A 72,089-nucleotide genomic window follows, 5' to 3' on the forward strand; every position below is an offset into this window, starting at 1 on the left:
CTTTAACTCGTCAACTAGCGAGAGTTGCTTTGCTATCAATTCACTAATTGTCACCTTCGTTGATTCCTCTTTGGTCAGATTTATCTCATCTTCCAATCTACCTGGAGAAATGTGCCCAGTAGTATCTGCAATTACTTCCTCTGGATCTGCGCAACCCACACTGCTATCATCTGATCGTATAATGTCAGCTCTAACCTCATACACGCTGTAACCTATGTGATTTTCTACCAATCGTGTACGGCTATCACAAAAATTTTCGTTATCTTTCTCCTCAATACTCTCGCAATGTTTAAACTGGAGGTTTGCGTCGGATGGGTCGGCTACTTCTACCACTACGACTTTCGGTAAGGTCTGCCGGTTAGGGCCAGAACTTTCCGTTACTACTTCAACATCTAACTCCTGCGGGACGAAACACGACGAATCTTGCTCGTGCTCCCCATTAACATTAACTGTTTCCGGTAAAGTCTGCCGGTTAGGGCCAGAAATTTCTATCATTTCACAAACACTATCTTCCTGCGGGACGAGACGCGGAAAATACTGCCCGCGCTCCCCATAAGCACTTCTCCCATACAGGCCCCTATAATCTCTTAGTTCGTCGTATAAGCGACCGAACTGTCTTAACCAGACCTCATCCCTCTCTACATCCCCTCGCTCGATGACGGACGTTTTATCCCACATCTGATTTTCTCTCAACACTTGCGAATCATTCTTAAACTCAATCTCCAGTTCCGCTGTGGCTATTACAGCTGCCACTTTATAATCGATTTCCGGAACACTACTTAAATTGTTCTCACTGACAGTGAATGTACTTCCTACTGCCGTGTATACAGCTGATCTATTACTTGTGGGCGCACTCCTTTCTCCTAACACTGGCACACTCTCCCGCCGTTGATTATTCCATACGGAAATTTCATAACGACGACACCCGGGTTTTCTCTTGTTATTGGGCCGCCAAAATTTCTCCACGCCCGGTCGGCCCCTCACCGGCGTGGCTAATGGTTTCCCTGTCTCGTCCAAGCAGATACGCTCCCCGGATGCTGCTGAGGCGGCTGATCACACCCTCTGGCGTTATTACTATTCTGTGAAGCCCGTATCTCGTTAGTATGATACTGGTTTCCGTCATTCCTGTTATTATTTGCATTGTACCGATTGTTGTTACGGTCCGAACCATTATTGTTATTGCTGCCATGGTTGCGGTATGCATTATTCCCATGGTTATCGTTGTTGTGGTTGCTGTGGTACCCGTTGTTGTTACCTCGGCCTCTACCACTGTCGCGATTATAGCGCCCAATTGTCCTCGTCCTCCACTCTTTCCAGGAAATCATTTATTGTCCTGTAATTGCTTCCTACACAGCGTTTTGTATCATCTGGAAGCTTATTGTAGAGTTCCCAGACTATTTCGGATTCCGTGCGGCGATCACGCAAATATTCCAACTTGCGGATCCAGCCCTCACAAAACTCCTTCATCGAACCGCGCGAATTCGCATCGAGAGGCCTCGATACGACAAATTCGCGCCAGACACTTTGCTGTTTTTGCTCTGACCAGTATTCAGCCAGAAACAAATTTTTAAACTCGTCAAATTTCAGGTTCGTAATGTTGAGGTTTAAGCCCCAACGCTTGGCATCACCAGCCAACACATCAATAATCGCATTAATTTTTCTCTCATTAGTCCATGATCTGGGTAAAACTCTTTCACAATTTTTAATGAAATCCGTCGGGTGTATACCGCCTTTTTTCAAGGGGTCGAACCGCTCCTCTTTCGTCAACAATTCCGAACTATGTGCTCAGATTGGCACATAGCTCTGTTTTTCGTCAAGTTTCTTTTCTAATTCCGACATCTCGTAATTACTTGGCAAGTGGTTGTCGCAAGCGATTCTACTTTCCTTTTTTTTCTTCACAGGTATTAAGCCTGCTTCGTCACTTTGGTATCTACTTCGGATACTAAAGCCTTTAAAGTTTGCACCTTCTTTTGATCCTCTTTTTTCACTAATTGAATTTGTTCCGTCACCTTATTCTCGATGATCGGAGCGACTGCTTCTCCTACACTTTTCTCGATTCTGCTAATTTCGGAATAAAAACGAGTATTTATGCTCGCAATTTCCGCCTGAACGCCTATCATTTCCTGTTTAAGATTACCGATTTCGGTATTAATCACAACAATTACTTCTTTGATTTTATCAACTTTTGTGTTAACAACTCCAACATTGTTGTTAACAACATTAATAGCTTTGTTCTGATTGTCTAGCTTCCGTTCAATTTTTTCAGAGTGAGCTTCCTGCTTGCCAGCCTCAGCTTTAATTTCTGCCGATTGACTCTTGATTTCGTTAGTCAAAACATTCAATAAATCATTTAAATTGCCGTAAACTACCGTTTTTACTCCCGTAGCGGCTTCCTCTTTAATTGTCCCCCCGTATTCGTCATCAAGGGATTCACATTTGATTTTCACTTCCGATTCCGAAACATTTTCTAAAGTTTGGAATTCCATTTCTGCTCTTTGTTCAGTTTCGGCGGTCGCGTCTTTCATGCCAGCCGCCTGCCCCTGAACAATGGGTTCCGCGGTGCGGGTTTTTCACAATTCGACCGATTGTTCCGTATTCAAGTCTACCAAATTTTGGTAATTGTTGCATCCACTCATTTTAATAATTTTCAATATAAATGACAAATCTCGAATCTAATTAGGATTCCACACACTAATATTCTCGCTGACGTATCGACCATTTCGTAACCACTACTTTGTTACGAGATTTGCACAATGAAAAATTCGTGTCCAGAGCAACCTCAAATCCGAAGACTGTCCTGTCACCAGGTCGCCACGTGTAACCTCCCCCTCACTTATCGACCTTAATGACAGTGAAAAATTAAACTGCGTGTACCTAATGGAAATTTGGGAAAAGCAATCGTCACCGAAGTTAATCTGTCGGTAAAGAGGGAGGAAAGGGTTACATCTAAATGAAAGGAAAAATGCTAATGAAACAGATGGAAATTAATTTTGAAAAGGGGTAAAGTTAATAAAGAAAGTAAATGTGCGGCCGTTACGTTAACAATCAATTAGCGGTAATTATATATTTGAGATTTGGGGGAAATCACAGTCGCCAGTCCTAAGGACAATTACTATAGTAACTGAAAAAGAAATTTTATTACACATATAATTAGCACTAGACGTGTGGCAACTGAAGGTTGACACGTGCAGTGTGAAAACTGAAAGTTTGTCATAAGTAATAAATTTCGCTACACTCTGACTTAATTTAGCAAATGAATTAATAAAACAGGAAAATCGAAAGTTAATTTAGTGACTGAAGTTAATAGTGATCTTTCTTTCTGAAGCACATCGAAATTCAGTAAAATACGGTTAGTCTTGGACTATCTCAACAATCATTTCAAAAGCTACTTGAATCTACGCAATTTAGAAATAAGGGATTTAACTTTGAACTTGAATTAAATGATTCGGAACAATTAACAATAGTAAAATTTAGTACGTACCAAGCTGAGCTGCAGTCACAGGTAAGCTAAAATACGGTAACAAAACTCGCACTCTTAATTTGTGCTTGTGTCATCTGAATATTGTAGCCAGCTATGAATACCTTACCTGAACTTTGAAATTAAAGCAGTGAAGTTGAATGATGCTGGCGTTTGAATTTCAACGACACTCGGGTTCATTGCGGAAAAGGAAGGGACCCTGCTTGGTAATGCAAATGGGACAATGAGTAACAAACGTTCATGCTAAATTGCTGTAATTTTGTGATGCAACAATTTTAAAAGTTTGAAAAGCTGAGGTCTGCCATACAGTTCTAAAACTTTACGTGCTTCCAGTCTTCCTTGTTGGCTGATTGAAGGTTTGAAGCCGTCGATCGAGGAGGTGGCGACAGTCACTCATTGTCGACCGTCGCTGTTGCTGAAGCTGGATGTTGGCGAGCCTTCTTCTCGACATGGTCACCAGACAAAACGGGCTCTTGATGTGCGCCAGCTAATGCTTCCCGTCCGCGACACCATGTCAGAAAGTATCATCGCATGTCGAGCGCAATTACATTCTGCCAAACCCCGAAAGCGCGGCAACTCGCGGGAGCTTCACACAACACACCTGCTCCACTGCACCACCCCAGCCAGACTCTCTCTGCTCAGCCCGGCTCCACGTGACAGAGTTAACACTACCAAAGATCCTACACACTTTGATTCTTCACACGACCTATCGATGTAATCGTTCGATAGCAGTTTTCCCTAGGCAAGACAAATAATATTTACGGAACAAACGAATTATACATCGACATAAATGCATAAATATATATATACAAGTAGTAAAACAATTACAATATGTAAAGACACAGAAATGTCATATATTCAGGTAACAAAAATAAGGAAAACAAATTTATAGTACAATAGATGGAAAGAGGAGGATATGCATTTCCTGCGTTGCAGTCTGAATCTTGGTTGTTAATGAACTTGCTAAAAACATTGCTATTTTTGTGATGAGACCTTTTCCCTTTTCGTCTTAGTGAAAACAAGTTACAAATGTCTTTAACGTATCAAAAAATACTTTGAAGTGAAAAATTTACGCACCGTGTCACGTATAAATCATCTAGTCGGTACCCTCCGAAGTTCCACGACACTATTCACCGAGGATGCTGTTGCAACAGGGAAGTTGCAACGCTAGTAATTGCAGCGATAAGGAGAGAATCAACGCCCCGTGTGGCGATTTGCAGTTGACCTTAGCACGAAAATATGTAGCTTACTGTGGAGAAATATGTGTAAAGACCCGCTACATTCATTAAACACCTATAATAATATATAGAAAGTGATTTAGAGTGAATTGCCCATAACATTAAACGGACGAAAGCGGATGTCAAACAGATTCATTCGAACAATTCTCAGGAAGCATAGGTCACCTGCGAAGGAGTAGCTTACAACACCCTCATTCGACCATTACTTAAATTTTGCAGAGTAATGTGGGAGCCGTACCAGATAGGACTGATAGGACAAAACTGAGCGGTATGTTTTGTAACTGGTCTGTTCAGCGAACGCAAAAGCGTTACAGTGGTGTTCGTCAAACTCCAGCGACAGACCCTACAACTTACTATTAAAATTCTGTGACGATACCATCCTAGAAGAGTAAACCAATCCGTTTCTTCCTCCTATAAATATATCGGGAAAAGGGTATGAACATGAAATTAGCGCCGAGCTCCCAAAAATCCGAGACTGGCACTGGAGGAGTGACGTGGCTGTAGTGCTCAAAGTGCACTCCACCACACACAACGAGGTGGCCTGTCGTGTGTAGACGTAGGTGCAGCAGCCACCCTGGACCTGAACATCTGTGATTTAGTACGAATGAATAACACTTGATCGCAAGGTATCCGATCATACTGAAAAGAATAAAAAGAGGATAGAATGTTTACACACTCCTTGTGTCGAACTGCATTGAAAGTATTTTAAAGTTATCTGCCGTTTAATCCGACCTCTCTGATGTGGAATGCAGCCACTGTAAGCCTTGTGCACATATTTGTATTGTGAGCCTGCCGTTCGTCCGCTCAGAGCAGCAGCAGCGGCGGGCACGGGCTGCACGGCGGGCAGCCTAGCGCCCCGGGGCTTCGCTGACGGCGCCAAAGCGCCGAGTTTGCTGAGTGTGCGCCCGATCAGGCGGGTGCGGCGCAGAGCGCGTTAATTCAGCCGCCAGCTACCTGCTGCCCGCCAGCCAGGCTACCTGCCGGCCGCGTTATCTCGCGCCGCCCACCACCTGCGCACGCAGCGAGCCTTCCAAATTTCCGGCCTCGGTTTGCGTTTCGCTAGATTAAACGCACACTGTATCAGAAACAGCAACGTATAACGTGATTTACATACGAACGTACGTGAGGCAGCCTTTTCATAATGCATTAAAATGTGTGCGCAGTTTAAGCTAATAACAGCCACTCTTTTTCGTTCATAGCGTTATTGATACAAATGATGGAGTGCACGACCATAAGAAACTAATTCCATTTTCCAAAATGTGAAACATTTGCGTAAAATACATCTAAAAGAAGTCGATGTTACGCTTTTCTGTTTCCGAAATTGTCGTACAAACCTAATAACAGATATTAAATTTTCAGCGTCACTGAAGTACAGTGCATTCAAATGGTTCAAATGGCTCTAAGCATTATGGGACTTAACATCTGAGGTCTTCAGTCCCCTAGAATTAGAACTACTTCAACCTTACTAACCTCAGGACATCACACACATCCATGCCCGAGGCAGCATTCAAACTTGCGACCGTACCAGCATACAATGCATGCAATGTTTTCAATGAGGACTGGTGCAATCTACCGTTATCATAACAGTATGCATAGGTCAGAAATATAGCAGCCAGTTATTCACTGGTTTTGTACAGGGAGTCCCAACAGGAATGGTCAACATCAGGGATGTGACAGCAACGATCATTTGATGCAAAAATTTCTAGTAAACATGGGCTTCAAAATACATACATGAAGAGTTGTTACCATTTCCTCATCTTCAGTACTGTGAAACAAATCTATTTTACTGCATTCTCTCTGCTTTCCATTCTTTGAAGACCAGAGACATACGAAAATGTCCAGTAAACATGGGATTCAAGGTCCATATTTTAAGAGCTGTGTACACTTGTTCGCCTTCACTAAACTATAGTCCGCCCCCGGTAGCTGAGTGGTCAGCGTGACGGACTGTCAATCCTAAGGGCGCGGGTTGGATTCCCGGATGGGTCTGAGATTTTCTCCGCTCAGGGACTGGGTGTTGTGTTGTCCTAATCATCATCATTTCATCCCCATCGACGCGCAGGTCGCCGATGTGGCGTCAAATCGAAAGACCTGCACCAGACGAACGGTCTACCCGACGGGAGGCCCTAGCCACACGACATTTCATTTCATTTCACTAAGCTATAAATAAAGTTCTTAGGCTATAGAGACCGTCTTTACTAGACGTTTTGTTTCTGTCATATCCATTACAACTGGCACACTCTATCTGCATAATCGCCATTTGTGGGGTACAGACAATCTTCGTGGAATGGTTGAGGCGTCTCACTAGCGTTGGTTCAGCATCAGTGTGTGGACAGGGTTTCATGAAGGCCACAAATTTGGAATGGTTGTTGTTCCACAACCATTCCATCTGGGACACTCTGTATAAAGTCGTGTTAGTATGGACTGAGGTACCATGGTGACAAGGGCACCAATAGGTACCTACTTGCTTTCACTACAGCTCGCAGTTGATGTATACAGGTTGAACGTTAATAAAAGCCGACAAACTCAGGGACGGATATCTGGCTGGAAACGGAGGAAAAGAGATCCTACGAAGGAGTGTCCGAGAGTGGACGGTGTGCGTGCAACGACAACAAATTGTCCCGGAACACAGTACAGAGCTGCATCGCATCCACGCCACAACAGATGCTCAAAGTGGCCTCCAAACGCTTTTCAGATGCCCGAAGAGTTAAAAATCCAAGGGGGGGGGGGGGGGAGCTAGCAGGCCGTCTTACAGGGGCTCCACGTACTGTCCAGCTAGTTTTTGAGGTTGTGAAAATGTTAGAAGTAGTCACAATCAAGCTACAGTAGCCCATTACAAACAGTATTGTAAGGTGCTTCAAATGTTATTAGGAAGGCAAAGAGTATATGGTATGCAAATGGTCAGTTGTGAAAAGTGTCTGGTCAGCAGCACAAGGTCGACGATATAAAGTCAGTTCGCAGTAAAAATATTTCTGTTACTGACAAATCAGATATAAGTGCAGTATTCAGCAACCATTTATTAAGCATTTCTGGTGAGTTTAATAAAAATTTTGTTTCAACAGGAAATCATATATCTTTCTTGGCAAATGACTTTCCGAGATTGAAGTCTGAAATACACCTCTGTGGTACACACAAGAGGGAGACTGAGTCAATAATTAAATCGCTGAAGACTAAGGACTGTCATGGTTATGATGGATTGTCTAGAAGAATATTAAAGTACTTTGCTGAACATGTTAGCCCTGTATTTAGCCATATTTGTTATTTTTCCTTTAGGAATGGTCAGTTTTCTGAGCGATTAAAGTACTCAGTAGTAAAGCCGCTTTATAAAAAGGGAGAAAGGGATAATGTAGACAATTTTAGACCTATTTCTATGCAATCAGTGTTTAGTTAAGTTACTGAAAAGGCTATGTATGTAAGGATAATTCATAATTTTATATCACACGATTTGCTATCAAATGTACAGTTCGGCTTCAGAAGTCGTTTAACAACTGAAAATGCTATATTCTCTTTTCTCTGTGAGGTACTGGATGGGCTAAACAAAAAGTCTTGAATGCTAGGCATACGTTTTGATTTATCTAAGGTGTTTGACTGTGTTGACCACAGAATATTGCTCCAGAAGTTGGACCATTATGGAATACAAGGAGTATCTCACAATTGGCTCACCTCTTACTTTAGCAGCTGACAGCAAATGGCCATTATTCACAGTGTTGAGAATGGCTGTGATGTGAGGTCTGAGTGGGGTACAGTCATGTGGGGGGGTACCCCAGGGATCAGTGTTGGGGCCACTCCTGTTCCTTATTTATATAAATGATATTCCCTATGGTATTACGGGTAACTCTAAAATATTTCTGTTGCTGATGACACTAGCTTGGTAGTAAAGGATGTTGTTTGCAACACTGTCTCGGCTGCAAATAGTGCAGTAGAAAATAAAATAACGCTAAATCACAGTAAGACTCAAAAAAAAAAAATGGCTCTGAGCACTATGGGACTCAACTGCTGTGGTCATAAGTCCCCTAGAACTTAGAACTACTTAAACCTAACTAACCTAAGGACAGCACACAACACCCAGCCATCACGAGGCAGAGAAAATACCTGACCCCGCCGGGAATCGAACCCGGGAACCCGGGCGTGGGAAGCGAGAACGCTACTGCACGACCACGAGATGCGGGCACAGTAAGACTCAGTTTTTACAGTTTCTAACACACAACAATTCAACAAAACCTGGCGTCTTAATTTCACAGGACGGGCATATGATTAGTTAAATTCAACAGTTCAAATTTGTAGGTGTTCAGATAGATAGTAAGCTGTCATGGAAAGCCTACGTTCAGGACCTTGTTCAAAAACTTAATACTGCCATTTTTACTATTCGAATGGTATCAGAAGTACCGACATGAAAATTAGTCTACTTTGCTTATTCTCATTCGCTTACGTCGTATGGTATTATATTTTGGGGTAACTCTTTCCATTCTAGAAGGATATTTTCGGCTCAGAAACGGGCTGTTCAGGCACCAAGTGGTGTAAGTTCACGAACATCTTGTCGACCCCCGTTCACGAGTCTGGGCATTTTTACATTGGCCACTCAATATATACATTCCTTAGTGTCATTTCTTGTTAACAATATTAGCTTATTCCCAAGAATAAGCAGCTTTCACTCGGTTAATACTCGGCAGAAATCAAACCTGCATTTGGATCGGACTTCCTTAACTCTTGTGCAAAAAGGTGTGCAGTATACTGCTGCATCCATTTTCAGCAAGCTTCCACTCGAATTCGAAAAATCTTAGCAGTAACCCACGCGCTTTCAAATCGAAACTGAAGAGTTTCCTCATGGGTCACTCCATCTATTCTGTCAAGGAGTTCCTTGAGAAATTAAGCTGATTCTTATTGTACTGTTGATTGCGTTTATTTAAACTTATGTACTGACTTTTTTCGGGTTCATGAATATTTATTTTTATCTGTTATTATTTTTGTGTTGTAATTTAATGTACTGATACGTTCCATGACCTTGGAGATTTGTTCCTTAATTTAGTCCTACGGAACTTGATGTGTAAATAAAATAAAATAAAGAAACTGTAATGCGGAAATGTGGTGGTGCTACGTTATGCAGAAACCACATAACCCGTCATTTCACCATAGGCACATTCTCAATAAGCTCAGGCAGAGTATTCCGCAGGAAGTCCAGTTAAGTTCCTTTGTTGTGACTTTTCGGAACAATAACCGTTCCAAATTTGTGGGCTCCAGGAATCCCTATCCATACACTGATGCTGAACCGAAGCTAGTGGGACGCCTCAACCATTCCCCGAGGACTGTCTGTAGTCCACAGATGACGACTATGCATATTGAGCGTGCCAGCTGTGATAAAGGTTGGAACGTCGGTAAAGAGGACTGCTGACAGAAATCCCATAATTGTGATTGTCTGGTGCAAAAACCACTGTCAAAATCCTTCCCGTAGAGGTAAATCCGCTGCTGACAGTCACTGAACTCGTTGCAGGTGATGGGGATGATAGCGGTTGTCATCCTTGCTACACATAATCGTACTTTGGCTTACACCATGTTGGGAGCGCCAGTGGCGTTGGATGATGATGATGATGTTTGGTTTGTGGGGCGCTCAACTGCGTGGTTATCAGCACCCGTACAATTACCCAATCTTTGCTCAGTCCAATTTCGCCACATTCCTGGATGATGATGAAATGATGAGGACAACACAAACACCCAGTCATCTCGAGGCAGGTGAAAATCCCTGACCCCGCCGGGAATCGAACCCGGGACCCCGTGCTCGGGAACCGAGAACGCTACCGCGAGACCACGAGCGGCGGACCAGTGGCGTCGGACTGCGCTCACACTAGATCTGAAGGCCCAGTTCTACAGGATATTAAGGCGAACCCTAGTACAAGCTTGAGGCAAGTGTTTACCAATTTGAGACGTAAAATGAGGCGATTGTCTCACGTTAATGCTAGGTAAATGATCTTCCAGCGAAATGACTTTTTTTTGGTACCAAACACATTCAAATTTTTATGAGCGTCTAACGTACAAGAATGACAAAGTGTTCCAGTGCGGCAGCGTGAGATTCCTTGTCGAGTGACTAAACTTCCAGGGAATGAACCGCTAAAGAACCGCAACAACAAGACAACAATTGCTGAGATTTCGCGTATTTTTATTCCACGATTTACTCTTAAACCTAGCATTTACGTGAGACACTCGCATTTTTACGTCTCAAATTGGTGAGCACTTGCCTCGATCTTGTACTAGAGATCGTCTTAATATCCTGAAGAACCGGAGCGTCAGATCTGGTGTACGCAAAGTCCGACGCCTCGCTGTACTTTCCTCTGTCTGGAAAGACCCATGATCACAGAAACGCACAAAAAGGTCTTCAAATGTTGTTTCTTGTGGTTGGCGTGTGTGAGGGTGGTTGGTTTAGTTGAGCCGTGCTGCCTCTCTACCGTTTCCATCTGCTTGGCCGTACACAAACACCATCAAGGCTTGTTCCCGGTATGAATACCGGACCATTCCGTTGCTTACAATACGCGGTATCAATCACACAGCCTGCAACACACAAGGAACGCAGAGCACGTGGTCAAAGAAACTTCCATGGCTCAGCACCATTTACCTTCGCAACGACGCGTTTCCTAACACATTTTCATAGGATCTTTTTTCCTCCATTTCCAGTCACCAATTCGTCCCTAAAATTCGTCAGTTTTACTGATGTTCACGCTGTATAAACCGTTTCATCACTACAAGGCTGCGTACATAAATCATAAATCAGAGCGATTGTATGAACGACAAGTGACAGGGAATGAACAAGTTCCGGCCTTATCCTAGCCGGTAGGAATGGTGTCATAAGAAAGCACCTAACATCGGGCAGAGAAGCTACGAGACGTCGCCTCGTATGAAAGTTAAACTATCTGAACCTTACTGACTTAGGAAAAATTACCGGTTTTAAGACATGTAAAACAATTACGCTGCTGGAAAATAAAAATGCACCACAAGGAAGGACACCAAATATGTTAACAGGTGATTTGATGGAATACAGGGTGCGACATTTAGAACGCAGAGATGAAACTCCCGAAGCCAAGAAGGACTCTAATTCGGCTGGTCACCGAGTAGAGGTGAGCTCGGGTGACAGATGCGGGTGCGTCATTCCATTCTGTGCAAGAGTTCATCAACCGTAATGTCCATTGAGTGGTACCAGTGGTGAGAGTAGTATGTGTCGGGCATCCATGACCACAAACGAGTATTCTCAGTGTGTGAGAGAAGCGAAGAACATGCTGGTCAGGTTACATTCGAACAGCCTCTGTATGGAGGTAGCTCATGTTTCGTGGGCATGCTACACTACTGGCCATTAAAACTGCTACACCAAGACGAAATGCATATAATAAACGGGTATTCATTGAACAAATATATTACACTAGAACTGACATGTGATTACTTATTCACGCAATTTGTGTGCATAGAACCTGAGAAATCAGTACCCAGAACAACCACCTCTGGCCGTAATAACGGCCTTGATACGCCTGGGCATTGAGTCAAACAGAGCTTGGATGACGTGTACAGGTACAGCTGCCCATGCAGCTTCAACACGATACCACAGTTCATCAAGAGTGGTGAGTGGCGTATGTGACGAGCCAGTTGCCCGGCCACCATTGACCAGGCGTTTTCAATTGGTGAGAGAGCTGGAGAATGTGCTGGCCAGGGCAGCAGTCGAACATTTTCTGTATCCAGAAAGGCCCGTACAGGACCTGCTACATGCGGTCGTCCATTATCCTGCTGAAATGTAGGGTTTCGTAGGGATCGAATGAAGGGTAGAGCCACGGGTCGTAACGCATCCGAAGTGTAACGTCCACTGTTCAAAGTGCCGTCAATGCGAACAAGAGGTGACCGAGACGTGTAACCAATGGCACCCCATACCATCACGCTGGGTGATACGCGAGTATGGCGATGACGAATACACGCTTCCAATGTGCGTTCACCACGATGTCGTCATACATGGATGCGACCATCATGAAGCTGTAAACAGATCTGGATTCATCCGAAAAAAAGACGTTTTGCCATTCGCGCACCCAGGTTCGTGGTTGAGTACACCATGGCAGGTGCTCCTGTCTGTGATGCAGCGTCACAGGTAACCGCAGCCATGGTCTCCGAGCTGACAGCCCATGCTGCTGCAAACGTCGTCGAACTGTTCGTGGAGATGGTCGTTGTCTTTCAAACGTCCCCATCTGTTGTTGACTCAGGGATCGAGACGTGGCTGCACGATCCGTTACAGCCATGCGGATAAGATGCCTGTCATCTCGACTGCTAGTGATACGAGGCCGTTGGGATCCAGCACGGCGTCCCGTATTACCCTCCTGAACCCACCGATTCCATATTCTGCTAACAGTCATTGGATCTCGACCAACGCGAGCAGCAATGTCGCGATACGATAAACCGCAATCGCGATAGGCTACAATCCGACCTTTATCAAAGTCGGAAAGGTGATGGTACGCATTTCTCCTCCTTGCACGACGTATCACAACAACGTTTCACCAGGCATCGCCCGTCAACAGCTGTTTGTGTATGAGCAGAAATCTGTTGGAAACTTTCCTCATGTCAGCACGTTGTAGGTGTCGCCACCGGCGCCAACCGTGTGTGAATGGTCTGAAGAGCTAATCATTTGCATATCACAGCATCTTCTTCCTGTCGGTTAAATTTCGCATCTGTAGCACGTCATCTTCGTGGGGTAGCTATTTTAATGGCCAGTAGTGTACTTAGCTGGAACATGAGGTCATGGAGACCACGAAGAACGCGCATATCTTCGGACGTTAACTGTCCCGCTGTTGACGATTCATAAATGTAGCACGTCCTGTCCGAATTACCGGCTGTGGAACAATAGGTGATAATTTTGTATGGCAAATGGAACCTCACACATTCATTCCCCTCAGAGGCTTCATGCCCGGATTTGCAGATGCATGCAGTGTGGTGCTGAATGCGGAAGAGGTACTCCTCCGACAAGACGACGTCCTCCTCTCCATTGTTGATGGACACAGCACGGTCTGTGCGCCTCTCTCTTCTGGCGCTGCGTTGAAGGAAGCTGCGACGAAAGCAACTGCGTTGGCAGTCCGGCGTGCTGCGGGTCTAGCAGCACTGCCCGCGTGGACACTTGTCTCGGTGCACAACAGCTCATAGCCTGATACGAGGTGCGCATTGTGTCTGTAAGATGCTCCACCGTCCATACTTTGTATCTTGCTTAATCTCAAGTCTTGCAACGCTCTGTTAAACTCTGGCTCTGATGCTGGGTCTCCAGCGCTTTCTACATCGTCTTCCTCTCTCCTCCTATCTCATCAGACAGTTCCTTCCCGTCGTAGACTCCTCCAGTTTACCCCTGACACATGTTCTTCCTCGCGTCTGCGTTTAAAAGGCCGAGTTCCTCTTGCATCTCAAATCACGGTGAGATTCTGCAGCACAGGAAACTGCAAAAGAGAGTTATCACTCGTTCGTGAGGCGTCAGATTTTTCACTAAGTTATGTTCCAGGACTCGATACTTCTGATCAGGCAATCAGTAATTTAGACCCCACATTATCCACAAAGATTGGTTGTTTTATTTCCTCTGTCTATTATCACTCGCGATACCATTTTGTCTGCAAATTCGTATTATGTATTCCACACAGTGATTTTGCAATACATTCGAGTTAATTTGGAACGTTATCATGTTTCTGTAGATACGTGAACCCCCTTTATTGAAATAATTAATGCTTTTTTAAAGGACAAACACCCACGACTCATTTGTCACGGCCATCATTTTCAGGTCATTACTCAATCGAGCGACAAGGAAATAGTCCAGTTCGACAAGTCGAAACTCATATCGAAATGTTTTATGCAGGGAGAATATAACGAAAGAAATGAGCTGTCAACGTGTTATATACCAAACTGCGCTGTAAAGGTTTTGTTAATTGTTATAGTTACTCGTCTTTGCCGCACCAAGAACCGCTTACGAGAGCAGTTTGTATAGCCGCCCTTGCTGCCTAGCGCACGATTTGCCATGAAAAGAGAGCATAGTACGACGTAGCGCTAATATTCGGAGTGACACAAGCGAACTTGAAGCACCTAAACCGGATCGTTAATGTTTTGTATAAGAGGCAGTTCGTATCGACAGCTAAATTGTTGCACATGTAGTTTTTACAAAGGCGTCTGCAGAGGAAACTCAATCATAATAGTGTTTGATATTCCATTACAGACGACTTCCATCAATCATGACTTTAACTTCTTGAAATGAAATATTTCTTACACACAAATCACTTTACAACAGTTCGGATTCAAATGGTTCAATTGGCTCTGAGCACTATGGGACTTAACATCTGAGCTCATCAGTCCCCTAGAACTTTCAACTACTTAAACCTAACTAACCTAAGGACATCACACACATCCATGCCCGAGGCAGGATTCGAACCTGCGCCCGTAGCAGCAGCACAGCGCCTGAGGCGCCTAGAACCACTCGGCCACAGCGGCCGGCTTATAACAATTTCTGTAGCACAATTCTTATGATAATTCTTGCATAGCGCACATTTTAGTGACAATGAAACAGTTCCTTGTTTCATTCCTCGTAGTCCTCACAGTACAACGAACTGTCATTTGAATGACGAAGACGAACATTTCCTTGTACTAGACACACCTGAGGAAAGAAACATTAATGCTTTTAGGCACGTCACAATAGTTACCTGTGTTAGTCGGACGGAATTGGGTTGGAGTAAGAAATGGTCCTGACCGTTGCTCTAATTATTGTGCAGCACACTGAGCATACTTTTAGCAATTCGTAAAACTCGACAACGGAATCTGATAACGCACAAATGCGTGAAATTTAAGAATACTGTTCTCCGGCTAAACCTTAAATGACGCAGAGCTAACGGAAATTATACACTCCTGGAAATGGAAAAAAGAACACATTGACACCGGTGTGTCAGACCCACCATACTTGCTCCGGACACTGCGAGAGGGCTGTACAAGCAATGATCACACGCACGGCACAGCGGACACACCAGGAACCGCGGTGTTGGCCGTCGAATGGCGCTAGCTGCGCAGCATTTGTGCACCGCCGCCGTCAGTGTCAGCCAGTTTGCCGTGGCATACGGAGCTCCATCGCAGTCTTTAACACTGGTAGCATGCCGCGACAGCGTGGACGTAAACCGTATGTGCAGTTGACGGACTTTGAGCGAGGGCGTATAGTGGGCATGCGGGAGGCCGGGTGGACGTACCGCCGAATTGATCAACACGTGGGGCGTGAGGTCTCCACAGTACATCGATGTTGTCGCCAGTGGTCGGCGGAAGGTGCACGTGCCCGTCGACCTGGGACCGGACCGCAGCGACGCACGGATGCACGCCGAGACCGTAGGATCCTACGCAGTGCCGCAGGAGACCGCACCGCCACTTCCCAGCAAATTAGGGACACTGTTGCTCCTGGGGTATCGGCGAGGACCATTCGCAACCGTCTCCATGAAGCTGGGCTACGGTCCCGCACACCGTTAGGCCGTCTTCCGCTCACGCCCCAACATCGTGCAGCCCGCCTCCAGTGGTGTCGCGACAGGCGTGAATGGAGGGACGAATGGAGACGTGTCGTCTTCAGCGATGAGAGTCGCTTCTGCCTTGGTGCCAATGATGGTCGTATGCGTGTTTGGCGCCGTGCAGGTGAGCGCCACAATCAGGACTGCATACGACCGAGGCACACAGGGCCAACACCCGGCTTCATGGTGTGGGGAGCGATCTCCTACACTGGCCGTACACCACTGGAGATCGTCGAGGGGACACTGAATAGTGCACGGTACATCCAAACCGTCATCGAACCCATCGTTCTACCATTCCTAGACCGGCAAGGGAACTTGCTGTTCCAACAGGACAATGCACGTCCGCACGTATCCCGTGCCACCCAACGTGCTCTAGAAGGTGTAAGTCAACTACCCTGGCCAGCAAGATCTCCGGATCTGTCCCCCATTGAGCATGTTTGGGACTGGATGAAGCGTCGTCTCACGCGGTCTGCACGTCCAGCACGAAAGCTGGTCCAACTGAAGCGCCAGGTGGAAATGGCATGGCAAGCCGTTCCACAGGACTACATCCAGCATCTCTACGATCGTGTCCATGGGAGAATAGCAGCCTGCATTGCTGCGAAAGGTGGATATACGCTGTACTAGTGCCGACATTGTGCATGCTCTGTTGCCTGTGTCTATGTGCCTGTGGTTCTGTCAGTGTGATCATGTGATGTATCTGACCCCAGGAATGTGTCAATAAAGTTTCCCCTTCCTGGGACAATGAATTCACGGTGTTCTTATTTCAATTTCCAGGAGTGTATTATTCGACACTTCCTTTAAAAAAAAGACTTTCTTCAGTTGATAAAACTCTTTAACGGGAGTCACATTAGTTGTTCTGGGTGGAATCTGAATTACATGAACAGTCTTTCCATCTTACTCATGAAAGACAGAAGTATAGTTACGTCCAGGCCAGAAGCCCAGCAAAAGCAATGAAATAATTTCTGCAATGGTTAGAAACAGTTTCGAATGAAACGTTAAAAATAATTATTTCCTATTCTCCCATATTTTTGTAGGTCGATTTTGAGATTCTTGTCACTAAAGAGTCCTTTTCTCATTTTTGGTCCTAATATTCCTTGAGGTACCTGAAGACAGATATAAAAGTGTAGAAACAGTAATCAACTCAAACTTATCACTGTCATTGTTGTACATGAATGTGTCATAGCTTTCATCGATTGCAAAACAGGTTCTGTCTTTTCGCCTTGAAATGATGCGGTTTTCTCGCAGTTCTTTCACGAAACCTTACTGAGCGGCTTTAGACACAACGGATGAGGGCAGAATAACAAGCTTCCTCTTCACATACGCTATGAATTAATGGCATCTCCTCTACAGTTTTACTTGAAGTAATCTTGGTTGTTTGTCGACTTCCTATACTGTAGCAGGTCCATTCAAGGTCTAAGGTTTCCGAGTTTTTTTCTCCGGACTGGAAAGAGATAGAAACATGCGCATTGTTTTAAAATGAGGCCGCGTTCATTGTCAATACGTCCCAGAGATGGCAGTACCGTACGGCAGATGGAATGTTACCGCCAGCAGCGAGACTGAGAACTGTTTTAAATACTTAAAATGGCGACGTTTTCCATACTTGAACAGCGTGAAATCATTCGTTTTCTGAATTTGCGTGGTGTGAAACCAATTGAAATTCATACACAGTTGAAGGAGACATATGGTGATGGAGTTATGGATGTGTCGAAAGTGCGTTCGTGGGTGCGACAGTTTAATGAAGGCAGAACATCATGTGACAACAAGCCAAAACAACCTCGGGCTCGCACAAGCCGGTCTGACGACATGATCGAGAAAGTGGAGAGAATTGTTTTGGGGGATCGCCGAATGACTGTTGAACAGATCGCCTCCAGAGTTGGCATTTCTGTGGGTTCTGTGCAAACAATCGTGCATGGCGACCTGAAAATGCGAAAAGTATCACCCAGATGGGTGCCACGAATGCTGACGGACGACCACATGGCTGCCCGTGTGGCATGTCGCCAAGCAATGTTGACGCGCAACGACAGCATGAATGGGACTTTCTTCTCGTCGGTTGTGACAATGGATGAGACGAGGATGCCATTTTTCAATCCAGAAACAGAGCGCCAGTCAGCTCAATGGAAGCACACAGATTCACCGCCACGAAAAAAATTTCGGGTAACCGCCAGTGCTGAAAAAATGATGGTTTCCATGTTCTGGGACAGCGAGGGCGTAAACCTTACCTATTGCGTTCCAAAGGGCACTACGGTAACAGGTGCATCCTGCGAAAATGTTTTGAAGAACAAATTCCTTCCTGCACTGCAACAAAAACGTCTGGGAATGGCTGCGCGTGTGCTGTTTCACCAAGACAACGCACTCGCACATCGAGGTAACGTTACGCACAGTTTCTTAGTGATAACAACTTTGAAGTGATTCCTCATGCTCCCTACTCACCTGACCTGGCTCCTAGTGACTTTTGGCTTTTTCCAACAATGAAAGACACTCTTCGTGGCCGCACATTCACCAGCCGTGCTGCTATTGCCTCAGCGATTTTCCAGTGGTCAAAACAGACTCCTAAAGAAGCCTTCGCCGCTGCCATGGAATCATGGCGTCAGCGTTGTGAAAAATGTGTACCTCTGCAGGGCGATTACGTCGAGAAGTATCGCCAGTTTCATCGATTTCGGGTGAGTAGTTAATGAGGAAAAAAAATCGGAGGCCTTAGAACTTGAATGCACCTCGTATTATTTCTTGAATATGCCAAACTAACTCGAAGACGACTTAAAATCAGCAACATTCATCTCAGTTGCGAATCAAAGGGTCCAGTGTCATAGAGCTACATCATGAGCAGCTCGACATGGTCCATACCTCAAGAAAACTTCTCTAAAGCGCTATTTTGTCGAAAGTCGACTTTTCTAAAGAACTGTTGCTCCTGCTGTTTATAAAAGTTTAGGGGTTCATGTTGGTTATGCATGGGGAGTAACGGGACTTTGTGGCCACCCTGTACAGTAAATCTTTCTGGGAGTCTTTCTTTACAGATTTGCAAATTTCATTTTGGAGTATATTTATTACTTCACTTAAGTCTCTCTCACATTTACACTGTTCGTGGTCAGAGAATACGAAGCAAAACCGGCTCTGCACACTGCTTAATGCTAATCTTAAACATAATAAATATTAATTCAGTTTTATCTTCGTTGTTAACACTTGTTCTTCTGCAAAAGTAACTGGTAATGTTTATGCATATTAAGGAAGCTGCAAATTTTAGGAACAGTAACAGTGGACAGTAGTTTCTGCAAAACTATCAGCGAAAACTAAAATCTGCTTTACAAATTTCGGTCGTTTCGAGTCATGTCATCTGTTTACGGACCCGCCGTCAACCAAGGACATTCGCCTACCATGTCCGCTACAGCTCCGGTAGTGGTGTACAACACGCCAACCTCCTGGCGAGCTACGAATTTGTCGATTTTCAACATGTTTTTTTAAATACTTGCAGTGCACCTGTCTTTGACAGGGTCTTTCATTGTGTATATTCTTCCTGTATAAAAAATTTCAGAGCATGTTTCGACACGTAGGACTGGACCATTCCTTTGTCAGTCTATGGGAGGGGCCACATTCTCGGGAGGTCCTTGATCGTGGCTGCCAGAAGATATATTCTGCGCTATTGGTGCCTTTCAAATTGTTCACAGGGATGGGTGTTCCTTTATTAAAATAGTATGGAAGATTATTTTAGATACAATATTGCATCGCTTTTGTGTCACTTGAGGGGAGCAGACGAGTAACTAATTGAGGAAAAGGATTCAGTTTTGGGAAGGTAACTGTAGAGGGTGATTTTATTTCCACCGCGTATAAATTCTAGCGATTGATCGATGAGAGGATAGGGAGCAAAAAACGTCTAATGAACTCAAGTCCGGAAATACATGGTTTCCATGCTAGAGAGCATTTGTTCAATTATTCTTTGTTACAGAGACTGAGGTCTTATACCAGCTGTACCATGCAGCCGCAGTTACAGTACGTGCTGAAAATTGTTTCCATGTGCCGCAACGCATGCGTGTACTCGTCATAAGCGTATTCTGTCTCACACGTTGACATCGTCCAGGCTGCATGAATATGCTGCTCCAGTGTCTCCACATCTGAAACGGGCTCCGCATACACGATAGTTCTGATATGCTCCATAACCAGAAATCGTGCGGGCTGGGATCCAGTGAACGAGCAGGCCATGCAACTGGACCACTTCGACCGAGCCATCCACCAGGGAAGAAGGAGATGCGTCCGGACGTTAAAGGCGAAGTGGGCTGGAACACCATCACGTAGCAGTCACATAACCCTTCGAATCATCAGTGGCACTCCTTCCAGCAGGGGAGGCAAAGTCACCCGCAAGAAATTCTGTGAGTTCTGTTGGTTCCGAAGTCCGCCAGTTGAGTGGTACCATGTGGGCATGTAAGCCCTCACAGTAAGGTAGCACAAGGCCGTCGCATTCAACGGAGATAATCTTGAGAAATATTATTCTGCATCTAAAAGAATGGGGAATAGCATGATGCATTGGAATCTTGAATAATTCGGGCCTGTTAGGCAAAGTGGAAGGAAAATTGGTCCCTTAACATGGTGGCCAATTATCCCGGCAGCACCGATGGTGATGATTCGCTGCCACCATACCATGGGACTCTGCCTACTGCCCCACAGACGCCTGTTATGAAAGTTGAGGAAAGGTGGTTCTCATCTGTGAATAGGATGGATGACGCAGATCTCGGAATCGTGGTTGCCTGGTGAAGAAACCGGTGAAAAAACTGCTCCGGATGTGGAAAGTCTGTCGCTAGTAAGCCCTGCACACGCTGTAAGTGATAAGGGTAGTAATAATTGTCATGGAGAAGGTTCCACACGGTTGTCTGGCTTACCCTGTACTGGCAGACCAACTGCCCGCTACTGACACGGCGGTCGCCTTCCACAGTGTTAATCACATTTTCCTCCACATCTGGTGTCCGAACACTTCGGGCACTTCCTTCACTGTTTCCTGCTTTCTGAAACGACCCTGTCTCGGACAAACGGCGAATCTCTGTTGCAAATATTGAATGCTGTGGGTGTTATCGGCGGGGATAGGTCTCCTGATACAACCTTGCTGCCCGCCGCCTGTTGCCATTTGCCTTTCCGCAAGTAAACACCATGCCGGCGAGCCCCCGATTCAAATACGACACCATCGTGTACAGCGGTGTTTCACATACACTACAAGGTGAGTCAGCGAGAGAAGTGAATAGGACACAACATTACCAATTACTACGGCAGCAGAGAGCGGCAGGGCATCACGTATGAGGGACAACACCACCCTCCAGCGAGGAACAATGCATACTGTAACTATGGCTGCATCGTACAGCGCTTATTAGACCGCAGTCTCTGTAACAAAGTACGAGGTGCATTCAAGTTCTAAGGCCGCCGATTTTTTTTCTCCGGACTGGAAAGAGATAGAAACATGCGCATTGTTTTAAAATGAGGCCGCATTCATAGTCAATACGTCCCAGAGATGGCAGCACCGTACGGCAGATGGAATTTTACCGCCAGTGGCGAGAATGAGAACTGTTTTAAATACTGAAAATGGCGACGGTTTCCTTACTTCAACAACGTGCAATCATTCGTTTTCTGAATTTGCGTGGTGTGAAACCAACAGAAATTCATCAACAGTTGAAGGAGACATGTGGTGATGGAATTATGGATGTGTCGAAAGCGCGTTGGTGGGTGCGACAGTTTAATGAACGCAGAACATCGTGTGACAACAAACCGAAACAACCTCGGGCTCGCACAAGCCCGTCTGACGACATGATCGAGAAAGTGGAGAGAATTGATTTGGGGGATCGCCGAATGACTGTTGAACCGATCGCCTCCAGAGTTGGCATTTCTGTGGGTTCTGTGCACACAATCCTGTATGACGACCTGAAAATGCGAAAAGTGTCATCCAGGTGGGTGCCACGAATGCTGACAGACGACCACATGGCTGCCCGTGTGGCATGTTGCCAAGCAATGTTGACGCGCAACGACAGCATGAATGGGACTTTCTTTTCGTCGGTTGTGACAATGGATGAGACGTGGATGCCATTTTTCAATCCAGAAACAAAGTGCCAGTCAGCTCAATGGAAGCACACGGATTCACCGCCACCAAAAAAAGTTCGGGTAACCGCCAGTGCTGAAAAAATGATGGTGTCCATGTTCTGGGACAGCGAGGATGTAATCCTTACCCATTGCGTTCCAAAGGGCACTACGGTAACAGGTGCATCCTACGAAAATGTTTTGAAGAACAAATTCTTTCCTGCACTGCAACAAAAACGTCCGGGAAGGGCTGCGCGTGTGCTGTTTCACCAAGACAACGCACCCGCACATCGAGCTAACGTTACGCAACAGTTTCTTCGTGATAACAACTTTGAAGTGATTCCTCATGCTCCCTCCTCACCTGACCTGGCTCCTAGTGACTTTTGGCTTTTTCCAACAATGAAAGACACTCTCCGCGGCCGCACATTCACCAGCCGTGCTGCTATTGCCTCAGCGATTTTCCAGTGGTCAAAACAGACTCCTAAAGAAGCCTTCGCCGCTGCCATGGAATCATGGCGTCAGCGTTGTGAAAAATGTGTTCGTCTGCAGGGCGATTACGTCGAGAAGTAACGCCAATTTCATCGATTTCGGGTGAGTAGTTAATTAGAAAAAAAATCGGAGGCCTTAGAACTTGAATGCACCTCGTATAATTGAGTAGATGGTTTCTAGCATAGAAACCATGCATTTCGCGACATAAGTTCATTAGATGTCTTTTGTTCGGCATCCTCAGGTCGATCAATCCCTAGAGTTTGTACACGGTGTGAAAAAATCACCCTGTATATGAAAATTTCACTGGACATTACACCTGCGCTAAGAATAAGTCAGTTGTTGCTAAAGAAAAGACTCATTGCTCATACGCCAGTGTCACTCGTGTCACAAAGTAACATTTTCTTTGTTATTTCTTGCCTAGCGCACTTCTCCACTTACAAGCCAGGAGTACTCTATCTTAAATTAACGGAGGTAACTGTGCTATATCTTTCCTTACTTCTGTCCTAGCATAACATCTGCTCGCACAAACGGGGAGCGTTCAATCGTAGATAGTGTTGTAAGCGGCAGCAGTAATTAATCCGAGTGTCGGCGTGCTCCTAATGGTCGGTGTTCTCGCCTGCCCGCGTCGAGGTATGCGCGGCTTTCTTCTCCTTCTCGGCTGCAACCTACCCCCTCTCCACCCCCCTCCTGGCCCACGACGACTGCGAACCATCGGCGCCAATTTTCTTGCGGAGCCGTTTTCTTAATTAAACGGCGCAGCGGAGCCGCCGCATTGGTCCGAGAGACTCTTTATGGTGGCGAAGCGTGATCCGGCTCACGGGTTGCGCCCATGTAATAACGGTTGATTACCGGGTTAATTGCGGGATTCTTAAGGAAGCCTGCACTCCTGGTTTTGAGGACACTCACCCTCTTCCACGGTCTCTGACAGGCTCCACAATATTAATTTCACTTTCAGTTGCTAGTGTTCATGATGCTTGCAAACAGAAATAACACTTGTAGGAAATGAGATACATAAATAATATTTGCACTACGTCGTGAGCAACTTGTCTGAAAGCTGCCAGAATGGTGTTCTGGGATTGCCATAGCTATTCGGTGTGTTTGTTGACTACAACTTCATACACATGCGAGCTAATTTTCGCATTTTTGCTGCAGAAATAAGTGGGTCAAATGGCTCTGAGCACTATGGGACTTAACTCCTCAGGTCATCAGTCCCCTATAACTTAGAACTATGTAAACGTAACTAACCTAAGGACATCACACACATCCACGCCCGAGGCAGGATTCGAACCTGCGACCGTAGCGGTCACGCGGTTCCAGACTGTAGCGCCTAGAACCGCTCGGCCACCACGGTCGGCCAGAAAGAAGTAATTCCAGTTGCTGTGAGCTGGTGTGTGTGCATCACGCCTCTTGGAGAGAGTCTGCCGTGACTACAGCTTTTCTCGTTGAGATCGTATTACGGGATCCTCAGGCGACGTACATGTGTAGCCCATCTTTCTCGTGGGAGAACATAGCGGCAGACTGCACGAACAAATGGTTGTAGGTCCATGTGCAGCACGTGGGTTCACGAGATGGACTCAAGACAACAGGTTGGCAAGACGAGTGGGAATGGATCCTTCCAGAAAGACTGCAGCACGAGAGTATTGTATAAGGATTTGACTAACAGACAGGTAAAAACAGCAAAAGTTCGGGCAGAGGTCATAGGCACGAAGCCTCAGGAACGTACGAAGGGCTTTCGATAAGTACAGCAACATATTTTTTTCACTACCAGTACCGGTTTTAAAAATGCAGAATTTATTGTGAGACATGATGAGATATTTCCTCTCATAGTTTCATCAAGTTCCGATAAATGGTAGCTCTTGGCGTAGCCTTCAGAATGACATCTGTAACAGAGATGCATTCCAAGCAGAGATTTCTCATTGCGTTTTTATCGCCGGGAAACCAGAGCATCGCAGATATTCATAGGTTGTTCAAATGTGTGTGAAATCTTGTGGGACTCAAATGCTAAGGTATCACTGTTCTAAAAAAAAACCTTTTTTTCTATTTCTGATAAAAAATATTGTGATCCTAGTTGTATTTTGAGCGCTGATTTGAAAACTGTTTTTGGTTTTTTTCTGTCAGGGATAGTTTATGAGTAATCGCAATATTATTTCTCTTTTCAGTTTCTGATACAGTGCAGCAAATGTGAAGTGAAAATCGACAAACTAATGCACATCTTTATGATGTTATAAGTTCATCACATTAATAGAGGGTGGGATCTAACATATAACACAGTAACCTTTGTGTATACACTTTGAAGCATTTATTTGACATGAGAAATTACAGAAAATTGACAAACAATGAGCCACTGTCTTGTAATGCACATCACTTTTTTCTCTTGTATTGTGAATCTTTCTTCTCTCGAATGATATTCCAGCAATAATCTACTAACATAGAACGTACCTATTTCCCTTCATAGCGCCTTTCTATGGTAGAAATCTCTTTATGGAATCTTTCCCCATGTTCATCCGATACATCACTACAGCTCTCTGTGAAGTAGTCCAGATGAGAGTCCATCATATCTACCTTCAAAGACATATTGCACCCCAAATCCTAATATGCTTTGATCATATCCTTCACCATTGCTTTGTAGTTAGTAGCTCTTCTTCTTCCGAGGAAGTTTTCCGACACCATCATGAAACAGTCCAATGCGGTTTTTTCTTTATTAGTTAAGCATGCTTCAAAATTTGCATCTTTCTGCAGCTCCCTGATTTGTAGGCCCAGAAATGCACCTTCCTTTATTTTTGCAGCTGAAAGACGGGGGAATTTGGTAGATAGATATGCAAACCCACAGCCTGTTGGATCCATGGCCTTCACAAATTGTTTCATCAGGCCAAGTTTGATGTGAAGCGGTAGAAGTAGTATATATTCAAGAGCTACCAGACTTTCACGTTGTACATTCTTTTCGACAGCTTTCCATCTTCCCCTAGGCCATTTCTTTTTCACGTAGTGAGAATTTTGGTCTCGACTATCCCACTCGCAAAGAAAACAGGCATACTTTGTGTAGCCTTGTTGCATTCCCAGTACCATAGCAATTACCTTGAAATCTGCACATATTTTCCGTTTGTGTTCATTGTATTTTAATGAATTTAGCATCCTTTGTACGAATTCGTAATTCTCTTTTGACAAACTAGCGTAAGCTGCTGGAACAGAGGGTATTTTATTTTCCGTTATGGAGCAAAACACCCTTCAGACTTGTTTTCGATGCATCTATGAAAAGTCTCCACTCCTGTGAAATATAAGTGAAGTTCAGCACTTCCATCAGGCCAGCAATGTAATTGCAAAATTTCAGTGCTTTGTCAGTTGAAAAATAAGAAATAAAGTCATGTTCTCTGTACCTGAACACAATGATTTTAGTACTTTGGTGCAGTAGATTATACTCTTGTAATCATGAACCAAGCAGCTGCGCCTTTTGTTTACTTAGTCTTAGATCACGTACTAAATCATTTAAATGTGCCTGTGTTAACAAATGTGGCGATGACTCACTTGTGCAGTGATATAAAGAATCATCCTCTGTGATTTCTTCAGTACTACTTATTTTACTGTCACTCGGAATTGGACCTCAAGCTCTTCAAGGTACTGGAAGATTGTCGGAATGCTGCACTGGCATTCTCGCTGAAGGCAGATCTGGGTAAACACTGTGCCTCTTTGACTTTGACTTTTTGTTTGTAAAACCCTGAATTTTTGTTAGACAGAAATAACAATCAGTAACATGGTCCTTAGGCTCCCTCCACACCATGGGAACAGCAAACAACGCCACATTCTCTTTTACCTACCACCACTGAATTAGTTTGCAGTAACATGTACCACAACAGAAATGTGGTGCCCATTCTTTATCTTGGTCTCCTACCTCAACTCCAAAGTAATGTTTGTATGCTTTCTTTATAACTGAAGAAATTTTCTTCCTATTTCTGGCAAAAGTGAACTTCCCACAGATGTAGCAGAAGTTTTCCGGCTTATATCGACATCCACGACGACGTGGCATTTCTGCAAATTTAAAAATACCACTTTGGTAATACATCTGTATTAAATTAATAGTAGGGAACTAGAGGAACGCTAATGTGTAAAAACAAGCAGTCGTTTTACCTTCAGCACCAGGCTCAATCAGTTTACACACAGGAACTAAAAAATTCAACCGTGCTCGGAAATATGACAGACAGTTACTTGTCAGCCAAAACACCCACTCATTAAGGCTGACACAAATTGCGACTAACGCCACTGTTGTAAACTCGATGCACCTACGCCTATACGCCATTCACCGAAACAAGAGACGTACTGTATACACGGCAAGGCGCGTGACCACAGCCCTGCCGTCGAGGGGTGTACAAGGCTGGGGCGTCAGAAATTAAAAAATGAAAGTCGTGTTTTTTATAATTTGGCACCTGAACATGATAAAGTGATCCGAGAACTACCTTCCGACACCTTTATTTACATTACATTAAAATTTATTGTCACTCTAAAAGAGAAATATTTAAGCTTTCAGGAAAAGTTGTTTTTTCGCGTTACTCTATATTTATCACGCCATATCTCCTAAACTGTGTGTCGCACAGCAAAATAATTTTATAATTGCCTTCAGTGCTATATGTTGATGACGTCTGCAAATTTTCTGCCCAATAGAGTCAGTAATAGTGAAGCAATGAATTAAAATCTCACGTCTGATATAGAACTTTTACCAAATCATCATCCGAAATATAGTAAGCGACAAACTTCTTCCCTTTAAATTCTTTTGTGGGGGTGTAAGCAAGAAAAGTTTCAGAAAGGTATGAATTTAATTTTGTAGTTCGTTCGAATGTGATGGGTCCTTTATGAACGATACATTGTGCGGTTCGCAGTCGCGGCGCTCAGTCAGTGTGGTCGTCTCAGTTGCAGGTGTGAGCTCGTTAGTGGGTGTTGTACAGCGGCGATTTCAGGATATCTTAAGTTCATCTGTAAAGACGCTTGAAAGACTAGTTGTTGATTATTAGAGTAAGTACATGTGTTTGTAGTCACGCTGAGCATTCACTGTTTATGTGCGCATCCAATAGCATCACATGGTTTCTTATTTTATATATTCACTTATTTCATTAGCATCACATAAAGGCTGTCCTTATTATGTCATCCACGGATTCAGCGAGCGAGGTCGACGTGTCAGTTTTGAGTCCACCAAAGAAGCGAGCAAAAAAGAAATCATTAAGTTCTGAGAAGCACATGGTGCTTAATGTGTATAAAACGGAACTTTTACATCCAGAGCAGTCGATGAGTGATATTGTTTCGAAAACAGCTGCAGCTACAGGTGTTGGACGTCCTTCAGTGTATCATGTGATAAGTGAGTACAAGGCCACACACTCTTTGAAGTCTACCAAGAAAGGAAAATTACGACAAACTTTCTGAAAATGTTGATGACTTGGATAGAAATGCGATACGAAGGAAAGTACACGAATTTTTTTTTTCGTAACGAATTGCCATCAATTGACAAAGTGGTTACAGTCGTGAACGAAGATGCAGATCTGGCCAATTTTCGGAGAACTACATTTTATAAGTTATTGAGAGAAATGAATATCATATATGTCCGGCGTGCGCGCGATAGCATGCTAATAGACAGGGATGACATCTTCTTATGGAGGCGGCCTTATCTTCGAATCATTAAACGGTTGAGAGATGAAGGCAGACCCATTTACTATTTGGACGAGACGTGGGTGAACGCAGGACATACCCGAAGTTACGTCTGGGTAGATGACACTATAAATTCCTCAAAACGAGCGTTTCTGTCCGGGTTATCCACCGGAAGCAAAGGCCCATCAGGTAAAGGGAAACGTCTGACTATCGCACACATTGGCAGCAAAGCAGGGTTCGTTGAAGGATGTTTGTGGGCTTTAGAATCCAAGAAAAGTGGAGATTATCATGAGGAGATGTGCGCCGAAACCTTCGAGAAGTGGTTTCAAGATGTTCTTCCTCGGCTTCAGGAAAATGCAGTTATTGTTCTTGATAGCGCGCCGTACCATTCTCGGAGAAAAGAAAAAGTTCCCAATGCGAATTCCAATAAGCACGAAATATCAGAGTGGCTAAAATCTAAAAACATCCATTTCGAAGATGGTATGTTGAAGAAAGAACTTTTAGATATAGTTAAAAATCACAGAACAGCGCACAACGAATACGCAATAGATGAAATGGCGAATAATGCAGGGGAAACAGTTCTCATAATTCCTCCGTACCACTGTGAATTATCACCATCGAGTTAGTGTGGGCCAGAATCAAAGGCTATGTTGCAGTGAAAAACAAAACATACAAAATGCCGGAAGTTAAAGTACTGCTAGAAGAAACAGTAATAACAGTGACTGCAGAGGATTGGAACAAGTGCGTCCTCCATATCATAGAAAAAGTGGAAACTCAAATGTGGAAATTAGACTGCATTATAGAGGAGAGAGAGGAGCGGTTTGTTATAATTCTCAATGAAAACAGTTCAAGTTCGACAGAGTGAAACTTGTTTCGTCCTTTCTCATTATTATTACTGGTATTGTTATTAAAATTAGCAATTAATTGTGTTTTAATGGAGCGTTTTGTTAGCAACCTGAATGAAAATTAATCTGCTTCGACAGAATGAACTCAGTTTAACATTGTTTTAACATTATTGTTAAATTTATTTCGTGCATTGTTGCCCGGGTTTCTCACGGTCCGCTGTGACAGCTCGGCAGCCAGCCGAACGCCGCCAGCTGCAAAGCGTGCGCCAAGGATTTTCCACACCCCTACGTATCACGTGAACACCGAATGCTTTCTCTGGAAACGAGCGTAGTCGCTCACGTGACACTGTTTATGTTTCGTTCCAGCTCTCGGTGAATAGACTTTAGGAGGCGTGAAGCTTTACTGCCGAGGCAGTGACCGGCTGTTGCCGTTCCGAGTTCATGAGATGTTTCAGGTGGTCTTAATGACATAGGTGTGGCGGGGGCGGGGGATAACCTAATGATGTCTGATTCTTCCCACCTGCTGTTGCACAAGAAATTATCACGTTCTATTACTACCGGATGCGGCAACATACCCATATTTCTCTATAACGTCTCTGTGTTTGCCATGAATTGTGAATATATATATATATATATATATATATATATATATATATATTACATAAAAAGTATCCCTGGCAACGATATTTTGTTTACATATTTGAATTTCCCACAGTAAAATGGTCTAGAAGCACATACTTTAATATGAGAAATAGAACCCATGTCGAAAAGTCCCTAAGCTTACACACTACTTAACCTAAATTATCCTAAGGACAAACACAGACACCCATGCACGAGGGAGGACTCGAACCTCCGCTGGGATCAGCCGCACAGTCCATGATTACAGCGCCCTAGACCGCTCGGCTAATCCCGCGCGGCTCACATGTTTCAAAATACACTTTTCAGTCATGGAATTTAAAATAACACGCACTGAAACGTTGTAGGGCATTTAAAAACATCGACTTGTTAGTTGGTTAAGACAAATACTACACTGTACTCCACATCTATACTACTTGATGGGAGGGACCTGCATTTAGGTTAAGTAATTGGGAGAGGGAAGGTGGATTGATTCTTTGGCCAAGTTAAAGAGTTTGTGGAGATGCTTGTTGGAGGTCAGATGGGTTTCGGGGACAAGTATAATGTGAGAGGTATACAGATGTCTAGGATGGGAGCCAGACAAATGTCAAGAGAAGGGTAGGACGGGGGAAGGAGGGGAGGCCTGAAAACGAAAGGCGAGAGGGAGGAGAGGGAAATGTGACGGTAGGAGTGGACGTCAGGACAGGTATCACTGTTAGGGGGCGAGACTTTGCTGAAACTGCGCTCGAAGAGGCCATGGACTGTGCGTAAGTGTAGAGTGTGTGGAACATGTTTATCGCTGCCAGGGTTTGTGATTAAGGGGGGAAGTGTTCACTCTGGTCGAGGTAGTTGGTGTAAGACGTAGGTCGCAAAGAATTCGTGTAGGGGAGGATAAGAGGACTCGGAAAGAAAGACGAAGTATGTTGTGTCAATGGTTTGGTGATATCGATAGAATGTGTATGGGACAGACGATCAGACGAGATTTGCGTAGGAGTATATACACTCCTGGAAATGGAAAAAAAGAACACATTGACACCGGTGTGTCAGACCCACCATACTTGCTCCGGACACTGCGAGAGGGCTGTACAAGCAATGATCACACGCACGGCACAGCGGACACACCAGGAACCGCGGTGTTGGCCGTCGAATGGCGCTAGCTGCGCAGCATTTGTGCACCGCCGCCGTCCGTGTCAGCCAGTTTGCCGTGGCATACGGAGCTCCATCGCAGTCTTTAACACTGGTAGCATGCCGCGACAGCGTGGACGTGAACCGTATGTGCAGTTGACGGACTTTGAGCGAGGGCGTATAGTGGGCATGCGGGAGGCCGGGTGGACGTACCGCCGAATTGCTCAACACGTGGGGCGTGAGGTCTCCACAGTACATCGATGTTGTCGCCAGTGGTCGGCGGAAGGTGCACGTGCCCGTCGACCTGGGACCGGACCGCAGCGACGCACGGATGCACGCCAAGACCGTAGGATCCTACGCAGTGCCGTAGGGGACCGCACCGCCACTTCCCAGCAAATTAGGGACACTGTTGCTCCTGGGGTATCGGCGAGGACCATTCGCAACCGTCTCCATGAAGCTGGGCTACGGTCCCGCACACCGTTAGGCCGTCTTCCGCTCACGCCCCAACATCGTGCAGCCCGCCTCCAGTGGTGTCGCGACAGGCGTGAATGGAGGGACGAATGGAGACGTGTCGTCTTCAGCGATGAAAGTCGCTTCTGCCTTGGTGCCAATGATGGTCGTATGCGTGTTTGGCGCCGTGCAGGTGAGCGCCACAATCAGGACTGCATACGACCGAGGCACACAGGGCCAACATCCTACATCATGGTGTGGGGAGCGATCTCCTACACTGGCCGTACACCACTGGTGATCGTCGAGGGGACACTGAATAGTGCACGGTACATCCAAACCGTCATCGAACTCATCGTTCTACCATTCCTAGACCGGGAAGGGAACTTGCTGTTCCAACAGGACAATGCACGTCCGCATGTATCCCGTGCCACCCAACGTGCTCTAGAAGGTGTAAGTCAACTACCCTGGCCAGCAAGATCTCCGGATCTGTCCCCCATTGAGCATGTTTGGGGACTGGATGAAGCGTCGTCTCAAGCGGTCTGTACGTCCAGCACGAACGCTGGTCCAACTGAGGCGCCAGGTGGAAATGGCATGGCAAGCCGTTCCACAGGACTACATCCAGCATCTCTACGATCGTCTCCATGGGAGAATAGCAGCCTGCATTGCTGCGAAAGGTGGATATACACTGTACTAGTGCCGACATTGTGCATGCTCTGTTGCCTGTGTCTATGTGCCTGTGGTTCTGTCAGTGTGATCATGTGATGTATCTGACCCCAGGAATGTGTCAATAAAGTTTCCCCTTCCTGGGACAATGAATTCACGGTGTTCTTATTTCAATTTCCAGGAGTGTAGATTGGATGAAGGCTTTATAAGGTGTGGAGGATGATGGGCACAGGTTGGTAAACTGAGTTGATAAAAGACTTTGCCGAACCGGACCACCTTTTGCCCGGCGTAGTGCAACAACTGAACGTGGCATGAACTCAGCGAGTTTGTCTCAAGTACAGATAGTATTGAGGATCAGTGGACAAAGTTCAGAACCATCGTACCATATGTGCTAGATGAGTATGTGCCAAGCAAGATCGTATAAGATGGAAAAGAGCCACCGTGGTACAACAACCGAGTTAGAAAACTGCTGTGGAAGCAAAGGAAACTTCACAGCAAACATAAACATATCCAAAGCCTTGCAGATAAACAAAAATTACGCAAAGCGAAATGTAGTGTGAGGAGGGCTATGCGAGAGGAGTTCAATGAATTCGAAAGTAACGTTCTATGTACTGACTTGGCAGAAAATCCTAAAAATGTCTTTTTCTAAAGCTGTTTCACACAGGGAGACTGCACTTTAGTTCCTTCTCTAGATTGTCGCACAGATGACAAAATGGTAGATATCGAAATAGACGACAGAGGGATAGAGAAACAATTAAAATCGCTCAAAAGAGGAAAGGCCGCTGGATCTGGTGGGATACCAGTTCGATTTCACACAGAGAGTTCGCGAAGGAGCTTGCCCCCCTTCTTGCAGCGGTGTACCGTAGGTCTCTAGAAGAGCGTAGCGTTCCAAAGGATTGGAAAACGGCACAGGTCATCCCAGTTTTCAAGAAGGGACGTCGAACAGATGTGCAGAACTATAGACCTATATCTCTAACGTCTATCGGTTGTAGAATTTTGGAAGACGTATTATGTTCGAGTATAATGACTTTTCTGGAGACTAGAAATCCACTCTGTAGGAATCAGCATGGGTTTCGAAAAAGACGATCGTGTAAAACCCAGCTGGCCCTATTCGTCCACGACACTCAGAGGGCCATAGACACGGGTTCCCAGGTGCATACCGTGTTTCTTGACTTTCGCAAGGCGTTCGATACAGTTCCCCACAGTCGTTTAATGAACAAAGTAAGAGTATATGGACTATCAGACCAATTCTGTGATTGGATTGAAGAGTTCCTAGATAACAGAACACAGCATGTCATTCTCAATGGAGAGAAGTCTTCCGAAGTAAGAGTGATTTCAGGTGTGCGGCAGGGAAGTGTCGTAGGACCGTTGCTATTCACAATATACATAAATGACCTTGTGGATAACATCGGAAGTTCACTGAGGCTTTTTTGCGGATGATCCTGTGGTGAATCGAGACGTTGTAACAATGGAAAATTGTACTGAAATGCAGTAGGATCTGCAGCGAATTGACGCCTGGTGCAGGGAATGGCAATTGAATCTCAATGTAGACAAGTGTAATGTGCTGCGAATACATAGAAAAAAAGATCCCTTATCATTTAGCTACAGTATAGCAGGTCAGCAACTGGAAGCAGTTAATTCCATAAATTATCTGGGAGTACCCATTAGGAGTGATTTAAAATGGAATTATCATACAAAGTTGATCGTCGGTAAAGCAGATGCCAGACTGAGATCCATTGGAAGAGTCCTAAGGATATGCAATCTGAAAACAAAGGAAGTAGGTTACAGTACGCTTGTTCGCCCACTGCTTGAATACTGCTCAGCAGTGTGGGATCCGTGCCAGATAGGGATGATAGAAGAGATAGAGAAGATCCAACGGAGAGCAGCGCGCTTCGTTACAGGATCATTTAGTAATCGCGAAAGTGTTACGGAGATGATAGATAAACTCCAGTGGAAGACTCTGCAGGAGAGACGCTCAGTAGCTCGGTACGGGCTTTTGTTTAAGTTTCGAGAACATTTCTTCACCGAGGAGTCAAGCCGTATATTGCTCCCTCGTACTTATATCTCGCGAATAGAGCCCACACAGACGCATACCAACAATCCTTTCCACGAATAATACGAGACTGGAACAGAAGGGAGTGAAATTGAAACGATATTGTAAACATGTGTTTGTAAGTTTTTGGCATGCCTAATCGAAAATAGTCAGTACATTTAGAAATTCCCCTGCGAGAGAAAAATCTCCTTGCTTAGAAATTTTATATGCTACTTGGCTGTAGAACAAAATGATACAGATTAAAATGTTGACCCTGAATACTGCAAATCTTTATCTTTTTCCTGGCAAACAATCACTTTACCAGAACCGTTAATTTAATTACACACAAAATGAACATAAAATTTAACGCATTTTACTTTCTCATAAACTGCTTAAGTAATTACAAGGTGTCACTTTTCTGAAATCTTGTAATGATATGATATCTCTGAACAGCCATTTTCACAAATACATTCCGACAGTCACTGTATCTTACACTAGACATGAATTCTGATGATGATTAAATTTGTTGGCGTACCTGTGCGCGCGGAATGCTCGCTTGTCATGCAATCTGTTGCTGTTAGGAATATTGGTTTAGGAATATTGGTCTGACTGTGCAAAACCTAATTTCATTCACCGTATTTGCGATGTGCAGTGCAAGACGCTATCTCACCAGTTTTCACAAAATGCTTCTGCAGCTCGTGATGTGCAATGCGAGTACACAAAACACATTCATAAAAGTAAGAAATGAAAAGAGACGAACTAAACATGACGGCTGATAAATGAAAACAAAAACCCAAAGTACAGGGTGATTCAAAAGGAATACCACAACTTTAGGAATTTAAAACTCTGCAACGACAAAAGGCAGAGCTAAGCACTATCTGTCGGCGAATTAAGGGAGCTATAAAGTTTCATTTAGTTGTACATTTGTTCGCTTGAGGCGCTGTTGACTAGGCGTCAGCGTCAGTTGATGCTAAGATGGCGACCGCTCAACAGAAAGCTTTTTGTGTTACTGAGTACGGCAGAAGTGAATCGACGACAGTTGTTCAGCGTGCATTTCGAACGAAGTATGGTGTTAAACCTCCTGATAGGTGGTGTATTAAACGTTGGTATAAACAGTTTACAGAGAATGGGTGTTTGTGCAAAGGGAAAAGTTCTGGATGGCCGAGAACGAGTGATGAAAATGTAGCACGCATCCAGCGAGCATTTGTTCGCAGCCCAGGAAAATCGACTCGCAGAGCTAGCAGAGAGCTGCAAATTCCACAATCAACTGTATGGAGAGTCCTACGAAAAAGGTTAGTTATGAAACCTTATCGTCTGAAATTGGTTCAAGCACTGTCTGCAGCTGAAAAGATTAAAAGAATCGATTTCTGTGATTTTATCCTTGCTCAAATGGAAACAGATGAATCTTTCGTTTCAAAGATTGTGTTTAGTGATGAAGCAACTTTCCACACTAACAGGAAAGTCAACCGTCACAATGTCTGTATATGGGGCACTGAGAATCCGCGGGAAACAACTCAGTATGAACGTGACTCGCCTAAGGTGAACGTTTTCTGTGCCATTTCAGCCAATAAAGTTTTTGGTCCCTTTTTCTTCGAAGGTGCTACTGTAACTGGACTACAGTATCTGGAGATGTTAGAGAATTGGCTGTTCCCTCAGCTCGAACAAGAAGCACAACAATTCATATTTCAGCAGGATGGAGCGCCACCACATTGGCACTTATCTGTCCGTAACTACCTGAACGTCAACTACCCGAGGCGATGGATCTGCCGCCAGGCAGCCCGTGACAGAGCACTTCATCACTGGCCTCCAAGAAGCCCTGATCTTACCCCCTGCGATTTTTTCTTATGGCGGTATGTTAAGGATATAGTGTTTCGGCCACCTCTCCCAGCCACCATTGATGATTTGAAACGAGAAATAACAGCAGCTATCCAAACTGCTACGCCTGATATGCTACAGAGAGTGTGGAACGAGTTGGAGTATCGGGTTGTTATTGCTCGAGTGTCTGGAGGGGGCCATATTGAACATCTCTGAACTTGTTTTTGAGTGAAAAAAAACCTTTTTAAATACTCTTTGTAATGATGTATAACAGAAGGTTATATTATGTTTCTTTCATTAAATGCACATTTTAAAAGTTGTGGTATTCTTTTTGAATCACCCTGTATAACTATGCTTCATTAAGTCATAGCAACAATTTACCCTTTCACAAAGTTATCACAACTTGACAAGTTACCAAAATATTTCGTAGTAACTTTCCTGTTTACAGTTACTTGGAAACTGTTTCAAATATAAGACAAACCCATGTGTTTCAGTATAAAATTTTTACCGTGGAAATGAGCGTATGGCATCGATGGGCGGGAGTCCCCTATCCGCGGAAGTTCTGCCGCCGAGTGCAAGTCTTATTTCAGTCGACGTCACACTGGGCGAATAGCGCGTCCGGAATGTGCATGAGGTCAATACAACACCCACCCACCGAGCGGAGTTAATCGCCAACCCGGCCGGGAATCGAACCCAGGTCCGCTTGCATGGGAGGCGAACACATTACCACGCAGCTAAGTGGGCGGGCATTTTTAGAGTAAACTTGAATCATGTACAATGTTTTAAAAATTAGGAATATAAAAAAACTGGACTACCGTAAAAAATTTCTCTTTTTGACATTCTTGCATTCATATCGACTCTCATGTCCACAATATTTTTCCTCAGAATATATTACTACAAAATCCTTCTTAAATAATGCTGCCTCCTGTATAAGGCAAGTCAGCTTCTATCCTTTCCGAACTAAGTACATAGACAGACTGCGTAACAGACACCAGTTGCTACGTTCTTCAAAAGAAGTAACCTCTCTGACCAAGATCTGTGGTCTCAGGACCACACTTACAAAGAATATGGATATATCGGTATCACCAAGGTCGAGTACATTAATAAAATTCACAACTTCCTTTACATTTATGGTCAAAACTCCATCAAAATCGTAATGGAAAGAAAGACAGCTACCTTTCAAAGTCCCCTGTAGAAATATTGAGCGATGTTGCCCTATAGCCGTCCATAATAACGGAAGTGTTGCCGGTGAAAGACTTTGTGGAGGAACTAATTCCACGATTGTGTCATAAACGCTCGATGTGATTCATGTCGGGCGATGTAAGCAGCCAAATCATTCGCTCAAACTGTCCAGAATATTCTTCAAACAAATCGTGAGCAATTGTGGCCCCGTGACATGGCCCAATGCCATCCATAAAAATTCGATCATCGTTGGAGCTCATGAAGTCGACGAATGGCTGCATATGGTCCCTAAGCAGCCGAACGTAGCCAAGTCGATGATCGGTTGATTTGGATCAGAATACCCAGTCCATTCCATGTAAACAAAGCCGAGACGATTAGGGAGCCATCACCAGCTTGCAGAGTGCCTTGTTGATAGCTAGGTCTACTGCTTCGTGGGTTCTGCGCTACACTGGAACTTTACCATCAGCTCTTACGAGCTGAATTCGGGACTCGTCTGACCAGGCCACTGTTTCCCAGTCGTCTAGCATCCAACCAATACGGTCACGAGCCCGGGAGAGGCATTGCAGGCGATGTAGTGCTGAAAGCAAACGCACTGGCGTCGCTCATCTGCTGCCGTAGCCCATTAACGCAAAATTTACAGTTTCTAACTCACAATTCAACAAGAACTGATTTTTTGATCAGACAGAATGGGCATATTATAAGCGAGACGAAACAGTTCAAGTTCCTAGGCGTTCGGATAGACAGTAAGCTGTTGTGGAAAGCCCATGTTCAGGATCTTGTTCAGAAACTAAATGCTGCTTTATTTACCATGAGAACAGTATCTGAAATAAGTGACATTTCAACACATAAGGTAGTCTACTTCACATATTTTCATACGCTTATGTCATATGGTATTATTTTTTGGGATAATTCTTCTGATTCAAAAAGGGTATTTTTGGCTGAAAAACGGGCTGGTTCGAGCTATATGTGGTGTAAGTTCGAGAACGTCTTGTCGACCCCTATTCGACAGTCTGGGAATTCTGACATTGCCCTCACAGTATATAATTTCTTAAAAGTCGTTTGTTGTTAGCAATATTAGCTTATTCCCAAGAGTTAGCAGCTTCACTCAGTTAATACCAGGCAGGAATCAAATCTGCATGTGGAATGCACTTCCTTGACTCTTGTGCAGAAAGGAGTGCAGTATTCTGCTGCATCCATTTTCAATAAGCTACCACAAGAACTCAAAAATTTTAACAGTAGCCCAAACGCTTTTAAGTCAAAACTGTGTCCTTATGGCTCACTCCTTCTATTCTGTCGAGGAGCTCCTGGAAGAACTGAAAAATTAAGCAAATTCCAGTGTTACATTGTTGGTTTTCTTTATTTAAACTTACGAATTGTCGCCTGAATATGTTTCTTATATTTCATTTTATCTGTTTCTACTATCGTATTATAATTTTATGTATTGACTCGTTCCATGACCATGGAGACTTCTCCTTAATTTGGTCCCACAGAACAATAAATAAATAAATAAATAAATAAATTTCACCTCACTGCCCTGACGGATACGTTCGTCGCACGTTCCGCATTGATTCCTACAGTTACAGTTTTGCTTGTCTGTTAGCACTGACAACTATACGCAAACTCTGCTGCTCTGGGTCGTTAAGTGGAGGCCGCTGGCCAGTGCGTTGTGCACGGTGAGAGGTAATGCCTGAAATTTAGTGTTCTCGGCACACTATTGACACTATGAATCTCGCAATATCGAATTCCCTAATGATTTCCGTAATGGAATTCCCATGCGTGTAGTTCAATTCCGCTTTCATAATCTATTAATTCCCGTCACGCGGCCATAAACACGTCTGGGAAACCTTTCGACATGAATCGTCTGAGTAAAAATGTCGGTTTTGGCAACGTACTACACTTGTATACCTTGTATACGCCATACTACTGCCTCCGTATATTAGCATGTTGCTATCCCATGACTTTTGTCACCTCAGTCTAAGTCTATTGTGGGCTTGGTGTTAGGTGATTTAGCGGGTGTGGTCACCATTTTGATTTGCGATCAAGTATTAGACCGAGATATTTTAGTGTGTGTGTTATTTGGATAGGATGGTCATTCTAAGGTTAGGTAAAAGTCGTGGATGTGATAACTACGGGTGGCTCGTTCTACAATTATTGCCAACGAGCCGGCCGCGGTGGTCTAGCGGTTCTAGGCGCTCAGTCCGGAGCCGCGCGACTGCTACAGCCGCAGGTTCGAATCCTGCCTCGGGCATGGATGTGTGTGATGTCCTTAGGTTAGTTAGGTTTAAGTAGTTCTAAGTTCTAGGGGACTGATGACCATAGATGTTAAGTCCCATGGTGCTCAGAGGCATTTGAACCATTGCCAACGAGACAAGACTGGTCCGATGCCTCTAGATTAAAAAACAAGTAAAAATAAAACAAAGAGTAGGATACGTCGCAATAACAGCAGATGTGGAGCTAAGGCAAAAGCCACGATGAAGACACGAGTGGTGAGCGGACGGGACCATTAATTCGTCGCCGGTACTCGGAGCGACTGGGTGGGAGCCTCCGGCGGCGCGGCTTTGCCGCCTATTGGCTTCGTCGGCACCGAGTGGCGGAACGAGAGGCCGACTCGAGGAGAGGTCGCCGTCGCAGATTTCGGCGGCCTGGCCGCCCGCCCCGGGGAGCGCGCTGCGCAAATCAGATTACGTATTATAATGCGGCCTCTCCGGCGAGCGCCCGAGGCCGCCGGCTGCCGGGAATATTAATGTCCGCCGCAGCCGCGTCAGCAGCCGCGCGAAATCGCCCGCCGCCTGTTTTTGCACCGCGTCACACCGACATCACGTGACACCGAACCCCGGAGCTCGCTTCTCGCCCTTCGCTGCTCCCGTAATGGTGGCAAATGAACTACAGCATTTTACTGACTGATTTTGTTACTATTCTCTGCGTGTGGCGATCACGGTGTGCAGGATCTCAGTTTAAAAATCGTATTTCAGATTTGCGAAATATAGTCCTGTGGCATGTGATCGTCCGGACTCCTCTTCAAACCTTCGCCCTTCCCATTAACTACGTCTGTCTGATCGGCTCCTTTCTCTCTCCCGCCGTCCTTCCTATGTCACCATCCATAACACAGATTCCTACACCTTTTTCACCTCCGCCGGTGTGCCCCAAGGCTCTGTCCTCTCCCCCCTTCTGTACCTTTTGTACACGGCAGACACGCCGCCGCCGTCACCCCCCGTCCACCTTCTCCAGTTTGCCGAAGACACCGCCTTCCTTGCCCTTGCCCCCACCCTGCAGCGCTCCCAACACCTCCTCCAATCCCATCTTGACCGATTCACCGCTTGGTGTAACCAGTGGTTGCACAAGGTCAATCCCTCCAAAACCCAGGTTATTATTGTCGGCAAAACCACCCCTTCCTTCCGCCTCCTTGATTTCTATCTCACCATCTATGGCCGTCCTATCGCCCTCAGTCCCACCCTTAAGTACCTTGGCGTCACCCTCGACCGTCGCCTCTCCTGGACTCCCCACCTCCGGACAATCCAAGCCAAAGCAAGTTCCTGACTAAGTCTCCTCGAGCTCCTCTCCGGCCGTACGTGGGGTCTGGACCCCTCCACCATCCTCCACACCTATAAATCCCTCATCCGTCCTATCCTTTGTTATGCCCATCCGGCCTGGATCTCCGTCCCCCCCTACCTTTTACAAATCCCTCCCAATCCTTGAACGTCATGCTCTCCGCCTCGCCTATCGCATCCGTCTCCCCTCTCCCACGCGGATCCTGTACGATCTCATCCCCTTCCCCCACCTCCTCCTTTTCCTTGAAACGATACGGATCCTGTACACCTCCCCTCCCGTAAACTCGATCTTCCTCACCCACTCATCTCCCCAATCCTCTCCCACCCCCGCCCGCTGCCGCGCCTGTATTCCCAAGTCCCGCCCGGTCTCCATCTCTCCACCCTCCTTACCCTCTCCCAAGGTGGCTTCCGCCAGCTCCCCCTCCCTGATGATGTCCTCCTCCCCTCCATCTACCCCTCCTATCAACATTGACCCTGCCCCACCCCCCACTTCCGGTGTCCTTTCCATTAGGCACCCTCCCTCCCTTCTCTTCCCTTCCCTTCTCTTTCCTTTTCCCCCGTCCCCTCCCTCCACCCCTCTTCCCCCGGGCTTCCCCTCCCCCTTCCTCTCTCCCCCTCTCTCCCCTGCCCGTGGCATCTCTGCTCTCCCCTCTCGCTCTCCCACTCCCCCTCCTCCTCCTCCTCTCTTGGCAGGTCCCCGGACTCACACACGCATAGTGAACATTCGCGCGCCGGAGATCATCGCCATCAGTGTCTCGTGTGTGTGCTTCGTTTTGTGTTTCGTGTTCTTTCGCAGTTACAACTCCACTGTTCGCATGTGCCGTCGCCGTCCTCTGTGTTCTGTGCACTGTGTCAACAAGTGTTAGTGTTTTTATCGTCCAGCGTGAACGGCTTCATGTTTATTGTTTTTTGTCTCTACTTTGTTTGCCCGCCATTTTCATTGTATTGTCTATGTCGCCTCTTTGTCACATGGTTGTACCACTTAAGGCTGAAGAGCGGCGTACTATGCTGCTGACAGCCCGCCTGTATGAGGTGCTCAAATTACAATAAAGAAAAATAAAAAAAAACATGTGATCGATCCCCGCCCCCACTTTATGAGTCCTCTCTCTCCTTTCGTCCCCCCCCCCTTTCGTATTTCCTCTCCTCCCTCCTTGTTTCCCCCCGCCCCCATCTGTCCAGGTCCACACCCCTCCCCCCAAATCTGCCCTTGTCTATGGTGTGTCATCTTTGTGCCGACATTTTAGTGCAGTGCTTACAGTGAGTGGTCGGTGTTGTGCGTCTTTTCCGAAGTTTTGTGAACGGACATCATGCCGTCGTTGGCTGTGATTTTTATATCTCTTGCGAACAGAACCAGACTGTCGCCATGTTTTTTAATTGTCTGTCTACTATGTTACCTGTCTGCTTCCTGCGTATTTTATTAGCTTTGCCAACCCTTTGCTTTATGTTTTAACTTTCCACAATTTTCCGCCCTTTTACAATTTAAGTCACCGTTTTATCGCCTGCTTTTATTGTTCCTTATCTTCTTCTTACGTTTTAAAAAGTCTGTAGGCTGCAGAGCAGCGTACTAAGCTGCTGCCAGTCCGCCCCCTTCGGGGGGAATCGAAATTCAATAAAGGGAAAAAAAAACCTGTGTTCGATGTCTACAGCCCACGAATGCACAGATACCACTTTCGTACCACTGGCTCCCAACAACCACTATTTGGACAACGTATCACAGACAGACGCGAAATCACCCATCACAATACAAAAAACAAGTGTTACACAAACATTACACTGCTCCTAATCGTGACGTCTTTACCAGCAGACACCTAAAAATTGTCCCTGCTTTTGTTTCCTTCTTCTTCTTCGTCTTCTTCTTCTAGCAACTGTCGCAATTATGTTATAACGCATCTCTCCACACGCTACTATCGACAACACTTTCCGGGTGTTGCAGCTCGCGTCTGAAGTGCTGCGGCTCACATATTCGTCTTCCTCGCGTTGCGAGCGTATTCGTCAAGATTCTTTTCTGGCTCGGGCAGCAATGGGTACTGCATAACCTATATTAGAAGCATAACAGAGCCAAACACACGACGAAGTGACACATCAGAAAAAGAAATGTCGACTACGGCCTTCCCAGAGTAGAGGGCAGAATCGGCCGTGTATTACCTATACACGATGGAAACGCTTTTTAGAAACCGACGAAGACGATCAAAGAGTGTGTCAGATCGACAAAGGAGAAAAGGGACCAACTTGCAATGTAGCGAATACACCGCGTACCACGCACATGCGGAAAAGTTTATGTCGGAATGATTGGACGATCAAAAAAAATGGTTCAAATGGCTCTGAGCACTATGGGACTCAACTGCTGTGGTCATAAGTCCCCTAGAACTTAGAACTACTTAAACCTAACTAACCTAAGGACATCACACAACACCCAGCCATCACGAGGCAGAGAAAATCCCTGACCCCGCCGGGAATCGAACCCGGGAACCCGGGAGTGAATTGGACGATCAATCAACACCAGAATGGCAGAATATAAGCGACATTGCGGGTTTGAGCAGATCGAGAAACTGACCGTGGCAGAGCACGCGCTGTGTGGGGCCGACCACGTACTGAAATTAGCCGACACCGAAGTTCTGGCTGTAGAGAAGAGCTGTCACGCCTGCTTATTCAGAGAAGCTGCAGAACTGCACTGAGCTGTGCCGGCTCGTATCGATTGATCGATCGGGTCGGCACGGTGTGATCTTTGGGCTCGGCCGTTTGACGTGGCTTTTGGCCGCGACGGGCGTGTGGCGCTAGAGAGGGACAGCCGGAGAGCCGCGTGGCGCTGGAGAATCGGAGGCGAGCGTGGTTGAGCAGGCCGCGGCGCGACGCAGAGGTCGTGGTGTGTCTGACACGTCTGCAAGACCGAACCTGGCCTGTAGTGTGGGGACTGGACTCGGCCACATTACCCGAATCGAGTCGTGCGGCCCTGATTTGAATCTGTAAAGGATTTCATAAAAGATTTGGTGAGAATTGCTTGTCATGTTTTTGGTGCGCATATTATACTGGTCCTTGCTTCCCAAGTATCAGCATCACGACCGGAAACTGTGGTCTTGACAACCAAAAGGTCTCCTCTATTTAATGCTGTTTAAGTAAACACGTGTTATTGTGTTTGGTCAAAGCTCTATCTGGATTTTGTGATGTGATACAATCCGAGCAAGTGAGGTGTATTAATTGGTACTATTGCTGTTCGGAGTGACGGACGGCATAAGCCAGTATGGTGAAACTGCGGTATTTTTCCTGGTACAGTGAGCTGTGTGGACGTTGTTATAGTTGGTTCAAAGCACAGGCTTAACACTGAATCCGTACTTCCTGTGTTATCTAATTGCATTACTTGTTCACTCGTAAACAGTGAAATGCTAGCCTTACTTGACTGTTTATCAGTATCGTGTTAAGGGGTAACTTAAATGAGCTCCCCAGTTTCAATGAGCATATGTTAACCTACTAGTGTAGTTTAAATTTCTAAGCTGACTTGGTATTATACTATTCGCCCTCGTCCTTTAAGGTTACGTCAAGGGCATTAGTTATTGATTCACCCTTGACTATTTTGTTTCAACGTTCGTGAAATAGGCTATCGTTTTATACATCGTCCTTATTTTACTTTTGAGGAATTAATGTTTGCTGTTTTCTCCCTCCCCCCTCCCCCGCCTTTCTCTGAAATTGTGTAGTAGCACGGGCTGTAAGACCTTTTCTTCCAGTGTGTTATAGTGTAGTGAGAGCGGCACCCTGTCCAGCTCGCCCGCTTGCTGTGGGTTGTGGGTCCAGCCGCCTCTGGCCTGGCTCCAGTGGGCCCACTTCTGCTACTTGAATTAGCCCGTGCCTATGTGACGCCACCTGTTTTGGAAATGTGTCACGAAGGTGCGTATCGGTTTGAATTTTATTTTGTGTTAAAAAAATTTTCTTATATCCATTATTCGTTAAACTTTATCTCATTATTGTAGTCTCCTTTTGGGAGCTTTACTGTGTACAGAATTTAATGAACTTGCGAGTCACTTAATGCTTGTAACGCCGGAAATGCATATCCTTCTATTTCCATCTACTGTACTATAGATTTTTTCTTATTTTGTCACCTGAAGATATGACATTTCTGTCTTTTTATATAATGTAATTGATTTACTGTTTGTATATATATATATATATATACACTCCTGGAAATGGAAAACAGAACACATTGACACCGGTGTGTCAGACCCACCATACTTGCTCCGGACACTGCGAGAGGGCTGTACAAGCAATGATCACACGCACGGCACAGCGGACACACCAGGAACCGCGGTGTTTGCCGTCGAATGGCGCTAGCTGCGCAGCATTTGTGCACCGCCGCCGTCAGTGTCAGCCAGTTTGCCGTGGCATACGGAGCTCCATCGCAGTCTTTAACACTGGTAGCATGCCGCGACAGCGTGGACGTGAACCGTATGTGCAGTTGACGGACTTTGGGCGAGGGCGTATAGTGGGCATGCGGGAGGCCGGGTGGACGTACCGCCGAATTGCTCAACACGTGGGGCGTGAGGTCTCCACAGTACATCGATGTTGTCGCCAGTGGTCGGCGGAAGGTGCACGTGCCCGTCGACCTGGGACCGGACCGCAGCGACGCACGGATGCACGCCAAGACCGTAGGATCCTACGCAGTGCCGTAGGGGACCGCACCGCCACTTCCCAGCAAATTAGGGACACTGTTGCTCCTGGGGTATCGGCGAGGACCATTCGCAACCGTCTCCATGAAGCTGGGCTACGGTCCCGCACACCGTTAGGCCGTCTACCGCTCACGCCCCAACATCGTGCAGCCCGCCTCCAGTGGTGTCGCGACAGGCGTGAATGGAGGGACGAATGGAGACGGGTCGTCTTCAGCGATGAGAGTCGCTTCTGCCTTGGTGCCAATGATGTCGTATGCGTGTTTGGCGCCGTGCAGGTGAGCGCCACAATCAGGACTGCATACGACCGAGGCACACAGGGCCAACACAGGGGCATCATGGTGTGGGGAGCGATCTCCTACACTGGCCGTACACCACTGGTGATCGTCGAGGGGACACTGAATAGTGCACGGTACATCCAAACCGTCATCGAACCCATCGTTCTACCATTCCTAGACCGGCAAGGGAACTTGCTGTTCCAACAGGACAATGCACGTCCGCATGTATCCCGTGCCACCCAACGTGCTCTAGAAGGTGTAAGTCAACTACCCTGGCCAGCAAGATCTCCGGATCTGTCCCCCATTGAGCATGTTTGGGACTGGATGAAGCGTCGTCTCACGCGGTCTGCACGTCCAGCACGAACGCTGGTCCAACTGAGGCGCCAGGTGGAAATGGCATGGCAAGCCGTTCCACAGGACTACATCGAGCATCTCTACGATCGTCTCCATGGGAGAATAGCAGCCAGCATTGCTGCGAAAGGTGGATATACACTGTACTAGTGCCGACATTGTGCATGCTCTGTTGCCTGTGTCTATGTGCCTGTGGTTCTTTCAGTGTGATCATGTGATGTATCTGACCCCAGGAATGTGTCAATAAAGTTTCCCCTTCCTGGGATAATGAATTCACGGTGTTCTTATTTCAATTTCCAGGAGTGTATATATATGCTATCGAATGAATACATAGATAGGTCGTGTGGAGAACCAAAGTGTTTAGGATCTTTGGTAGTGTTAACTCTGTCGCGTGGAGCGCGGGTAGAGAGGGAGAGTCTGGCGGGAGTGGTGCAGTGGAGCAGGTGTGTTGTGTGACGCTCCCGCGAGTTGCCGCGCTTTCGGGGTCGCGGACGGGAAGCATTAGCTGTCGCACACCAAGAGCCCGTTTCGCCTGGTGACCGTGTCGAGAAGGAGGCGCGCCAGCATCCAGCTTCTGCAACAGCGACGGCCGGCAATGAGTGACTGTCGCCACCTCCTCGATCGACGGCTTCAAACCTTCAATCAACCAACAAGGAAGACTGGAAGCACGTAAAGTTTTAGAACTGTATGGCAGACCTCAGCTTTTCAAACTGTTCCATTTTCGTAACTATAATTACAGCAACGTAGCATGAACCTTTGTTGCTCATTGTCCCAATTGCATTACCAAGCAGATTCCCTTCCTTTTCCGGAATGAATCCGAGTGTCGTTGAAATTCAAACGCCAGCATCATTCGATATCACTGCTTCAATTTCAAAGTTCCGTTAAGGTATTCATAGCTGGCTACAATATTTAGATTACACAAACACAAATTAAGAGTGCCAGTTTTGTTACCGTATTTTAGCTTACCTGTGACTGCAGCTCAGCTTGGTACGTACTAAATTTTACTATTGTTAATTGTTTAGAATCATTTAATTCAAGTTCAAAGTTAAATCTCTTATTTCTAAATTGCGTAGATTCAAGTAGCTTTTGAAATGATTGTTAAGGCAGTCCAAGACTGACCGTATTTTACTGAATTTCGATGTGCTTCAGAAACAAAGCTCACTATTAATTTCAGTCACTAAATTAACTTTCGATTTTCCGGTTTTATTAATTCTTTTGCTAAATTAAGTCAGAGTGTAGCGAAATTTATTACTTCTGACAAACTTTCAGTTTTCACACTACACGTGTCAATCTTCAGTCGCCACGCTTCTAGTGCTAATTATATGTGTAATAACCTTTCTGTTTCAGTTACTATAGTAATTGTCCTTAGGACTGGCGACCGTAATTTCTCCAAATCTCATATATCTAATTACCGCTAGTTAATTGTTAACGTAACGGCCGCACATTTACTTTCTTTATTAACTTTACTCCTTTTCAAAATTAATTTCTACCAGTTTCATTTGCATTTTTCCTTTCATTTAGATGTAACCCTTTCCTCCCTCTTTACCGAGAAATTAACTTCGGTGACGATTGCTTTTCCCAAATTTCCATTAGGTACACGCGGATAATTTTTCACTGTCATTAATGTCGATAAGTGAGGGGGCGGTTACATGCTTGTTTAAAGATTAATGTTGTTGTTTGAATAGGGCGGTTGCCCGTGCTTGTAAGGATTTTTTCCTAACTTACCTTATCACAAAAATTTCATTTTGCGAAAAAAAGGTTTAATGAAAGTGGTGTTGTTATAAACTGTAAAATTTGCATATGTGGCCCGACCCTCCCGCTCAACAGCAATTGGCTGATTAGGGTGAATTGACCACCACATACACAATACGCTAATAGCTTCAACAAGAAAAAAGGAAGCGTCAAGGTTAGCGGATCCTGAATGCCCGCGCTGCAGCAAACAACTGTTGCAGGTAGTAAGAGGAGAACCGCACCGGAAATGAGCGTTGAGAAACTCTTGAACGTTGGCGCGCCAGGTATATATAGTCTGCGGCCGCGAGCTCGGCTCTGGTCCACCACCAGCAATGTAGGGTGTAGCTTTGACAATGACAGCCATTCACGCAGGCGAAACGTCTGAAGAATCATCAGACGGACGTCCCCTGAAGAACCCTTGACAGAAGCTAAGAGGAACTTTGTCAGCTGAGGACCTGTTAGCTGACGATCAAATTGGCTTTAGGAAAGATAAAGGCACCAGAGAGGCTATTCTGATGTTGCGGTAGATAAAGGCAGCTGGACTGATGAACAATCAAGACGGGGTCATTGGACTTGTCGCGTGGAACAAATGGTGCAAAATGTTCGAAATTTTGAGAACAATGAGGGTAAGCTATAGGCAAAGGCGGATAATACACAATGTGTACAAGAACCAAGAGGGAACAATAATATTAATAGAACAAGAACGAAGTGGTTAGATTAAAATGGGTGTAAGACAGGGAAGTACTCTTTCACTCCCTACTGTTCAACCTTTACATCGAAGAAGCAATGAGCGAAATAAAAGGAGGTTCAAGAGTGGGGTTAGAATTCAGTGCGGAACGATATCAATGATAAGATTAGCTGATGGTATTTATATCGTCAGTTAAAGTGAAGAAGGATTTGCATGATGTGCTGAATGGCATGAACAATCGATGAGTACAGAATATGGATCAGAGTAAACCGAAGAAAGACGAAAATAATGAGAAGTAGCAGAAATGAGAACCCGGAGTCTCTTAACATTAAAATTTGTCTCCAGAGTGATATTTTCACTCTGCAGCGGAGTGTGCGCTGATATGAAACTTCCTGGCAGATTAAAACTGTGTGCCGGACCGAAACTCGAACTCGGGACCTTTGCTTTTCCCGGGCAAGTGCTCTACCAACTGAACTACCCAAGCACGACTCACGCTCCGTCCTCACAACTTTACTTCTGCCAGTACCTCGTCTCCTACCTTCTGGAAACATCCCCTAGGCTGTGGCTAAGCCATGTCTCCGCAATATCCTTTCTTTCAGGAGTGCTAGTTCTGCAAGGTTCGCAGGAGAGCTTCTGTAAAGTTTGGAAGGTAGGAGACGAGGTACTGGCAGAAGTAAAGTTGTGAGGACAGGGCGTGAGTCGTGCTTCGGTAGCTCAGTTGGTTGATCACTTGCCCGCGAAAGGCAAAGTTCCCGAGTTCGAGTCTCGGTCAGGCACACAGTTTTATTCTGCCAGGAAGTTTCATTACAATTTGTGATCACGAAGTAGTCGCAGTTAAGAAATTCTCCTATCTAGGCAGCAAAATAACCTATGGCGGACGGAGCAAGGGCGCGGTAAAAAGCACAATGGTACTGGCGTAAAAGGCATTCCTGGTCAAGAAAAGTCTTAACTTGTATACGAAATTTCTGAGAACTGAGAACGTAGGTCTGGATCACAGCAGTGTACCTTATGAGTCATGGAATGTGAGAATACCAGAATTAAAGAGAACCAAAGCCTTAAAGAAGTGGTGCTGTAGAGAATGTTGAAGATTAGGTGGACTGATAATTAAGAAATGAGGCAGTTCTCCGCAGAATCCGCGAGGAAACGAACATGTGGTAAACACTGACTAGAAGAGGGGACAGAAAGATAGGACGTCTGGTTAAGGCATCTATGGATAACTTCCATGGTACAAGAGATAGCTGCAGAGGGCAAAAATTGTAGAGGAGGACAGAGATCGGAATGTATCCAGCAAATAATTGAGGACGTAGTGTCCAAATGCTACTCTGAAATGAAAAGGCTGGCACAGGAGAGAAATTAGTGGCGGGCAGTATCAAACAACCAGTCATAAGACTGATGCCACAAACTAGACAACACTGAGATTTTCGTTTATCTGGTAATGGGTGCGGTGATGCGTACATTGGCGTTTCCAGATCTGCGGTGCTGTCATAGCTAGAAAAAAATCGTACAAAAGATTAGTAAGGTTGTGTAACTAAATTGTAGAATTTGGACTGACGACGTTACAGTCTTTGCCACGCCACGTAATTCCTTTTGTCTTAAGCTTCGTGTAGCTGTTGACTGTACACTGTACAGCATGGCAGGCCATGGCTTGTCAAATTTCACGCGTGCTCGGTGTCCGTGGTGCGTGCTTTTTTCGGAAGCACACGTTACCGAGCGCCATTTCATTTAGTATTGCGATGTGGCTGTTTTCGGCTGGCGCCACCCTCTTCAGTTCGGCAGAATCGTAGTGTCAGTGCTGTTTGTCCACGGTACGCAGAATATTAGAAGGTACAGTGTGTGTACAGAGAAGAAAGTCTAGCGATCTACTTTCAGAAGCCCATAAAAATTAATGGGAATGACGGAAAAGGAGCGATCAGAATTCTCAATGGATATTATACAGTCTCATAAGAGCCTGCAAATTTTCTATTACAATACTATAAAGAAAGAATTTAAAGATTTAATTGACAACGAAAGATAAAAAAATACACTCCTGGAAATGGAAAAAAGAACACATTGACACCGGTGTGTCAGACCCACCATACTTGCTCCGGACACTGCGAGAGGGCTGTACAAGCAATGATCACACGCACGGCACAGCGGACACACCAGGAACCGCGGTGTTGGCCGTCGAATGGCGCTAGCTGCGCAGCATTTGTGCACCGCCGCCGTCAGTGTCAGCCAGTTTGCCGTGGCATACGGAGCTCCATCGCAGTCTTTAACACTGGTAGCATGCCGCGACAGCGTGGACGTGAACCGTATGTGCAGTTGACGGACTTTGAGCGAGGGCGTATAGTGGGCATGCGGGAGGCCGGGTGGACGTACCGCCGAATTGCTCAACACGTGGGGCGTGAGGTCTCCACAGTACATCGATGTTGTCGCCAGTGGTCGGCGGAAGGTGCACGTGCCCGTCGACCTGGGACCGGACCGCAGCGACGCACGGATGCACGCCAAGAGCGTAGGATCCTACGCAGTGCCGTAGGGGACCGCACCGCCACTTCCCATCAAACTAGGGACACTGTTGCTCCTGGGGTATCGGCGAGGACCATTCGCAACCGTCTCCATGAAGCTGGGCTACGGTCCCGCACACCGTTAGGCCGTCTTCCGCTCACGCCCCAACATCGTGCCGCCCGCCTCCAGTGGTGTCGCGACAGGCGTGAATGGAGGGACGAATGGAGACGTGTCGTCTTCAGCGATGAGAGTCGCTTCTGCCTTGGTGCCAATGATGGTCGTATGCGTGTTTGGCGCCGTGCAGGTGAGCGCCACAATCAGGACTGCATACGACCGAGGCACACAGGGCCAACACCCGGCATCATGGTGTGGGGAGCGATCTCCTACACTGGCCGTACACCACTGGTGATCGTAAGGGGACACTGAATAGTGCACGGTACATCCAAACCGTCATCGAACCCATCGTTCTACCATTCCTAGACCGGCAAGGGAACTTGCTGTTCCAACAGGACAATGCACGTCCGCATGTATCCCGTGCCACCCAACGTGCTCTAGAAGGTGTAAGTCAACTACCCTGGCCAGCAAGATCTCCGGATCTGTCCCCCATTGAGCATGTTTGGGACTGGATGAAGCGTCGTCTCACGCGGTCTGCACGTCCAGCACGAACGCTGGTCCAACTGAGGCGCCAGGTGGAAATGGCATGGCAAGCCGTTCCACAGGACTACATCGAGCATCTCTACGATCGTCTCCATGGGAGAATAGCAGCCTGCATTGCTGCGAAAGGTGGATATACACTGTACTAGTGCCGACATTGTGCATGCTCTGTTGCCTGTGTCTATGTGCCTGTGGTTCTGTCAGTGTGATCATGTGATGTATCTGACCCCAGGAATGTGTCAATAAAGTTTTCCCTTCCTGGGACAATGAATTCACGGTGTTCTTATTTCAATTTCCAGGAGTGTAGAACGATCGACAGATGTGATTAATTGTTCTGTACATCAAGAAGTACTTTGTGCTAAGTTTGCAGGCTTGCAGTGGGGGAAAAATTAGTAGTACGAATAGTAATATTAATGTCACATACGTTATTCCTGTTAGTTGCAACAGTTATCGATGGAACTGAATGAAGAGTATGGAGACTTTATATATTGGCGTAGTACAAATTTATATCACTGCAAAGTACGTTGGTCAAGTCAAGGGCCATGCCTGGAACGATTTTTCGGTTTAAAACTCGCTATTGTCTGATTTATGAAGGGAAAAGGAGTGCGTGAACGAAAATTATAACATCCGGAATGGATTGCAGACTTCGCAGCTTAAGCGGACTTGACTTCACACTGTCTATAGTAAGAGACTGCAAAGTGAGAATCAGCGTCTTCGTGATATGATGGCAATGATTTCAAGGAAAAGGGACACAGTATGAGAAACACCGTGCACTTCACAATGCTCACTGGCGTTAAAAGAAATGCGAAGTTTGAAGGATTCGCAGTGGTCTTGAAAGAATTACGAGGATGGTTTCCTAAACGTTTTGAAGACACTGCCAATCTTACATCTTTTTTCGAGCTGTTTTCAGGACAGCTTGCTGCTGCACTTAAAAGCAGCCCTCTGCATGTGCAGAGGTAAGTCAATGACCTGTGAGATAATTCTGGTCTTAAAGGCAAATCCTTTTACTTTAAAACTGTCTGCATTGCTTTCCTCAGGTAGAGTTTACACGTCTCCGTAATGAGACTGCAAAAGCGCTACAATATTTCGATCAACATATTTGTGTGAAACACCTTCTTTCGATTATGAAACTAAATAATTCGCGATTACTTGGCAAATAGAGCGCGAATGATCAGAGAAATTGTCTGTGCTTGACCGTATGAGTACAATTTGTACCAGATACAAATTATATTAATTCTTTAGCGCAAAAACAATATTTATGTAATACCGAAAATTCGTGTTGATAGTGATCTATGTTGTTCAGAAATGTGAAACGTGATTCCAAGCCAAATGCAGTGTGACTGCACTGACATTTAAATGCGGCGCATCCGCACTTTCCACTGTTCTCCCTCCTTCCGCTCAGACAGTGTGACGTGGTGGTGGGGGGAAATGTGCAACGAGTTCGAGTGTTAAGGCACTGGTGCCAGGGCGTGGCCACGGGGCGTGTTCTGCAGGCACGGCTCAAGAGCCGAATTCTCGGCCCCAGCTGCAGTACAGAAAACGAAACTTCTTTCTTATTTTCATTCGACTTTACTGAATGTCAGTGCGTCCAGGGAAGAAGTAACAAACAATTCACCATGTCCCGTGACTGATTCAAATGATTCAAATGGCTCTGAGCACTATGGGACTTGACTGCTGAGGTCATCAGTCCTCTAGAACTTAGGACTACTTAAACCTGCGACCGTAGCGGTCACGCGGTTCCAGACTGAAGCGCTTAGAACCACACGGCCACACCGGCCGGCTGTCCCGTGACTGGGATGCCTGTATAACTTTGTCATATCCCTGCACGAGGAAGCCTTGAATACGCCCATTTTGTCATCCGTTAGCTGTTGTTGGGATTCGTTACAGTGCTTTACACGATTTTCTAATAGTATCGGTTTAGGACTGATATTAGAAAATATGGTGCCTTTTAGTTTTTTGTTTTTTTTTTCGTTTCACTTCTTCTGCTACCTAAAACATTCTGTGAACATACCTGTGTTGTTTCCATTCTCGATAAATTAAGGCTGGCTGCCGCCTAGATACTAGGTATACAACTCACAGAAAGGTAAGTTTGACTCATTATTACCTTATTACAGTTAAAGTTTTTTGATGACTCACCAATACCATTATTTCTACAAGGACTACAGTGGGTCTACACCTTTGCTGACTCACCAATACCATTATTTCTACAAGGACTGCAGTGGGTCTGCACCTCTGGTGGCCCACCATTACCGTAATCTCTACCAGGACTACAGTGGGTCTGCTCTGTGATGACCTACCTACCAATATTCATCAACTTCGACTGACTCTGCTGTGGGTTTGCTCTGTTGTGGCCCATTACCTGTCAGCATTTCAAGAGTCAGCACTGTCTTTCTGTTGGAAGGACAACAATACTTCTTCAAGACTGCATGGACATCCACTACTTCCGTGTGCATTGTCTTTTACTGCTCAGACTTTGATAAAAGAAACGGCAGTTTTACTGTGATGAATGATCAGGACTGTCTTTATGGACTGTGAGAAAGTTTTAGGTTTTCACCACCATTGTATTAATAAGTGTATGCATTTGATATCTTTGTTATTGTAATTATGAAAAATTTTATCAAATCATTATTGGCCACTGGCCAAAACAATTTGTAAAATTTTTTTGTGGGGAGCATGGGGGCTATGTAAGTAGGCTATTTATGTTTTCTTTATGTAAGTAGGCTGTTTATGTTTTCATATTGGCAACGTTACGTAGCGCTCTATATGAAAATCACTAGCTGTGCTGTGTGCAGTCTGTGGCTAGTTTGCATTGTTGTCTGCCATTGTAGTGTTGGGCAGCGGCAGCTGGATGGTTAGCCGCCAGCAGTGGTGGATGTGGGGAGAGAGATGGCGGAGTTTTGTAATTTGTCATGAACTGCTATATATATTATGATTATTAAGGTAAATACAGTGTTTGTTCTCTATTAAAATCTTTCATTTGCTAACTATCCCTATCAGTAGTTAGTGACTTCCGTAGTTTGAATCTTTTATTTAGCTGGCAGTAGTGGCGCTCGCTGTATTCCAGTAGTTCGAGTAACGAAGATTTTTGGTGAGGTAAGTGATTTGTGAGACGTATAGGTTAATGTTAGTCAGGGCCATTCCTTTGTAGGGATTTCTGAAAGTCAGACTGCGTTGCGCAAAAAAAATTATTGTGTGTCAGTTTAAGGACAGTCGTGTATAAATGTTCTAAGGGGACGTTTCAAAGTGTGCTGAAGTAACTTTTAATTTACTGTAAAATTAGCCTCATGTGTGCCAAATGTGGATGTTCCTGTACGTTACTTAGTATAGCAGTAACGTGTCACTGGGGTGATTGCAACGAGGAAAGCAGCAGAATGTAAGATGATGCTCTCCCATGAGCTTATATATATTGTAGTCGAGACAATTGCTGAATTGAATTGTGGCACAGGGAAGAAAGATTTGTACTCTTCAGGCAGAACTGAAAATGGCGTATTTTTAAGTAGGTAGGTTGAAGGGGGAAGGAGACAGTGGGAGCTGTAAAATGTTACAAGGAATAGAGAAAAGGAGAAAAGATTAAAAACAACATTTCAAATTCTCATCATCAATCAATTTGACTTTTTATTTGAGATAAGAGAAGAGCCTCAACCAGATTATGAGAAAAGTAGAGTGCAGCAGATTCGAAGGAACGACCTTAAGGCTAAATCGGTAGATAAATCAAGTAGAAAGAAAAGAGCCCCTCCGCTAGGTAGCAGTTATGGGAAATATGTAAGTCAAATGCTGCGGGGAAAGCTAGGCACAGAATACCAAGTCACAAGCTTCGTGAATCCTAGTACCAAGCTTAACCAGATGCAGAGAACGTAGGGGACTTGTGCAGAGATTTTGGAACAAAGGATCAGATACTTAAAGCAGCAGGAACACTAAACAGTTTGGCTAGCAAAACAGAATGTAGCATTTAAGGTCACTCGGAAGAAATAGGAGCCGTAATAGCACACACTCGAGTAGGTTTTACGGTATCGTGATCAGCTCTGGGTAGGCGGGCCGACCCCGGATCGAATCCGCCTGGCGGATTAACGACGAAGGGCCGGTGTGCTGGCCAGCCTGCATGTGGTTTTTAGGCGGTTTTCCACATCCCACTATGTGAATACTAGGCTGGTCCCTACATCCCATCTCAATAACACGACTCGCACTACTTGAAACACGTTCGCACTGCTTCATGATTTACACTAGCTGCAGACAGCTGGGGTACACTCATACCATCCCAGGGGTACGGCGGGGCGGAGGAAGGGGGGGGGCGGTGTGAGGGAGGGCATCCAGCCACCCTTTCACATTAACCATGCCAAATCAGACTGTAACACTGCCGCCCCTGTGAAAACTGCGGAACAAAGGCAGTAGCCAAAGAAGAAGAAGAAGATCAGCTCTGGGTTGACGCGGCTGTCGTCTGAGTAAACAAAGAGCTGAGTGGACTGCTTTTGACTGAAACAAAGTCTCACATCTGTGCTGTGCCTGTTGCTGCAATTGGGAGATGGCTTTACACAAAACATGGACTGTACCTGAACAGGAGGAGAAAGGAAAGATTAGGAGAGAATCTCGAAGAAAGTGTAAGTGAAGCCGCAACCACACATGGCAAAATCCTGTGATTAGTGGAATAAAAGGGGTACATTTTTTACGTCACAGTCAGATTATTGACAGCATTGAAAGAAATTAGAGCAGAACAGGTCCGTAAAATACGATAATTAACAGAAACACTCAGCTGCCAACAGGTGATGTTGCTACAGAACTGGGACAGCTGAAAATGTGTGCCGCGACCAGGACTCGAACCCAGGATCTCCTGCTTCCAGGGCAGCTGCTTTGTCCATTTTTTTTTGTTTTTTTGTTAAATCTCATTTTGTTCGCTTTTGTTGGTTGCATCTGCTCGGGGCTGACGTCGTAAGACATCCGTTTAAGTTCGTTGCTGATCCATTAACTCAGTTTTTTTGTAACAGAGGGCAGCTAACCCTCTGACCGAACACGCTGAGCTACCGTGCCGGCTGTCCATCTGAGCCACCGAGGGCACAGAGGATAGTGCGACTGCAGGTCTACGCTTCCCGTAAGACCACATCCCCAAATGTCCACAACCTACATTCGTAAAGGATATTTGCCTATTCACTGCTGTGCCCATTGAGGTATATCAACAACACCTGTTGGCAGCTGAGGGTTTCGATTAATTATCATTTCTTTCTAGATAAGCTGCATGGTCATCAATGGTGTCTGTTCTTTCGGAACAGTAACTATCTTCATACCATAAAATATGTAACAGTTTCCCGAAAAATTAATTTTTCTCATCAAAACATTACGATGGTATAAAAGTAGACGGAAGAGCTTCTTATACGTCTAGAAGACGCGAAAAATTCTTAAGTGATAGATGTTTTGTGCCTCTCTGAATATCTTGTAACCACGGGGATGGAGGAGTTAAGTATTAGGGATTACAGACTAATATCATTTTCGTGTTAACACGGAAAAACAAGGAGTTGTAAAATACAGGGTGGTCCATTGATCGTCACCGGGCCAAATATCTCACGAAATAAGTGTCAAATGAAAAAACTACAAACAACGAAACTCGTCTAACTTGAAGGGGGAAACCAGGTGGCGCTATGGTTGACCTGCTAGATGGCGCTGCCATAGGTCAAATGAATATCAATTGCGTTTTTTAAAATAGGAACCATCATTTTTTTATTACATATTCGTGTAGTATGTAAAGACATATGAATGTTTTACTTGTACCACTATTTTCGCTTTGTGATAGATGGCGGTGTAACAGTCACAAACATATGGCTCACTATTTTAGATGAACAGTTGGTAACAGGTAGGTTTTTTAAATTAAAATACAGAACGTAGGTGCATTTGAACATTTTATTTCGGTTGTTCCAATGTGATACATGTACCTTTGTGAACTTATCATTTCTGAGAACGCATGCAGTTACAGCGTGATTACCTGTAAATATCACATTAATGCAATAAATGCTCAAAATGATGTCCGTCAACCACAGTGCATTTGGCAATACGTGTAACGACATTCCTCTCAACAGCGAGTAGTTCGCCTTCCGTAATGTTCGCACATGCATTGACAATGGGCTGACGCATGTTGTCAGGCGTTGTCGGTGGACCACGATAGCAAGTATCTTTCAACTTTGCCCACAGAAAGAAATTCGGAGACGTAAGATCCGGTGAACGCGCGGGCCATGGTATGGTGCTTCGACGACCAATCCACCTGTCACGAAATATACTTCAACCGCACACGAGCTATGTGCCAGACATCCATCATGTTGGAAGTACATCGCCATTCTGTCATTCAGTGAAACATCTTTAGTAACATCGGTAGAGCATTACGTAGGAAATCAGCATACATTGCACCATTTAGATTGCCAACGATAAAATGGGGGTCAATTATCCTTTTTCCCATAATGCCGCCAAACATTAACCCGCCAAGGTCGCTGATGTTCCACTTGTCGCAGCCATCGTGGATTTTACGTTGCCCAATAGTGCATATTATGCCGGTTTACGTTACCGCTGTTGGTGGATAACGCTTCGTCGCTAAATAGAACGCGTGCAAAAAATCTGTCATCGTCCCGTAATATCTCTTGTGCCCAGTGGCAGAACTGTACATGACGTTCAAAGTCGTCGCCATACAATTCCTGGTGCATAGAAATATGGTACGGGTGCAATCGATGTTGATGTAGCATTCTCTACACCGACATTTTTGAGATTCCCGATTCTCGTGCAATTTGTCTGCTACCGACGTGCGGATTAGCCGCGACAGCAGCTAAAACACCTACCTGGGCATCACCATTTGTTGCAGGTCATGGTTGACGTTTCACATGTGGCTGAACACTTCCTGTTTCCTTAAATAACGTAACTATCCGGCGAACTGTCGGGACACTTGGATGATGTCGTCCAGGATACCGAGCAGCATACATAGCACACGCCCGTTGGGCATTTTGATCACAATAGCCATACATCAACGCGATATCGACCTTTTCCGCAATTGGTAAACGGTCCATTTTAACACGGGTAGTGTATTACGAAGCAAATACCGTCCGCACTGGCGGAATGTTGCGTGATATCACGTACTTACACGTTTGCGACTATTACAGCGTCATCTGTCACAAAGAGGAAAAAGTGGTCCAATTAAAACATTCATATTTCATCACGTACTACACGAATATGTAATAAAAAATGGGGGTTCCTATTAAAAAAAAAACGCAGTTGATATCCGTTTGACCTATGGCAGCGCCATCTAGCGGGCCAACCATAGCGCCATCTGGTTTCCCCCTTCAAGCTAGACGAGTTTCGTTCTTTGTAGTTTTTTCGTTTGATGCTTATTTCGTGGGATATTTGGTCCGGTCACTATCAATGGACCACCCTGTATATAAAATTTGGACATAGCCAAAAGTATTGAAACAGATCATTTTATGTTATTATTATTGTTATTATTATTAGATTAGCGACCTAGAAGCATACATATGCTTACGAGTTGTTACTGCAGAGTTCTGATATGGTGATTTTAACTGTTCCCATAAACCCTCTAGGAAACTTTCAGCTATTTATGAGAAATCTAGATGTGTTATTGAACTACCTGTCAGGAAAGAAAGAACAGTTAGTAGCTTGTGGAGATTTAAGTGTAGACTTCTTAGATGATACGGACAGAAAAAATTAACTTGGATGATTATTTGTGGGTTTCATTCTGATTGCTGTGGCCAATTTTTCTAACTCGGGTGCAGCAAAGTAGTAGCATCATGGACGACAATATTTTATAGACAGTGTCGAGGTTGAAACAATTAATATGTAACCAACTGTTACTACAATATCTGATCATGATGCACAGTTAAAGGAAGTAAAGAGTGTGACACTTTACAGGCCTGAGACCGCCCGCCTCTCGTGGTCGTGCGGTAGCGTTCTCGCTTCCCACGCCCGGGTTCCCGGGTTCGATTCCCGGCGGGGTCAGGGATTTTCTCTGCCTCGTGATGGCTGGGTGTTGTGTGCTGTCCTTAGGTTAGTTAGGTTTAAGTAGTTCTAAGTTCTAGGGGACTGATGACCTCAGATGTTAAGTCCCATAGTGCTCAGAGCCATTTCCAGGCCTGAGACAAGTTTACAGAAAGCAGCGAGGCTTATTTAGAGAAGTGGCATTTGAAACTGACTGCCGAACGATTCTACTGCTGCCAAAATACATTGCACGTAATTACCTCAAAGATAAAATACGAGAAATTTGGGCTCATACGGAGGCGTATAGACAATCGCTTTTCGCTCGCTCGCCGCGCGGGATTAGCCGAGCGACGCAGGGCAATGCAGTCATGGACTCTGCGGCTGGTCTCGGCTGAGGTTCGAGTCCTCCCTCGGGCATGGGTGTGTGTGTTTGTCCTTAGGATAATTTAGGTTAAGTAGTGTGTAAGCTTAGGGACTGATGCCCTTAGCAGTTAAGTCCCGTAAGATTTCACACATTTTTTTTTCGCTCGCTCTATTTGACAGTGGAACAGTGTAATGTTGATGTAGATCTGATTTAAAGAAAGAGGAGACAATGTTTTAGGAGTAAACTGAAAGAGGTGGCATGAGTTGAGGTATATGTAGAAAGAGACTCTAATGTCAGATTCAATTTAATCCATACTAAATTTGTGAATGGGCACTTGGAGAATATACGTTTGAAGCACAGCATCGCGTGATAGTGAAACATGGACTGCGGGAAAACGGGAACAGACGATAATGGAAGCATCTGAGGTTTCGTGCTGCAGAAGAATGTTGAAAACATGTGAGTGATAGGAGGTTCTCTGTAGAAACAGCGAGAAAAGGAATATGTGGAAAACGTGGACAAGAAAAAGGGACAGAGTGATAGACCATCTGTTAAGACATCATTGAAAAACTTTCATGCTACTGTAGGAGCTGTAGAGGCAGAGTACTGTAGAGGAAGACAGAGATTGGAATACATCGCGCAACTAATTGAGGACATATGTTACAATTGCTTCTCTGAGATCGGAAGATTGGCACAGGAGGAGAATTCGTGGTGGGCCACAGCAAAAAAGAGTCAACATTTTAAAGCTGCACACTTTTCGACAGGTATGACGTCGTTAATTGGTTGGCTATTAATTACATGTTGTTGTTGTTGTGGTCTTCAGTCCTGAGACTGGTTTGATGCAGCTCTCCATGCTACTCTATCCTGTGCAAGCTTCTTCATCTCCCAGTACTTACTACAACCTACATCCTTCTGAATCTGCTCAGTGTATTCATCTCTTGGTCTCCCCCTACGATTTTTACCCTCCACGCTGCCCTCCAATACTAAATTGGTGATCGCTTGATGCCTCAGACCATGTCCTACCAGCCGATCCCTTCTTCTGGTCAAGTTGTGCCACAAACTTCTCTTCTCCCCAATCCTATTCAATACTTCCTCATTAGTTATGTGATCTACCCATCTAATCTTCAGCATTCTTCTGTAGCACCACATTTCGAAAACTTCTATTCTGTTCTTGTCCAAACTGTTTACCGTCCATGTTTCACTTCCATACATGGCTACACTCCATACAAATACTTTCAGAAATGACTTCCTGACACTTAAATCTATACTCGATGTTAACAAATTTCTCTTCTTCAGAAACGCTTTCCTTGCCATTGCCAGTTTACATTTTATATCCTCTCTACTTCGACCATCATCAGTTATTTTGCTCCCCAAATAGCAAAACTCCTTTACTACTTTAAGTGTCTCATTTCCTAATCTAATACCCTCAACATCACCCGACTTAATTCGACTACATTGCATTATCCTCGTTTTGCTTTTGCTGACGTTCATCTTATATCCTCCCTTCAAGACACCATCCATTCCGTTCAACCGCTCTTCCAAGTCCTTTGCTCTGTCTGACAGAATTACAATGTCATCGGCGAATCTCAAAGTTTTTATTTCTTCTCCATGGATTTTAATACCTACTCCGAATTTTTCTTTTGTTTCCTTTACTGCTTGCTCAATATACAGATTGAATAACATCGGGGAGAGGCTACAACCCTGTCTTACTCCCTTCCCAACAACTGCTTGCCTTTCATGTCCCTCGACTCTTATAACTGCCATCTGGTTTCAGTACAAATTGTAAATAGCCTTTCGCTCCCTATATTTTACCCCTGCCACCTTTAGAATTTGAAAGAGAGTATTCCAGTCAACATTGTCAAACGCTTTAATTGCATAGTACCTCGGTTTCTCTAGGAGATTTTTGTGGTTAACAGAGTGTAGCGTCTTACTTTTCTGACGATCTTTCCACTCACGAACGACGTGAGGGTTTTGGAAGGAAGCCTTCACTTCAATCGCAGGTCATTCGGACACTCTGTAGCCGTGTTAGCGTGCCCCACAAGAGAGCGGAGTCTTAAACGGGAAGCAGCGTGTGTACCTCGTATGGCGAAGGAAGGGTGCTGAACTGCCACCACTGTTGCCAATTTGCAACTGTGAAGCGCAGAACGCTGCTAGAGGTACGGAAGTTACGTCGCTGAGAATAACAGTTGCTCGTGGAGCTACACCAGCACCGAGCCACACAAACGTAAAGAAAATCGCGCTCCTCGACTGGTTGCTGGAGACGCACGAAGCAGCCACGCCCAGTCGAACCCACACAGTCACTGCGAGTCACGGGTCTCCTGTTGCCGTAGGGGCCGTGTTGGTCACCGTGGACAGAGGAGGTAGGGCTGCCTCCGCTCTTCCCCGTCCCTCCACCGGCCGTGGCAGCCGTTACCCCAGCCGCAGGGGTCGGCCCCACGTCGCAGCAGCCTGAAAACAACCCTCGTCCCTCTGGGTCCCCCCCCCCCTTTTTTCCCGTGCGAAATCGTCAGTACGTGGCGCCTCCTTCAAAGCGCTCTCGTGGCTGCAAAGCGCGGAACTAACGCGTTCAGAATGCGCTTTCGCGCGCGAGAACACACACGGCTGCGCGCGCGCGCGCATACTGATGACGCAATTACAACGCGCGCGCCGCCCGCCGCTAATCTGCCTTTTTAATGCTAATTTAATGAAAGCTCCCGCCGGCTGAATGCCAAGCATTCGCGCCCCGGCTCTCGCAAACGCCGCGATTTTCCCGTACGGTGATGAATGCCCGGCGCTCTTACACACTTGTCGGACTGGGACAATTTGGGCCGCTGCGGCACGCCATCCAGTACCGTGGCTCGCCGTTGCGTGGAAAGCCCCGGGGTTGTGTCACAGCGTACAGGGCCGACGGTGTAGGCCTGCGGGAGACACAACGGCGTCAGCCGGCTCTGCGTAATACGGCGGAAATGTCAGCAGGTTCTCTGAATTCAGGAACGTGTTCAATTGCGAGATTTTTTCGAGTTGAAACTGTGCTTCTGTGGTGCCATAAGCTCCATCGCTACATTGCGAGACCTGAACCGCATAGAATTGTAACGTATTCCTCCAGTCGTTCCGCCCTTACTAATTGCAGCGCACGGAGATATCTGACAGAACTAAAGTGGCTGCGAACCCGGACCCTGCAAGGTAAGGACATCCCAGGTGAAGTCACGATTAGACATCAGAATAACAGCTGTCATACATGCCCTAAAATATTTCAGTTAGGAAGGGGTAACTTCTACTCTAGAACACACAAACAACTGTTACCTGTACTAAATCTTTTTATTACAGAATCACCATACACATTGGGTAAAAAAAAAAGTTCAAATGTATGTGAAATCGTATGGGACTTACCTGCTAAGGTCATCCCTAAGTTTACACACTACTTAACCTAAATTATCCTAAGGACAAGCACACAGACACCCATGCCTGACGGAGGACTCGAACCTCGGCCGGCATCTGCCGCACAGTCCATGACTGCAGCGCCCTAGACCGCTCGGCTAATCCCGCGCGGCCCACATTGGGTTAGGACGTGTAGTTAGTGACATTGGAAAATCCTCTATAGGTAGGAAGATCCTGACAATGAATTCACAAACTAAATGAAATTATATAAGTCTGCAGGCTTTCGTGGTCGTTGTCACTGAACTTAAAATCTTCTGGGTTATTAGGCCGCGTCACGTTTCTTCTAAAAATGTTCACGTTTCTGCCCCTCTGCTGGGATCTGCCTCAGGATCTTTTGGTGTCCACTACTGCGCAGTAGTGGACACCAAAAGATCCTGAGGAAGATTCCAGTAGAGGGGCCGAAACGTGAACGTTTCAGAAGAAACATGACGCGGCCTAATAACCAGAAGATTTTAACTTCAGTAAATGAAATTAATCGTCATAACATGAACATATAACAACCTTTCAAAGGCATTCCTACATTATAAAAGAACCTCTAGCGTAACTTACAGTACAGTGACCACAAAAGTATTTACCCTTCAAAATATTACACTCACAACACTTCAATACGCCCTATTGTCTGCTGGACAGTGACGTATATTTACAGCTACCTTTCTCGACTTTTAAGCCCTATGAACAAAACGCGATACGTGGTTAGCATAGACATGAGGGAATGAGAAGTAAATACGAAACACAGCGAGCGCCTGACCAACGCGATATTTACCGTGCTTTGTCGGCGGCTGCTGTGGTCGGCAGTGACGTACGATGACGGCGGCGCGTCGGCGCTGTACGGACCTGTAAACCTCAACGCTATTCTGGCCTTGACTGCATCACCAGTCGGAAACCGTCCGGAGTTTTCGTGAGGCGGAAAACTGTGTTTTTCTCTAGCTAAGCTGCTGGCAATGTCAACACTCTCTATCTTAGCGACGTGTACACCTCTACCCTCTTTAATTGATCTGCAGCACGTAACTAACTCGGGTCGAAATCCATACTCTCCACTCCGGAGACGTTACGAGATTTTTGAACCCTGTGAACGCAAGTGTTCACTAAAAAGCTCTTCTAGTCCGACAGAACAGGTAGTGTTCCGTCTGCACACGGCCATGGTCTGAAGAGACCTCTCCCTTCTACTCACAGACTCGATCCGTATATCATTTCTGTTCTCCCCCACTGTACCTTGTGCTCATCCCCTGCCACAAGTCGTAGCAGCCAATCCTTTTCGTGGTACCACTTGCGTCGTTTCTCGCCCCAATGAAGCTTGAGAAGCATATTGGGGGTGGAAACTATTTTCCTTCTGGCCTATAGGAGTCATGTTTCCCTCCTATACTCCGGACTCCACCCACACACGAGCTGTCCACGTGCAGCGTCGTGTTCTCCACACCTTCATCACGTCATACGCGAGTATTTGTTGAAAATAGCGGTGCTTTCCACTGTGGCCTATTTCCTGTTTTGAAACAAAGAAACATAGCAACAATGTTTTTCGTGCTTTTCAAAGACCTCCCGTTGCGATTCTGAAAGCTTTCCTAACTTTCCCAGGCATCAGATGTCGTCTTCCTTCGTGTGTTATGTCCAGTTGTCTCTGACCCACTGTTAACTTTATTTTGTGCGGCAACATTTTTCGTAAACGCGTATTCCGTGTATTGGTTCCCTAAGAGCGGCTCTGCTGTACTAAGATACTTCTTTCCGTTACACGCAGGTGTGAGTCAGAGAAGCTCGCTTAATGGCTTATTGTCAGCTAATGGTGCCTGCCTCCCCAATGCGATGCGTCGGCTTTTTTCGGCCCCTCACGAAATGCGTTCCATGTTCTACTTTTCTCGACGGCTGGGAACTCCCTGCGTCCACTTCAGTTCAAGTTGATTGCGATGCTACGTGACTATTAACATGCAAATTAGGGAATGCTTTTAGTATCGAGTTCATGTCGGCCATGTATTACTTACTACGCAAATTAGTATCACTTTACTTGAAGTAGGGCATGCGTGGTATCAAACTCTTCAGCTTGATGAGTAGACTAGGGTTCTACAAAGGGTGTTTGAAAAAGAGCTCCATAGTTTGAATGTGTTCTTGAATGTCTAGAAAGTGACATACACTATTCTAGTTTGTGGTGTTTGGCTCCCCTGCAGTTTGCAGGTCTGCCTGACCTTGAGACGGCAGCAGTGCTGTTTCTTCCCTCTGGCCCCTCAGTTCAGTTCATGAGTGCGTGTAGTGCAGTGCAGAGCAACTCAGCAACAATGTGTACTCCGCAATAGAAAGTGCAGTGTGTTGTCTGGTTTGTCAAACGTTAGTCAGTTATTACAGTGCAACGAAAGTTTAGACGTCAGCATAGTGGTGAATCACCTAGAGGAAAAACTCATTACCGAAACCATATGCGTGCAGCTTATGACTTTTGCTTTCCAGGAAGGTGGATAGGCAGGGCAGGCTCAATAACTTGACCACCACAAAGCCCAGGCTTAACCCCACTGGTCTTTTTCTTTTGGGGCCAAATAAGAAATAATGTGTAATGTGGGAAGATCAGAAACATCAATCATTTGCAAGAAAGAATCGGCAAGGAGGTTGGGACAGCTACACTTGAAACGTTGATGAACACGTGGCCAGAAGTGGAATATCGTTTCGACGTGTACAGTGCAACAAATGGATCCCACGTTGAAGTCTACTAACAGCAAACAAACTTGAAGGAATTCTCTTTCATGATATGTACTCATTGATGTAATTTTTCATTAATTCCTCTCATTAAATTTATATTTCAAACTAGGGAGTTCTTTTTTAAACACCCTGTATTTAAAATAGTATGTTGAGGAGCTACAGAGTCGGTAGAACTACTGCATTCGAACTTGTATCTACATTTTACGTGGTACTATGTATTGGAGGTTCTTAGATACAAGGACGGGGGAAAGTGGGTAATGCATAATACTGGATGATCAAAAAGTCAGTACAATTTGAAAACTGAGTAAATCACGGAATAATGTAGATAGAGAGGTACAAATTGACACACATGCTTGGAATGACATGGGGTTTTATTAGAACCAAAGAAACAAACGTTCAAAAAATGTCCGACAGATAGCGCTTCATCTGATCAGAATAGCAATGATTAGCGTAACAAAGTAAGACAAAGCAAAGATGATGTTCTTTACAGGAAATGCTCAATGTGTCCAGCATCATTCCTCAACAATAGCTGTAGTCGAGGAATAATGTTGTGAACAGAACTGTAAAGCATGTCCGGATTTATGGTGATGCATTGGCGTCGGATGTTGTCCTTCAGCATCCTTAGAGATGTCGGTCGATCACGATACACTTGCGACTTCAGGTAACCCCAAAGCCAATAATCGCACGGACTGAGGTCTGGGGACGTGAGAGGCCAAGCATGATGAATGTGGCGCTGAGCACACGATCATCACCAAACAACGCGCACAAGAGATCTTTCACGCATCTAGCAATACTTTGCTTTTTTTGTGGTTCTAATAGAACCCCATGTCATCCCAAGCATGTGTGTCAATTTTTACCTCTCTATCTACATTATTCCGTGGTTTATTAGGTTTCCAAATTTATACAGACTTTTTTATCACCTGGTGTGTACAAGAATGATGAGGGAGCAATAAGATAAGAGCTCTTAAAGGGCGTAAGGCAAAGATGCAGTCCTGCTCTCCTAATATTCAGCCTCTGTATCAGAATAGCAATAAAGAGAATACAATGAAGTATCAAGAGTGGGATTAAATGTTACAGTGAATAGATATCAGTTGTGTAGGTCTTTCAACTGATATCCAGATGAACTGGAGGAAAATTGATGGTCTTGTTGAATGGAGTGGTGTAATGGGGTAATGTAAAGTGAGAGTAAACACAAAAGGATAAAAGTGATGAGGTGTATCAGAAATGAAATTAGCGATTACTTTAAACTCAGGGACCACGTGGTAGGCGAACTGGAGGAATTCCGTCGTCTCGGGAGTAAAACAACGCTTTATAGGTGAAGGAAGAACTATATAAGCAGCCAACTGGGACAGGCAAAGAGGACAGAACTCGCTAAAAGAATTCTATTCATGTCAAACATGGGCCTCAATTATAGGAAGAAATTTCAGGATATAGACTTTTGGGGTAGTGCATTGTAAGGAAGTAAATAACAGACTCCAAAAAAGTGAGAATGGGAGAGATGTGCATTTTGAATATGGCACCATAGAAGGACGTAGAGGATTAGGTGGACAAATAAGAAACGAGGTGGTCCTCAGGAGCATAGGGGAAGTGTGGAAAATATGGAGAACACAGTGTAAAATGTTGGTTCCCAGATGATGGTGCACGTATATGGAGAACACAGCCTAGAATATTCGTTCCCACATGATGGTTCACGTACCACTGGTGGTACACAAGGACATTTCCGGTGATACACGTTGAAGCAAACGAAACATGTACTGAATATTCTATTCTCTTACGTTTTCTATTCTCTTTGTTCCTTTTCTGTTCTCTTGCGTTTTCTATTCTCTTACGTGTTTAAAGTAAAGTGATAGTAATACTTCCTGGCAGATTAAAACTGTGTGCCCGACCGTGACTCGAACTCGGGACCTGTACCTTTCGCGGCTAGTGCTCTACCAACTGTGCTACCCAAGCACGACTCACGCCCCGTCCTCACAGCTTTACTTCCCCCATTACCTCGTCTCCTACCCGAGTTCGAGTCTCGGTCCGGCACACAGTTTTAATCTGCCAGGAAGTTTCATATCAGCGCACACTCCGCTGCAGAGTGAAAAATCTCATTCTAAAATGATAGTGATTAAACAGACTGGTGAAGTAGCATCTGTACAAAATCAAACAGAGTAGATTTACTGCAGAATGTTTCGGACTGTTCCCAGGACACAGGAAGGTCGCATTTTCCCCTCCACATCCATCCCGTCAATAATCGTCGCTGCCTTGACAGGGAATGATTCAGGGTTGGAACCCTTGCACTTGCCCGGAGCCTGGGGCTCTTGCAGGGATAAACGGTTTTTCACAAGTACAGACACACTGAGAAATCTAGCACAGAAATGTAGCACAGTGTAACAGACAAGCTCTGCGAGAGCGTGGTATAGTCGACTACACATCTTCAGATGGAGGAAAATGAATTAATGTATGTACGTCTGTCAGCTTTCGTGGCCGTTGTTAATGAAGTTAAAATCCTCTGGGTTGTTGGGCCGCTTCATATTTCCTCTAAAATGACGGTTGTGTTCTAGCAATAGTGGACACCGAAACATCCTGAAGAAGTTCCCAGCAGAGAGTTCGAAATGTCGATTATTTTAGAGGATATATGACGCGGCCTAACAAACCAGAATATTTTAACTTGAGTGAATTAATATAGATGCATGTCATTTGCCTGCGTTTGCGCTACAATGATTTTGTGCTTGGTGTCCCCGCAAAATGATTTTTATTGACAGAAGATGTTTATTAATAGAACCCACGAGGAGGTAATCTCATCTCATCCCCCATTAATCTTTCTTACAAGACTTCCAGTGAGCATGATGTGATCTAAACTACTTTGCAGTATTTACTTAATTTCCAATGATTGTGACGTATTCTGTTTAAGTGTACTTTCTGAGTGTAAGTCACACAAGCAGAAATGATTTTAAGTTGCCTTCGATTTGGAATCTTCCAAACAAATTTGCACTGGTCTCGGTAGCCTTAACTGGTAACTTCTTTCTTCTTTTACCAACGGAATTTAAAATTAATCGGTCAAATTGGTCGCTGCCTTATCGACGACATTTTCTAATGTGTAAATATTTACATGAACTTTCGACATTAATTTACCTATTCTTCGGTTCCATCTTCCAGAGACTTTGTCAGTGGGATGCCCCATTCTGCCGCAATTCCACTCGTCTCTTGGCAAATTCTCGCTGTAAGCGACTGGTCCAGAAATAGTCGCGTGACACCTAATTTTTTGGTTTTCAGACATATACTCCTGAGTCGACAGCCAACCATCATACAACATTTTCAGGGGAAAATATGTTAGAGCTGAACAAAATCTGATAACACAGTGTGTTTCTTCGTTACCTTCATAGGCAGGAACAAGGATGTAACACTGAACTTGTTTGATCATATATTTCTCGCTTTTAGTTAGGCAGTAAAACGGAGACAGCTGGAATAATGTTTGTTTCCTGCCAAAAAATGTAATACCGGAATTAAACCGAAACATCTGTCTAAACTATTTATTCGAACTTTTGAACGTTCCAACTACAAAGAATGACTGCTGGATAAGCCGGCCGGAGTGGCCGAGTGGTTCTAAGCGCAACAGTGTGGAACCGCGCGATCGCTACGGTCGCAGGTTCGAATCCTGCCTCGGGCATGGATGTATGTGATGTCCTTAGGTTAGTTAGGTTTAAGTAGTTTTAGGTTCTAGGGGGCTGATGATCTCAGAAGTTAAGTCCCATAGTGCTCAGAGCCATTTGAACATCAGCTCGATAAACACGTTTTCCCCTTTGCACTGTCAGACACCAATACTCTGCATTCGGTCTCCTGTCGTTACCTGCACATAAAAATTTTCTGCCATCTTTCAACAGAAAAATATGTTCTTCGAATATTCCTCCAGAATCGGTTGGATCTTGCGCAGGTCCCATGTATTTTCTCTTAATGCGATGCCGTTATTGTTTAGTTATTCTATGTGATGGTAACTATGTAACTAAGTCGTAGCCTCGATTGAATCCCTACTTCTTCAACGAGAATTGATAAAATTGAATTATCTGTTTCTTTCTTTTTTTTCCGCGCGCTTACAAGATTATTTCGGACTTCATTTGATGCTTCATCTGGAATACCAACATGGCTACTTTATTCAGAGCTGTGGTAGTCTTTCTTTGCACTTATTCTTTATAACATTTACACATACCAGTAATAACATCTTCTTTATTCGTGTAGTCGGCCATACACTGGTACCCACTGTAAACCAATAAAGTCTTCCCTTTGGTGGTCGCGGTGAACCCCATCTTCACAACGCTCAGAACACGTAGCAGTACTCGGCAGCGAGAGGTCAGCTGTAGCACCGTTCTGCGCTCTGGTGGAAGTCCGCGGGCCACAGCGGTCTGCCAGTGAACCGGTGTGCAGACGGGGAGTGACCTTTCCTAGCAGCACGAGAGCGTCGCAGGTAACGAGAGATAGCCTGGTGTGTCTTACTTCAGGGACCCACACCTGAAGTGTCCTGCGCTCCGAACGAATGTCGACACGTTTCTGTCTCAGTGCAAATGTCACTCCGTAAAAACGTCAAAAACTCAAAGATTAATCTTGTTCTGACAGTGGCGATGTTTTGATCGAAAGTTTCGTTCTGCTTTGCAACTGCTACCAACCAACCTACGCGGTGTACCAAACTGATAGTCTGCAGTAGCCGTTACGCAATAGTTGTTATTATCGTTCTGTTGCATGTTGCGTTAAATGGTACAGTGATACAAAGGAAGTTTGGTCTGGAACACGAGTGTGGGTAATACAGCGACCTGATTCTTGACCGCTTGATTAGTATATCTGTGATGTGAATATTAAGTTGACTTATATCTGCTTGTTTTTTTGACTATGTACTGATTTTTACGCTAGGAGCCATTTCCACTTCCAAGAATGCAGCTAAAAAACGACAGCCAACACCTATCCGCAAGTATGACGAAGGCTACTTACAATTTGGCTATACAGTTAAGGCCGATACAGAAACCGGTGAAAATCCAGTTCCTCAATGCGTTGTATACTTAAAAAACGTTTTCAAATCAAAGAACCAAACCATATTTATTGAAAAGTCACGAAATTTATAAGCAGTCTGAGTTAGATGGAAATCTGTTAACTTTTTTCAAAGGAAAAAAGAAAAGGATCCAAATGCGAGGCAAATTTTATTAACACTGCTAATAACTTGATGAAACCAACATACCTAGCTAGTTTTAGGATAGCGGAGGGCGGGGAAAGGGGAGGCGGGTGGGAGACCTCACACAACTCTCTGTTACTGCTAGACGTGGCCAAAGTAGTTTTGGGGAAAAGCACCTAAAGAAATAAAGAAAAATCAGTCATCCAACAATCCAGCAAAAAGTAGACATGTCACCCATTTTGAAGAAACGTAGTTACTACAATTGCAAGAGTGCACTTAACTTCGCTGTCCAAATAGGCTAGAGTTTATATGTCACAGTAATGCCGCAGTTACTCGTTCTTGCATTTTGGCTATCACGATGATAGAAGTGAAGTTTAATGCCACAGTAGAAAACATTTTCAATATCATTGACTTTATTATTTAAAAAGTTGGTATTCCTCGGCAAAAACATATTCTGTTTATACAGCCGGGACTGAGGCATGTTCACTTAACAGCGCTGGAAACAAAAGTGAAGAAACACACCTGATTCTCGAAACACACTCTGTATACTACTCCAAGAAGCACTGGATTCTAGGGATGTGCCTGATACTCTTCATGTCGTTGTGACACGCACTGTAAAAGGTATGAAGTTCGCCAAGGCAAGGGCGCTAAACCCACGGCCGTTTACGATTTTGTGTGAAGATATGGGAGGTAGCTTTAAAAGTTTGCTTCTGCGTACTGAAGTGAGATGGCTCACTTGCTGCAACATGTTAAACCGAATATTTGAGCTGGGGTCTGTCGTGTCACCGCCAGACACCACACTAGCTAGGTGGTAGCCTTTAAATCGGCCGCGGTCCGCTAGTATACGCCGGACCCGCGTGTCGCCACTATCAGTGATTGCAGACCGAGCGCCGCCACACGGCAGGTCTAGAGAGACTTCCTAGCACTCGCCCCAGTTGTACAGCCGACTTTGCTACAGATGGTTCACTGACAAAATACGCTCTCATTTGCCGAGACGATAGTTAGCATAGCCTTCAGCTACGTCAT

Source organism: Schistocerca cancellata, unplaced genomic scaffold (assembly GCF_023864275.1).
Source record: "Schistocerca cancellata isolate TAMUIC-IGC-003103 unplaced genomic scaffold, iqSchCanc2.1 HiC_scaffold_1104, whole genome shotgun sequence".
Lineage (NCBI taxonomy): Eukaryota > Metazoa > Arthropoda > Insecta > Orthoptera > Acrididae > Schistocerca > Schistocerca cancellata.